Consider the following 68528-nt stretch of genomic DNA (forward strand, 5'->3'; position numbering starts at 1 on the left):
TTATAGAGGCACTGCAAACTAATGTCTAGTTCAAGGTGTTCTTCAGTTAACTTATTGAATAGATGAAATTTAAATTATGACTTATTTTATTTAAATTGATTGATATCTTAAACAAATGATTGATTTTCCTTGAGAAAGCATCCCAACATTCAAAGTTTAAATTGATGAATTAAAAAAGATTCAACTATGGCTAGAAGTTTCTATATTTAGTTGAAGTACAATGTTCATCCCATGTGCATGGATACCTATGAATATTAAACATTTACTATTGTGTCTAAAGTTGTTGCATGAAGAATCACTTGATCACATCTATAAAATACAAGCATGATCAGCAAGACTAAACAAAAAACAAATTACATGACATCCCAAATTTATTCCAAAAAATACCAGTATATTCTTATAGTATACAAAATTTGGTCTCAAGTAATACTGGTAATACTGAAAATACTTAAAAAATATACTTACCCTAATTTTGGAATGATTCCCAAACTGCTCGAATTGAATTTCTGCTCCAGGTAGGTTGTAGAGAATATCCCAAGATCATCATGCTAGCTTCTGATCGTCGAACTCGGAGAATCGGAGCCAAAAATCTAGGGAGAAGGGAGAGAGTGTGTTTTCTAGTGAGAGAAAATGAAGGGAAGAAATAAATTTCCATTGAAAACCCCTTTTTGCATATTTATAGGTAGCTAGCCACGCAGCACGTCACCTCGTCGACGAGTCAATAAAGGAAGTTCGTCGATGAATACGGTGCCCTCGTCGACGAATTTTAGACCTTGAAAAATAGCCTCTCGGTAAACTCTCGTCGACTGGACATGCGTCCACGTTGATGAGCCCAAGCAGATAATTCCACGTTCATCGACGAGAAGATTACTATTTGCATCATACAACACTCTCTGAAGAAGATTGACTACTTATTTTATTCATTACCCTCACTTATAGGGAAGGAATACCATGGTTACATTCAAGGTCTTGGGATATTACAAATATACTCAAAAAGAAAATTCTCCCAAAACCAAAACATTCCTATCCTATAATCTAAAATACAACCATATATATATATATATATATATATATATATATATCGCTCTATACTAAACAAATTTTATCTTTATCTAAACAACACCGACTACTACTATAATTCATTAAATAAATATGGGTACTTTTGTCTAATTTCTTCCTCAAGTTCCCACGAAACTTCTTCCATAGCATGGTTTCTCAGCAAAACTTTCACCAGCTGAATTTCTTTGGTGTGCAATTCTTGTGTCTTAGGATCTAAGATCTGTACTGGTGCTTCCTCAAAGGCTAGTGAATCTCTAAGCTCTATTTTTGCATAACTGATTATGTGGGACAGGTCTGGGATGTAATTCCTTAGCATGGCTACAAGAAATACGTCGTGTATTCTAGACAAAGTTGGTGTCAGAGTTAGCCTGTAGGCAACTGACCCCACTCTCTCTAGTATCTCAAAAGGGTCAATATACCTAGGGCTCAGCTTGCCCTTCTTTCCAAACCTCATAATCCCTCTCAGAGGAGCTACCTTAAAAAATACCAGATCTCGCAGGTTGAATTCTAAGTCTCGACGACAGATGTCTGCATAACTCTTCTGCCGACTCTGAGCGGTACTGATTCTTTCTTTAATTAGTCGAACTTTATCATATACTTGTCGTACCATCTTTGGACCCAAAACTCACCTCTCGCCTACTTCATCCTAGAAAAGAGAAGAACGACACCTCCTACCATACAATGTCTCGTTAGGTGCCATGCCGATGTTGGCTTGATAGCTGTTATTGTAAGCAAACTCAACCAATGGCATAAACTAGGTCCATCTACCACCAAAATATAACATGCATGCACAAAGCATATTCTCTAATATCTGGATCGTCCTCTCAGTTTGACCATCCGTTTGAGGGTGGAAAGCAGTGTTGAATGCTAAATGTGTTCCCACAGTCTTCTAAAATTTTTTTCCAAAATCATGAAGTAAACCGGGGGTCTTGGTCTGAGACTATGGATACCGATACACCATGGACGCGAACTATTTCCTTAACATATATTTCTGCCAATCGATCCATGGAATAGCTTACTTTAATAGGGATGAAATGAGCAGTCTTCATTAGGCGATCAACGATCACCCAAATTGCATTCAATCTCTGTCGCACTGATGGTAGCCCAGTAACAAAATCCATAAAGACATGATCCCATTTCCACTCTGGAATGAAGAGTGACTTTATCTACTGGCATGTTAAGCATTGCTTTACAAATTCAGCGATATCCTTCTTCATATCGCTCCACCAAAAGGATTCTTGTAGATCTCGATGCATTTTAGTACTACCTGGATGTACAGTGTATAGGGACTTGTGAGTCTCCTCTAGTATAGTTCTCCTGATCTCAGCATCTGTAGGAACACATAGTCTAGTGCGGAACCATAGGGCTCCATCATTCGATATGCTCAAATCCTCCTCCTGTTCGTTTTGCACTTTCTTTATCAATTCTGCTAACTCTGGATCAAAATTCTGGCTAGCTTTAATTCTTTCTTGCAATGTTGGCTGAATTACCAAGTTAGCAATGAATGACTGGTGATCATCCTCAATCAGCTCCACCCCTAATCTCTCCAAATCCATCAAAATAGGGTGCTGAATCTCTACTGCTGATACTACTGCTCCCATTGACTTTCGGCTCAATGCATCAGCTACCACGTTTGCTTTCCCTAGATGGTAGCCAATAGTGCAGTCATAATTTTTAATAAGTTATAGCCATCTTCTTTACCTCATATTTAGCTCTTTCTAAGTGAAGAAATATTTTAAACATTCGTGGTCCGTAAAAATTTCACATTTTCCTCCATACAGATAATGCCTCCAAATCTTAAGAGCGTGCACTACTATAGCCAGTTCCAAATCATGCATAGGATAGTTTTTCTCATATTCTTAAACTGACTAGAAGCATAAGCGATAACCCTACCATGCTACATCAATACGCACTCAAGTCCCTTTAGGGATGCATCACTGGATATCACGAACCTGTCCTCTCCTGATGGAATAGTAAACATTGGGGCATTGACCAACCTCTATTTCAATTCCTGAAAGCTCTGTTCACAATCATCGGTCCATTCAAACCTCACATTTTTCCTCGTGAGTCACATCAGCGGCCTGATAATCTGGAGAAACCGCCAACAAAGCGTCGGTAGTAGCCTGCCAAATCCAGAAAACTTCTAACCTCTTGGACATTCCGTGGTCTCACCCAATTCACCACTACCTCTATCTTACTCAGGTTAATTGACACCCTCGCCTCAAAGATCACATGGCCGATAAAAGAAACCTGGGTCTGCCAAAATTTACATTTCTTGAATTTTGCGTACAACTTTCTCTTTCTCAATGTCTGCAACACCAGCCTCAAATAATGCTCATGCTCCTCCAAACTCCTCGAGTTGACTAGTATATCATCAATGAATACTACAACAAACTGGTCCAAGTACTAATGAAACACCCGATTCATTAAATCCATAGATATTATTGGGGCATTAGTCAACCCAAATGGCATCACCGGAAACTTGTAATGTCCATATCTAGTTCAAAATGTCATCTTCAAAATGTTTTCTGCCCTAATTTTAACTTGATGGTGACCCGACCAAAGGTCAATTTTAGAATAGACCTAGGTCTCCTGCAGCTGATCAAACAAGTCTTCGATCCTGGGAAGGGGATATTTATTCTTAACTATCAGTTTATTTATCTCCCTGTAATCTATACACATCCTCATGGTCCCATCTTTCTTTTTCACGAAAAGGACTGGTGCTCCCCAGGGCGACATACTGGGCCTGATAAATCTTTTATCCAACAATTCTTGTAATTAATCTTTCAGTTCCTTTAACTCAGTTGGAGCCATTCAGTAAGGTACTATAAATACTGGTGCTAACCTCGGTAGAAGATCCACGGTAAATTCAACTTCACGGCTTGGTGGTAAACCAGGTAATTCTTCTAGAAAAATGTCTAAAAATTCTCTGACCATAGGAATATCTACTGGTTTCAGTTCTTCTTTTGGAAATTCTTTTATGTAGGCAACAAATCCCTGGTAACCATCTTGAATCAGTTTCCTCACCTGAATAGCTTACGCAAGCTGTGGTGAAGAGCGCACACGTGAACCAAGAAATCTGTATTCTTGCTCACCAGGAGGTTTGAAAACCATTTCTTTCAAATGACAATCAATAGTGGCATGATTAACTGCCAACCAATCCATACCCAGAATTATATCAAACCCCTACATGTCTAATATCACAAGATCAACTGGCAGTACTTTTTCCTGAATGGTCACTAGAAAGTCCCTGAGTATCCTCCTACATCTCTACACTAATCCAGTCGGCGTAGCTTTAGCCAACCCAACATCTAATAACTGTGCCTCGTACCCCGTTAATATAGCATACACCGATGAAATAAAAGAATGGGTGGCACCTGTATCAAATAAGACAACAACTTTATATGAAAAAGTAGTAAAGGTACCTATAACTACGTCTCTAGCTGGTTTGGCATCACACGACGTTAACGCATAGACCCTCGTCGGTGTAGTGTTCCTCTACTGGTCTCCATAGGGCATTTGATAACCACCCCGAAATGGTCTAGAAATTGGTCCCTGTTCCGGTAATCCTTAACATGACCAAGACCTATGCTTGGGTCTTCCATAATGATAACAGACGTCCTCTCCCATTCTACATTCACCTGGATGCCTCTGGCTTCATCTATGACAAGTAGGAATAGTCTGTCCACCCTGAGGACCACTGCGTCCCATCATCCATCCCTGACTACCTCCATATTGGTCTCCTGTCCATAGCCCCCAACTGGAACTCGCCTGAAAATCCTGAGGCGTGGGCCTCTTCCTCTGACTCTAAGCTGTGACACCTCTCTGCATGCCACTTTCGATAACAGCAGCTCTGTCCACCACCTTCGCGAACATCTGAGCCTGAAGGCCAATGACTTGCTCGAACAAATTCCACCTCAGGCCTTCCTCAAATTTTCTTGCTTTCTTGTTCTGGTTGGGTGCCAAGTGTGGGGCAAAATGAGACAACTTAATAAACTATGCTGCATACTATGATACTGTCATCTTCCCCTAACCAAAATGCAGGAATTCCACTGCCCTTACACTCCGAGCGATAGCAGGGAAATATCGCTCAAAGAATAGCTCCTTGAACCGCCTCCACCTCATTAGCAGCATGGGATCAGGCCTCTGTTCCTTAATCAATCGTGCTGATCTCCACCAGAATTTTGCTTCTCTTATCAGTTTAAATGATGCAAATGACACTTTCTGTTCGTCTGTACATGAAAGTACCGCCAAAATCTCCTCAATATCCTGAACCCAATTTTCAGCAACAATTGGGTTAGCTCCTCTAGCAAAAGATGAAGGCTTCATCAGCGTAAACTGCTCGATCATACAGCCATGCTCCCTCGTGCTCCTAGCCATCTAGGTCATCACCTGCTGAGTGACACTGCACAACACTGCCTTTATATCCCCACCTCCTATACTGGAGGGTCCTGCTCTATCATCCCCAGCGTTCGTACCACTGCTCCTTGGATCCATTCTGAAAATACAAAGAACACTCTTAAAGGATCTTATCTCCCCTACAAAATTAATTTATTTCATTCAACTTAGACCTCAAATGTACTATTAACTATTCTCCCTGTTCTTAACTCTAAATCTAATCCTACAACCTAGATACACGACTCGTCAATAGTTTATTATGGCTTTCCTGGGCTTTCCTGAAATCATCACCCTAGGAAAGACACAGAAACCACTACAAAAATCCTATACCTAGATCACAGAACAAAACCTCAAATTCTTTTTCTATATTTTGGTATTGTTTCCGCTACATTCTAGGGTCTACAAAACCTAGGAACCTAGGCTTTGATACCAAACTGTAACGACCTACTTTTAAAAGTCATTTTTTTCCCTAAATACATATACATAGACAATCTCTCTATATTACCTGCTGAAAACATCTTAGCCCCAAGGGAGCACTAAGGAAAACTCTATACATAGTACATTCCTAAGCAGCGGTAAACAAAAAACTATAAACAATATTTACAATACCAGAAATTTAAAAAGTCTCAAAATATACATCACAAAATACCCAGTGACATCCATCAAAACCCTGGGATCTACCCTAAACAACCAACACCCCAGAAACACTCACCCTTCCAGAAAGGGCAACGCAAGAACTTCCCTACCCGCAAGCCTGATTTGCTCGCCTAACTGGATCAACTGAAAAATGCTAAGTGACTGGGATGAGACAACGCTTAGTAAGAGGAAATATGTTATTACTAGTGTGTGGCAACTGAATTACACATTTAATGTACTAATATAGTACTGAAACTGTAAAGCCGCTAGTCTAGCATACTGTACAGATCACATTTATTATAGCTTAAAATACAACTGGATATCTGAGTTTTCTAATCACATATAATTACAATATTATAATAAAATTGTTGCTGCACTGCATATCTGTATATATGTATTTATATAGAAACATTTGTGATAATACCCTGGGAATTGAATGTCATGATTTAACCCCTCATGATAGGGTTGTGCGGCCCGTAGGAGGGACTTACTCTGGTTGGCCTACCAGGTAAATCAACCTGAATCTCTATCAATTTACAATCTGGCTCACTGTAGTCTCTTCGGGCATGCTACTACTCTACCTCGTCAAACCAGCCACCTTAACCCAATCTTCTAGGGAGACTACAATCTCTCCTAGCACGGTTAGACGGAATCTACACACTGTCTGAGATATATGGTTTCACTCTGATATAAAATAGCAACAGTACCGTGTTTGGCTATCTAAATATAACTGAATATTTCCACAGGGTCTGATACTATTTAGTACTGATATATATATATATATATATATATATATATAATTAACTTACTATTTTTACCATGATATTGAAATAACCATAACATTTCAAAATTGATTTGCATAATCAGTATATCTAGCTGAATAACTAAATAAACCGAATAACTGAATGTTATAGTTTTGAAGTCATGGCATTCTGAAAAATACTATAAATTATATTTTCTGGGAACTGCATACTGATACTTTCTTCTAGTATACTGTAGAATATGATATTTGTAAAACTGTATTAATAATTTACTAAACTGTTAAAAACTCATGCCACACATTTAAGTAGTTAGATTTCATGCTCAAAAATCCATAACGTCTCTTGTAATTGTAATAATAATAACATTATGGATAAACTAAATAAAATGCTAATATAAATATACATATACACGTAATCTTCTGATATAATTTTTAAAGTCCCTAGTATAGCATATTTCTCTTACCTATCTGACAGAGAGGCTGACCTCCACTCAATACTCCACTCTCGCACCCCCGGGGTACCAACCTCAAAACCTGCATTTATATACACATATTCTCCAGTAAATCAATACACCCATAATTCCTAAAATTGCCTATTCATAAATCTCTTAACCCATAATTTACTTGGGTTCCTAAACAGATTCTTGCTGGGGTCCTCAACCCATGACTATAGGGGCCCAAATCACCCTATTCCTGAAAATATGACACCCCAAATTTATTCCACAAAACACCAATATATTCACATAGTATACAAAATTTGACCTCAAATAATATTGGTAATACTGAAAATACCTAAAAATCTTCTTACCCTAATTTTGGGATGATTCCCAAACTACTCGAATTGAATTTCCGCTCCAGGTAGGTTGTAGAGAATCTCCCCAGGATAATCATGATAGCTTCTGACCGTTGAACCGGGTAGCATCGGAGCCAGAAATCTAGAGAGAAGGGAGAGAGTGTGTTTTCTAGAAAGAGAAAATGAAGGGAAGAAAGAAATTTTGCTGAAAATTTGTTTTTGCATATTTATAGGTGGTTGGCCATGTGGCCTCGTTGATGAGCCACATAACCTCATCGACGAGTCAATGAAAGAAGTTCGTCAACGAATATGGTGCCCTCGTCGACAAATTTTAGACCCTAAAAAATAGCCTCTCAGTAAATTCTCATCGATGAGACACACGTCCACATCGACGAGCCCAAGCAGATAATTCCACATTCGTTGATGAGGCCCTGCTATACCCATTTTAAAATTCTTTTCCTCTTCTCTTTTCTTTATTATTCAACTCCAATAATTATCCAGGTTATTACATATTATGTTATGCTCTAACTTAGGATAAGTATAATACAATCTTAGGGTGTGACTTTGCAAAAGAAATCTAGAACAGTCTAGAATTGTTATATAAACGAACCAACTAGGTTAAAAAATTGAAAGTGAACTTCCACATGTGTGACTATATGATGTTAGAATGAAAGAAGAAGAACCTATAAAATCTATGTACAATCATTTCAAAAATATCATCAATTCAATGAAGGGACTTCAAAAGAACTTTCCTAAAATTGAAATGGTTAAAAAGATCATGAGATCTTTGCCAAACAAATGGGAAGCAAAAATTGTTTCTATAATTAGAGCAAAGGACTTAAACTCATGGGCATGCTTTCAAGCCTTTGACTGCTACCATGCTTGCTAGAGTTCTTGCTTCCCTTGGTGTGATGTTTCCTATGTTTTAGGCTCTTTATCTACAAATAAACTAATTGGATGGTCATTACATATGAGATGACCATGAATATTACTAATGCTTAATTTGTGCGTGAAAATAGGATATTGTTCCCAAGATGGGAGGTGAATTGGGTTTTAAAAAAATTATGTTCTTTTTAAAACTTTTGTATTTCAACAATAAACACAACCCAAACACAATTACAAAGTATTTGTAAATCAATCCTAATCAACCACAATTAATACAAAATAACCAAGCACTTGATTCTTGTGACAATAGCCCTGTAGTAATATGTAATGCTTGTTGAATTTGGATAATCCCTGTGTTGAAACTAACAATCACACTCCTTCCGAAGGTTCAATTTTTAAATAAACCTTTAGTTTAATAAGTTTAGGAAGATCAACCAAAGTAGTCCCTTTCAGTTTCTACAATCAATGTTGATTAAACCAAGACAAATTATCCTCCAATCTATTTAATAACCAAACACTCAGAATTTAGAAATTTTAAAGCATCCACGCAGTTTGTAAAGTATGCTGAAAAATAAAGAGTAGGGAAGAGAGAGAGGAAAACAGAGTTTTATGAGGTTCAGCCTATGCCCAACCTACGTCCTCGCCTTTAGAAAACCACCAAAGGATTCACTAAGTTAGTTCCTTTGCCAGGCAAAACAACACCGTTTACAACACTCATTCGATTGGGCTAGAGCCTGCCTCTCCAAATGTTATCCCCTCGCTTGGCACAACAATCCAACAACCTTGAATCGTCTAAAGACAGGAAACAAGTAGAGAGAAATTTGTGTACAAAAGACACTCTCAAAACAGAGCTAGTTAGTACAATATTCAACACAAATATACTCAATGTAAATCAATATAAAGAGATTGAAGCTCAATTGAATTAGATCACCAAATTTATCTTTCGTGTATTGAAAGATTCAGACTTTGAAGACTCAAATTTGGAGTTGGAATCAGTAGCAATTTAGTAGTGAAAGCAAGATGAGCACAAGAGAGATTTAGAACTTTGAGAGTTCTTGATTACTAGAAAATTTCTTGGTGTTTAAAATCATTATAGTTGGGGCTATTTATAGATGTTTAAAAGATAATTCCTTACCTCCCAAGTTTTCTTGGAGTAAACATCAAGTTTTCAAAAAGAGTAGAGCCTAAAAAAACCATTTAAAAAATTTTCCCATTGAGTTTTTAAAATTCTTCTCAAGTGGCTGTCGTTTGCTATAGTGAAAACTAAACTACCAGAAGACTGGCAGTCGCCTGCCAAGACACAGGCAGTCGCCTGACAGGTCTCAGGCAGTCGTTTGGGACCCTACTGCCTCTTAGTTTTTAATTCTTTTAATTTTAGTAGTCTACTGCTTGTATTGGGCAGTCGCCTAGCACTTCAGAAAATGGCTTTTCACTTTGAAAACTTTCTTCCTTACTTAAGACCTTTATTATTTTGATTTAAAACTTATTTTAAGGTCTTTCAAAAATTTGTTTCTTAGTTTCTTTTTATTTGTAAGAGTTTCAATTCAATTTATATTGAGGTTTACATGAAGTACTTACATAGTGACATCTTTAAAACTCTAATCTTTTTATCTTCATGTAAATCCTTGTTTTGAAATCTTTCCTTGATCATATGTCATCTTTGAGCTTTCAATCATCTTTCATTCTTCAAGATTTTATAAAATATGTCCCTCATGAGCTTTATTAACCCTTGAGTTTGGCTTTGAAATACTTGAGCTTTACCTGCTTCTTGAAACAGTTTAACTTGAAAACCATATCAAATTTATCTTGATTTGTTATCATCAAAATAAGAATTGTAAGTCTTATTAGGCCAACAGTGCGAGAAAAGAAAAGCATAGCTCTTAAAGAAGAAAAACCATGTGATAGTTCTAAATGTGAAGATGATGAAGAATTAATTGTAAATATGGTGGATCAAAGGAAAATTTATTTACACGTCTTACAAAATGATAACAAGAAAATAAAGGAAAGTACGTGTTATAGGTACAAGAAGCAAGGACATTTCAAATTTTTTCCATTATACAAGAAAAGAAGAAGCAAGATAAAGAAGAGAAGAGAAGTGAAATGATAGCTACTTAAAGTGACTAAAAACCTCAAACTATGATGATGAAGGAATCACAAAAGAAACTACATATCTATGTTTCATTGCAAAAATATCAAAGAAAACAAAGAGCCAACTGTTGTGTAAAACCCCCAAATATCCACAACGGAATATATATTTGTGTAAAGAATCAAACACATAATGCAACACTCTAATGATGAAATTACAGAACAATCCACAACCACTACAAGTAAATGAAAGTAAGAACAATCACAAAACACAAGGAATTACGTGGTTCAGCAATACGTACATCCACGAGAGCAAACGGCAAGGATTCACTGTCTTCTTGTATAACAAGAACAATACAATCCTCTCTTCTCTTACAACCATCTTACTCTAAAATACATCCTACAAGACATATAAATAGAGTTTTTAGAGGTTTTTCCTCTAAACCCCAACCATACTAACATTCCCCACTCAAAATTTTGAAATCTGCGCTGGGTGTCTCGAGCCAAACTATCGATGGTTAAAGCTTTACCGTCAACGGTCTCCCCAACTGCTACTTCATTTCCTTCATGTTTTCCCTTTAGAATGTGAGCCACATTTCACAACAATCTCTACCATGGTGAACATATGCCCTTTAGGAGAAATTGAAAACATGAACCCGTTGCTCCACCTTAAAGTTAGGACATTAGGTTAGGACCGCCTCCCCTCTAGGAACTAGAGACAAACACCAAGTCCAAGTAATGCCGCTTGAACTAGCCGATGGCAGCTTTGACTTCTACCATCAACCCCAATTCAGTTGTAGATGCAACAACTTGAGACTGCACCCTAGGCTTCCAATAAGGCATTTCCATAACAATAAACACAAAAGCTACTACAAGCCTTCTATCACTAGAACCCCCTACATAGTCTTCAACAAATCTTACGACTGACGATCCACTCTATTGCTTGCCAAAACACCCCATTACCTCATAATGGGGTACCATTGACATATCTCGAACATCACAGTCCATCTTTGGGTACCGAGCGGTAGACATTTCATATCAATTCTCCACAGAACCCCTCAGAGATGGCAAACAAAGTCTCCCTACAGTTTCATCAACAAAGCCACCCTAAGATAATACCAATCTTTCTACAGCTATGTCCACAAAGCCAAACAAGGAAGAAAACATAGTTTAAATTCATTTGCACTGAGGAGCAACAGCAAACCCTCGACTGATTTGCCCAATCAGTCGATTGTTTGGCTCGAGGCAACGAGGCCAATTTCAAAATTTGAATGTGAACGTTAATATGGTTGGGTGTTTGGAGGGAAACCTTTGGAGTGTTTATAAATATATCATTTTGGGTATATTCAGAGTGTGGAGGATCACTGTATTGTATTGTATTGTGTTCTTTGACATTCTTATAGTGAAAACCTTTGTCGATTGCTCCCATGGATGTAGGCATTGCCAAACCATGTAAAACTTTGCATTGTTATTCTTGATTTCATATATACAACGTGTGTGTTCCATATTTGTTCTTCATTATTATTGCGTTTAAAGTTCGCTGTGCAATTCTGAGTTCATTCACTACAATTGGTATTAGAACGCTGTTGTTATGGCATCAGACACGTCATCTACAAATTTGATGTTTTCAAATTTGATGGAACTGAAAACTTTGTTTTGTAGCAGAGGAGAGTGAAAGATTTGCTTGTGCAATAAGGGATGGTGAAGGTCTTGTATGGTGTTCAACCGAAAGGTATGGATGAGGCTAATTAGAAAGAATTAAAGGCAAAGGCTATTGCTACAATATGATAATGAGCCAACGAAGTACTCTATCATGTCATGGAGGAAGATTCTCCTGGGGCTATTTGACAAAAGCTTGAAAGGCAGTAGATGTCCAAATTCCTTACTAACAAATTATTTCTTAAGCAGGGTCTTTATTGGCTTAAGATGGTTGATGGTTCAAACTTGAATCAACACATCAACAAATTTAATCAAATCACAAGTGATTTAATGTGCGGGTTGATGTGAAATTTGAAGAGGATGATAGGTGTTGATGCTATTGAATTCCTTGCCAACGACTCACACATATGAGAACCTAGTTACCACTCTTATATAGGGAAAAGAGACCCTAAACTTGGAAAGATGACAAGTGCCTTAATGGTGTTTCAACAAAGGATGAAAATTCACACAAAGAAGGATTTGTGATGAAAGGTAATTATGATCATGGGAGAGGAAAATTTAGAAATGGATCAAGTCAAAAATCCCAAACTCAACTCAAGAAGAAAAAGAGCAGTAAAAAGAGGCACATCAAATCAGAATGTTCGAATCGGAAGAAAGGAAATGCTAAAAAGCATGAAGGGACTTCAAAATCGACAAAATGTACTTCAAGAAGGAAATTCAGTTTGCAATGATGGTGATGTATTTTCAGTTTTGTCGGGGTTGGATCGCCTCACAGACTTATGGATCCTAGACTCAGCATATTCTTACCATATGACTCCAAATAAGGAGTGTTTTAGCTCTTACATGTTGAAAAATTTAGGTTTAGTTCTTATGGGAAATGATGTCTTTTGTAAAATCATTGGCATTGAAAGTGTTAGAATTAAAATGTTTGATGGTGCTGTAAGAACCTCAAGCAATGTAAGACACATATCGAACCTACGTAAGAGTCTCATTTCACTTGACATTTGGGATTGTAATGGATTCAACTAGAAGCCCAAAAGTGGGATTATGAAATTTTGTAAAGGAAAACTGACAGTGATGAAAGGGCAAAACTTAGATGGAAATATTTATACACTGCAGAGAACTACTGTTGTAGGTGGAGCTGTAGCTGTAGATTCTAAATTTGATGAAACTTTTTTATGGCATATATGGCTTCAGTATATGGGTGAACATGGTATGAAATAACTTCACAAGAGGAAACTCTTGAAAGGTATGAAAACATGTAAGCTGATTTTTTGCAAGTTTTGTGTTCTTGGGAAATAAAATAGGGCAAAATTCAAATCAGCTATTCACAAGACGGAAGGTATTCTTGATTATGTACATTCTGATGTTTGGGGGCCAATTAGATTAGCATCAAGAGGAGGACATATTTACTTTGTGAGTTTTTTTTTTTACAACTACTCACGGAAATTTTGGGTATACTTCATGTGGCACAAGTCTGATAAGTTGGCCAAGTTTAAGTTATGGAAAGCTATAGTGGAAAACCAGACGGGGAGGAGAATGGAATACCTCAGGTCAAACAGTGGGATCGAGTACACTAATTCTAGGTTCATGGAGTCTTGTGAGCAGCAAGGCATTAAAAGACATTTCACTGTTTGTCAGAAACCTCAGCAAAATGGTGCGGCTGAAAGAATGAACCGAACTGTAGCTGAAAGAGCTCAATGCCTTAGGCTTAATTCAGAGCTACCAAAGAATTTCTAGGTAGAGGCAGTTAGTATGACTTGTTTCTTGGTAAACCGATCACCAAGGGCATCACTAGAAGGGAAAGTGGTAGAAGAGGTATGGATAGGAAATGCAGTAGACTATTATGGATTAAAAGTATTCAGTTGTCCAACTTATGTTCACATGTCTAGTGAGGAGAGATCAAATCTTGACGCAAAGTCTATATGTTACATCTTTTTGAGATATCAAAAGGGTGTAAAGGTGTTCAAGTTATGGGATCAAGTCGACAATATTCCTATATAGAGATCCAAATGCATTATAGACCACTACCAAGGTATGAGTTTGAAGAGTTAGTATCTTATACTTTCATTACCAGTTGCAATGATCCAACTACTTTTCAAGAGGTAGTGCATGGTGAGGAGAAAAGTAGGTGGATGGGTGCTATGATTGAGGAAATGGAATCGCTGCATAAGAATCAAATTTGAGAGTTGGTGGAGCTTTCATATAGGAAGAGGGCGATAGGTTGCAAATGGGTGTATAGGAAGAAGGAAGCAACTTTAGAAAAGGAAGGAGAGAAATTCAAGGCACAATTAGTGGAAAAGGGGTACTCACAGAAAAAGGGAATAGATTATGATGAAATATTTTCACCTGTGGTCCGACACACTTCTATCAGGGTAGTGTTGAGGTCAGTAGCACATTATGATATGCATTTGGAACAAATGAATGTGAAGATGACATTTCTCTATGGTGACTTGGAGGAACAAATTTATATGGTACAGCGGAAGGGATTCAGTGAACCAGGGAAAGAACACTTAGTTTGCAAGTTGAAGAAGTCTCTTTACGAGCTGAAACGGTCTCTAAGGTAATGGTACAAAAGATTTGATTCCTATATGATCAAGATAGGCTTTAGAATATGTGAGTATGACTGCTGCGTATATGTAAATAAGCTTGATGATGGTTTTCTTAATTTCTTATTGTTGTATGTCGATGACATGTTAATAGTTGTGAAGGATTTAACTAAGGTAAATCAGTCAAAGTATTTGTTGCATAAAGAGTTTGACATGAAGGATGTTGGTCCAGCCAAGACGATACTTGGAATGGAGATTCGTTGGGACAGAACTACAGGGAGGTTGTGGTTATCTCAGGGTGATTATGTGGAGAAGGTGTCGGAAAGGTTCAACATGGCTAATGCTAAATCGGTATGTACACCTCTAGCGAGTCACTTTAAATTATCTACTACTGAATGCCCAAGTACAAATGATGATATTAGGGACATGTCAAAGGTCTCCTATGTTAGCGTTGTGGGGAGTTTAATGTATGTCATGGTGTGTACAAGACCAACTTGGCACATGCAGTGAGTGTGGTGAGTAAGTTTCTCTCTAATCCAGGTAGATAGCACTGGAAGGCATTCAAATGGTTTTTTAGATACTTACGGGGTACTTCTAATTATGGCATCATGTTCGGCAAGCAACAGGATAGTCCATCAGTTGTGGGGTTTATTGATGCGGATTATGCAGGAGATATGGATGAGAGAAGGTCTACAACGGGTTATGTTTTTACCTTTGTGGGAGAACCTATATGTTGGAGGTCCATGGTACAATCTTTGGTGGCATTGTCTACAACTAAATATGAATACATGGTGGTTGCCGAAGCTGCAAAGGAAGCCTTATGGCTTACCGGTTTGGCCAAATCATTCGACGGTTTGATCCAGAATTCAGACGATTACATTCTATTTGAAACAATTGACTAATTGCCTCAATTGGTCAACTATTTGGCTCGAGGCAGCAAGGCTAATTTTAAATTTTGAAAGTGAACTTTAATATGGTTGGGTGTTTGGAGGGAAACCTCCAAATTGTTTATAAATATACCATTCTGGGTATATTTAGAGTGTGGAAGATCATTGTATTGTATTGTATTGTGTTCTTTGACTTTTTTATAATAAAAACCTTTGCCAATTGCTCTTGTGGATGTAGGCATTGCTGAACCACGTAAATATTTGCATTGTTACTCTTGCTTTCATATATATATATATATATATATATATATATATATATATTGTGTGTGTGCGTTCCATTTTTGTTCTTTGTTATTGTCGTTCTTAGATTACGATGTGCAATTCCAAGCTCATTCATAATAGAGTTGCAGGGAGATTGGTGTTATCTCAGGGTGGCTTTATGGACAGGGCTACAAGGAGATTGGTGTCATCTCAAGGGTGACTTTATGGATGGAACTGCAGGGAGACTTCATTTGCCGTCTAAAGGGGGTTTTGTTGAGAATCATTGGGACATGTTTACCGCTCGGTACCCAAGGATGGGCTGTGACATTCGGGCTATCTCAAAGGTCCCTCATGGTGATGTAATGGGGTGTTTCAGCATGCAACAGAGTGGACCATTAGTTGTGAGATTTGTTGAAGACTATGTAGGGGGCTTTGGTGATAGAAGGCTTGCAGCAGCTTTTGTGTTTACTGTTGTGGGAAGGCCTTATCGGAAGCCAAGGGTGAAGTCTTCGAGTGTTGCATCTAAAACTATATTGAGGTTGATGGTAGAAGCTGAAGCTACCACCGGCAAGTTCAAGCAACATTGCTTGGACTTGGTGTTTGTCTCTAGTTGATAGACGGGAGATGGTCCCAACCTAACGTCCCAAGATCAAGGTGGAGCAGCGAGTTCATATTTTCGGTTTCTCCTAAGGGGCATATGCTCTCCAAGGTGGAGTTTTCCGTGAATTGTGGCTCACATTCTAAGGGAAAACATGAAAGAAATCAGAGTGCACCAGTGCAGTAGGGGCAGGATTTCTATTTTGTCTGAAACCGTTGACGGTTTGGCTCGGAACAGCCTACGCAGATTTTGAATTTTGAATATTTGGAAATTATTTTGGTTGGATCTTGGGAGGGAAACTTCCGATCGAGGAGGCTTATATATACATAGAATACGTTGTATATAGTGTGCTTTGAGTGCCTTTTGGGTGCCAAGGGTACCAAGTGTGGTTGAGAGTATTCTTAAGAGGATTCACGTATTGTTCATGTAATTTAGACAAAGAGATAGTGAATTCTTGCCATTTGTTCCCATGGATGTAGGCATTGCTGAACCACGTAATTCCTAGTGTCATTGTTCTTGTTATTGATTTATTTACTTGTTGTGGTTGTGGACTTGTTTTGTATTCACCAATTAGATTGCTGCATTATTTATTTGATTCTTTAAACAAATATATATATATATATTCCGCTGTGCATATTTGGGGGTTTTTACACAACAAGGTATATATATATATTCCGCTGTGCATATTTGGGGGTTTTTACACAACAAGGGGTCATGAAATTGATATTCCTTTTGAAATTACCCAAAGAATTACATTTGAGGAGAAGTTTAATGTGCAAAACAAGAACTACCTTCAAAAGATGATGGATGACAAGTTATTCATGACCTATAAGAAAGGATTATCCACATGTTAGTAGAGGATTTGAAGGCGAACTCTTTTCTAGGCTTGGCCAAGTTGTTCATTGGTGGATTTAGATAGAAACATTACATATGGAAAAGGGATGAGAAAACACTTATCCTATTTAGTATTTTGTTCCTTGACATGCTTTTTCATCCAAGCATATTAATTTTGTAACTTTTTAGGCAACAATTCTTTATCCTATATTTATATTTGTTTCTGTTATTGATGCTAAGTATATGCTTACCTTGTATTATATTATTATTATTTGTTACTGTTGGGAAGAAGCAAGAGTTACTGAAAAATCATGGAAGCACAACTTGAAGTTCTTCCTCTCCCAATTAATAAAATCATTTATTATGATATTATAGTAGCATAAAAATATATATTTCAACAGCACAAAATCAACCCAAAAATCACAAATATCAATCATACAAGACACACAATTTTACATGAAAAACTCCTTCCAATCACAGGGTAAAAACCATGGGACCTAAGAGTCCACTCAAAAACTTCACTATCATAAAAGTGTGAGTACAACATCTCAATTTTTAGCCATCACAATAAGTACATAACTTTATTTTTAGCTGACAACAAAAGATCTTAAAAATCAAAGAGGGAAAGTTAAGAATTTCACCAAAAACATGGTTACTGTTCAAAACTGATATCGAACGCTACAGTGCTTGGATGGCCATTTCGACCGTTCAAAATCTGCGTCTTGAGTCATCTATCTACTAACAAAAAATCAGGTCGATCGGACCACACATGACCCTCTAATCATCAGTTGATCAAAACTATGCACTATTGCAAAAACCCAGATTTTCTCAATGTAATTACTATTCAAAAGCCGATATCTGATGCTAAAATGCTTGGATGACCAATATGACCATTCAACAGAAACTTCTATGAGTTCTCTATCTACTAAAAAAAATCAACTCGATCAGACCATGGATGTCTCTTGAATCATCGATTGATCAAAACTACACACTATTGCAAAAACCTAAATTTTTTCAACTTGGTTCTTTCCTCTTTTTCCCGCACACTCTCTCACTTTTTTTTTTTTTTTTTAATAATAGAATTCTATGTTGCCAATCCTAATTTTCTTTACTTAAATGAGGTGTAAAAAGGCATATAAAAAGCCCTAATAAAAAGCCCAAAGAAAATGTGCTAAAGGGTTGAATGGGTTTCTCTACATAAGAGGGATATCCAAACCCAACACATCTCCCCCTCCCAACTGTGGAGGTGCTCACCATCCCAGTGATCAAACAACAAGTTTCAAACTTTCCTCTTGGTAAGGCTTTAGTCAACATATCAGCATTATTATCGCTAGTATGAATTTTCTCGAGTTTTAGCAATTTAACATCCAGAAGATCTCATATCCAATGATTTACATCAATATGTTTAGACCTAGCATGAAAGGTTGAATTCTTGCCAAGATGAATAACACTTTGGCTATCACAAAACAACATGTGCCTCTCCTATGTAAAGCCAAGTATGCTTCAGCCACTACAATAAACTTGTATTTAGTAGTGGACAATGCAACACATTTTTGCAATCTCGATTGCCAAGCCATAGCTCCCCCTGCAGAAGTGATCAAGTAACCCGGAATAGATTTTCTGGAGTCAATATCTCCTGTCATATTAGAATCTATATAACCAACTAGAACAAGTTTCTCATTACCAAAACAAAGTTTCAAGTTGGAAGTACCCCAAAGATATCTCATAATCCACTTCATTGCATTCCAATGCTCTCTACCTGGGTTAGAAAGTTACCAACTGACTGTGCTAACATAATAGGCCAAAAGGCGTGCTCACCATTTTAGCTTTGTCCATATTGAACCTTTGAAGTACTTTTTCGATGTACTTCTCCTGTGATAACCATAACTTCTTGGTCTTTCTATCACATGTTATCTTTATACCAGGGATTGCTTTGCTGGTCCCAAATCCTTCATCACAAAGGACTTACTTAATTATTACTTCAATATGTCAATTCTAGAAGCATTTTACAACCAACAATAAGCATATCATCAACATAAAGCAATAAAATAATAAAATCACCACCAGATAATTTCTGAACAAAAACAAAATGATCAGAAGTAGTCTTCTTATAGCCATGCTTCCCCATAACAGACTCAAACTTCTTATACCATTATCTCGAAGCTTGCTTCAAGTCATACAAGCTCTTCTTCAATTTGCACACATAGTCCTCTTTTCCTTATGCACTAAAACCCTCTGGATTCTCCATGTAAAGCTCTTCTTCCAAGTCACCATAAAGAATAGCAATCTTCACATCCATTTGTTCAACCTTTAAATCATAGTAGGATTCCAAACTCAATATAGTTCTAACAGAGGACATTTTTATAACTGGCAAGAATATTTCCTCAAAATTAATCCCATTTTTTTTTTTTTTTGTACTAAAACCCTTAACTACCAATATGGCTTTGTATCGTGGACTTGAAGAATTCTCATCTTGTTTCAACATATAAACTCACTGAGTTTTCAAAGCATTTTTACCCTTAAGCAATTTCACCAAATCATGTCGTGCAAAGATTTAATTTCATCTTTTATAGCATCAACCCACTGATCTTTGTAGCCACTTTCCATAGCCTCTTCATGACGCTCTAGCTCTCCTCCATCAATTAAAAGAACATACTGGTCAGGAGAATACCTCGTAGAAGACTATTGGTCTCTTGTAGACCTTCGAAGTGCAACTGCTAGTGGATTCATAGGTGCTTGGCGTTGATCATCCACAACATCATCCATGGGAGCATTAAGTTCACCTATACCATGTTGGTCATTGTCAACATCTTCTTGCATATCATTCTCAATTGGATTTGGTAAAAGGGGTTAAAGGAATTGGATCCATACCGGTCAAGTTATCATTGTTCAATGGAGCTATCTTCTCTGCCTAATCAATCTATTCAATGGTCTGATCCTTAGTGAAAACTACATCTCTGCTTCTGACAATCTTCTTTTCAACTAGATCATATAATCTGTACCCAAATTCATCTTGACCATAACCAAGAAAGACACACTGACGATTCTTGGGATCTAACTTTGACCTCTCCTCCTTTGAAACATGTACAAAAGCCTTGCAACTAAACACACTCAAGTGATCATAAGAGACATTCTTGCCAGACCAAACTTTATTTGGAACATCACCCTGCAAAGGAACACTAGGAGACAGATTAATCACATATGTCACTGTACATAAGGCTTTGGCCCAAAATGTTCTAGGCAACTTTGCATCTAAAAGCAAACATCTGAATCTCTCAATCAATACCCTGGTCATTCTTTCATCTAGGCCATTCAATTGTGATGCCTTAGGAGGTGTCTTCTGATATCTGATTCCCTATAGTTGACAGTACTCATTAAATGGTCCACTATATTCATCGCCATTATCAGAACGAATGCACTTCAATTTCTTCCCTATTTACCTCTCTACTAAGGCTTGAAACTGTTTAAACACATACTTGGTCTTTTGTTTTCAAGGCATAAAACCAAAGTTTTCTTGAATGGTCATCAATAAAGTCACAAAATAAAGTGCACCACTATGTGACCTTACCTTCAAAGGACCATAAACATCAGAATGTACCAACTATAAAATTTGATTTTATTGAAGGAGGGTGACTCTCAAATGAGACTCTTTTCTATTTTCCAGCCAAGCAATGAGCACAATTCTTCAATGTAGCACTCTTCAAACTAGAAAGTTGATTCTTCCTCACTAAACAGTTAAGCCCCTTTTCACTCATGTGACTAAGCCGTTTATGTCATAACTCAGTTGAGTTTTCATTTTCTGGCACATTAACAATGCCTCTGGAAATTGAAGCTTGCATCGAATATAGATTTGAGCACTTCTTTCCTCAAACTATAACTAAGGCGCCTTTAGTAAATTTCCACTAACCCTCATTTAAGGTTTTACAAAATCCCTCATCATCAAGATTTCCTACTGAAATCAAATTCAAACGAATATCTAGTGAATGCCTAACATTTCTCAGCTTCAGCTTTGTTCCATTGTCAGTCTCCAAACTAACATCTCCCATGCTAACAACCTGTGACAAGCCATCATTACCCATCTTTAGTACCCTGAAATTACCATACATATAAGATGTGAAGAATTCCTTTCGTGAAGTGACATGAAGTGAAGCACTAGTATCTATCACCCAACTTGTCTCATCGCATGCTAGGTTGATCATATTCTTATCATAAACAACCACCAAATCATCAGAGGTAGCAGTAGCAACACGATCAGTATTTTTAGGATCTTTCTTCTCTTTTTAAACACTACCACCTTTATTCTCTCTCCTCCATTTGTAACAATAATTCATTATGCCACAATGATGACACTCAAGATTTTTGTATCTCGATTTTGATTTACTTCGGTTTTTATCTCTACCCTTTTCACTTCTGTATTTACTTCTCCCCCTATTTTCAGTAACTAGAACCTCAAAAGATGATGAAGAACCCTGAGGCCTCCTTCTCACATCTTCATTCAACACATCCTTCTTGGAAAATTCCATAGTCACAACACCATTGGGAGCAGAATAGATAAATGAAACTTGAAATGTTTCCCAAGAATTTGGTAGGGTACTAAGCAACCAAAGCCCTATAATTTCATCATCAAAATTAATGCCCATACCAAGTAACTAATTCATAACTCCTTGAAATTCATTCAAATGAATAGCCACAAATGTCCCTTCTTTATATTTTAGTTGCATCATCCTTTTAAGCAAGAATAACTTATTATTGTCAGTATTTGAAGCATATAAGTTTTCAAGTTTGTTCCACAAAGTATGTGTGTGTCTCTCTTGATCAATATAATTGTAAAAATTTTCCTCAACGAACTGCCAAATAAAACTACACACTTTATGATGCTCAAACTCTCATTCCTCATCAGTCTTAGATTCAGGCTTTTGAGTATCAAAAGCAGGAAGATGCAAAGCCTTCACAAATAAAAGGTCTTTTATTTTATTCTACCACCATTGATAATTTGTTTTATTCAAAAGAATCATTTTACTTGTGCTAACATCCATAATTACAAAAGAACACCGAACCTTACTCTAATACCAGTGTGTTGGGAAGAAATGAGACTTACCAAAAAATCGTGGAAGTACAACTGGAAGTTCTTCCTCTCCTAACTAATAAAATCATTTCTTATGATATGAAAATAGCACAAAAATATATTTTTTTAATGACACAAAATCAGCTCAAAAATAATCACAAATATCAATCACGCAAGACACAATTTTACATGGAAAATCCCTTCAAATCAAAGGGTAAAAACTACAGGATTTAAGAGTCCACTCAAAAACTTTACTATGATAAAAGTGTGAGTACAAGTTCTCAATTTTAAGCTATCACAATGAGTACATAACTCTATTTTTAGCTAACAACAAGAGATCTTAAAAATCAAAGAGGGAAAGTTGAGATTTTCACCAAAAATATGGTTACTGTTCAAACATGATATCTGATGCTAGAATGCTTGGATGACCAATCCAACCATTCAAAATCAGTGTTGATGATTTCTCCATCTACTAACAGAAAATCAATTCAATCGGACCACGGATGACCCTCCAATCATCGATTGATCAAAACCGCGCACTAGTATAAACGTGGTTACTGTGCAAAAGCTAATATCTGACACTACAATGCTTGGATGACCAATCCTACTCTTCATTATTAGATTCTATGAGTCATCTATCTACTGACAAAAAATCAGATCGATTGGACCACAGATGGCCCTCCAATATTTGGTTGATCAAAACTACGCACTATTACAAAAACACATATTTTCTCGAGATGGTTCTCCCTCTTTTTGGCGCACACTCTCTCTCTCTCACTTTTCTGATGGAATTCTACATTGTCCACCCTAATTTTCTTTACTTAAATAAGGTATAAAAAAGCCTCTATAAAAATCCAATAAAGAGCCTAAAGAAAATGGACTAAAAGGTTGAATGAGTTCTCCACATAGGAGGGATACCCAAACCCAACAGTTACTTTATAGCTTATTATGTCAATATTTGAAGCAACAAATAACTTGTAAGTATTTGAAAATCCATTTAACAGTATCCCAATGTTGTCTGCCTAGATTTGAAAGAAACTTACTCACCATACTGATAGCATGTGCCAAGTCCTGTCTTGTACGTACCATGGCATACATTAAACACCCCACAACACTAGCATAGGGGGACCTTTGACATGTCTCAAATATAATCATCCATCGACAATCTAAAGTGATTCCTTAAAGGTGTACTTACCGATTTTGCATCAATCATGCTAAACCTCTCCAACACCTTCTCCACATAACCACCCAAAGATAACCATAATCTCCCCATAGTTCTGTCCCGACGAATCTCCATCCCAAGTATCTTCTTGGCTGTACCAAGATATTTCATGTCGAACTCTTTATTCAATAGAGTCTTCAACTGATTTACCTTAGTTATGTCCTTCACAACAATTAGCATGTCATCAACATACAACAATAAGAAAATGAGAGAACCATCATCAATATTCTTCACATATACATAGCAATCATACTCACACCTCTTGTAGCCTATCCGGATCATATAGGAATCAAAACGTTTTGTATCATTGCCTTGAAGACTATTTCATCCCGTAAATAAATTTCTTTAGTTTTAAAACTAAATGCTTTTGCTCGGGTTGACTGAATCCTTCTGGATGTACCATATAGATTTGCTCCTCCAAGTCACTATGGAGAAATGTTGTCTTCACGTCCATTTTTTCCAAATGCATATCATAATGTGCCACTAATCCCAACGTTACCCTAATGGAAGTGTGTCTGACCACAGGTGAGAAGATTTCATCATAATCTACTCTTTTCTTTTTTGAGTATCCCTTGCCACTAACCGTACCTTGAATTTCTCTCCTTCCTTCTCTAAAATTGTTTCTTTCTTCCTATATACACACTTGCAACCTATCGTTCTCTTCCCATCTGGAAGCTCCACCAAATCCCAAGTCTGGTTCTTATGCAACGAGTCCATATTCTCCATCATAGCACCCATCTATCTACTTTTTCTCTAGGTCATGCATTGCCTCTTGAAAAAAAATTTGGATCCTTGCAACTGGTAATAAAATCATAAGAGATAAAATCATCAAATCTATACATGGGCGGTGGTCTGATAGTGCGTCTAGATCTCTATGTAGGAACACTGTCAACTTGCTGGTTTCCCGAGCTAGAACTCCCTGCAATCTGGGGACCATGGTCATTGCCCTGAGTCTCTAACTCCACTGCACAACATGCTCATCTCTACTCCAGTTTTCTGGCTTCTGTTTCTATTCATCATCTTTTTTAGTACGTTTTACCATAGCTTTCTCATCAAAAACTACATCTTTACTAATCATCACCTTGTTTGCCATTGTATCCCACAGCTTGAACCCTTTCACACTTTTCTGCTACCCTAGAAAATACAGTGTCTAGACTTTGCATCAAGCTTCGTTCTCTCCTCACTAGATATGTGCACATAAGCTTTACAACCAAATACCCTCAAACTAGAGTAGTCGCATTACCTATCCATACCTCCTCTGCAACTTTCCCTTCTAGTGATGCCCTTGGCGATCGGTTTACCAAGAAACAAGTCATACTAACTATCTTGGCCCAAAAGTTCTTTGCTAGCCCTACATTCAACCTGAGACACCGAGCTTTCTCAACCAGAGTTTGGTTCATCCTTTCAAACACACCATTTTGTTGTGGTATCTAGTGAACTATGAAATGTCTCCTTATGCTCTGCTGCTCAAAAAACTCCATGAACCTCAAATCAGTGTACTCAGTCTCATTGTCTTACCTGAGACATTTAATTCTATTCTTGGTCTAATATTCCAATTCACCTTTCAACAATTTAAACCTGATAGACGTATCAAACTTGTGTCACATGGAGCACAACTAGACCTTCCGTGAGTAATCATCAATGAAACTCACAAAATACATATGTCCACCCCGTGTTGCTACTCTCACTGGCCCCCAAACATCCGAATGAATGTAGTCAAGAAGACCTTCCTTCTTGTGTATTACTGTTTTGACCTGCACCCTGGTTTTCTTCTCAAGAACACAAAACTTGCAAAAATTCAGCTTGCATGTTTTCATATCATTTAAGAGTTTCTTCTTATGAAGTTCTTTCATCCCATGCTCACCCATATACCCTAATTACATATGCCACAAAATGATGTCATCAAATTCAAAATCTATGGCTGCAACTCCACCTACAACTGTAGTACCCAACAGTGCATATATATTTCTTGCTAACTTCTCCCCTTTCATCACTTTTAGGACCCCTTTACAAACCTTCATAATTTCACTTTTGAACTGTTAACTGAATCCATTACAATCCAAAGTGCCAAATGAAATTAAACTCTTCTATAGATCCGGTATGTGTCTTACATCACATAAGGTTCTCACAGCATCATCAAACATCTTAATTCTTACGTTTCCTATTCCAGTTATGTTACATAAAACATCATTGTCCTTTAGAACAAAACTAGAATTAGCCAACCTGTAGGTGCTAAACCATCCTTTGTTTGGTGTCATGTGCTAAGAACACGCCAAGAACACGCTGAGTCAAGGATCCAAGAGTTCGTGAGGCGATTCGACCCTGATGAAACTGAAAGCATATCACTATAACTGCTTTCCAAATTTCTTTCTTCACCTTCATTCGCTGAAGTACCTTCTTACTTGTTAGCATTCCATTTCCTCCATTCCAAACACTCCGATTTTATATGCCCCTTTTTACTGCACTTAAAACACTAGATATCCTTCTTCTTCTTAGACTGAGATCAAGACTTATTTTGATTCGATCAATTCCTGAATTTTCCTCTCCCACATTCATGGTTATTCTTCACCATAAGCTCTTCACCATGTGAAATTTCATTGTTGACCTTCTTTCTTTGATTAAAGCCTAGCAATGCGATTGTTACCTCTTCCAAATTCAAGGTTTCTTTACCCCATGTTAAAGCCATAACCAAGTTTTCATACATGTGAGACGTTGGTAGGAAATTCAGTAGCATCAACACCTTGTCATCTTCCTCAAATTTCACATCAGCTCGAATTAAATCACTTATGATTTGATTGAATGCATTGATATGTTGGTTCAAATCCAAACCTTCCACCATCTTAAACCAATATAACTTTTACTTAAGAAATAGTTTATTCGTAAGAGACTTGGACACATACTAACTTTCAAGCTTTTGCCAAACAGTCGCAGGAGAATCCTCTTCCATGACGTGATACAGCATGTCATTGGCCAAACACAATCTGATAGTAGCCACAGCCTTTGCTTCCAATTCCTTTTATTTTTCCTCATCCATGCCTTCCAGTTGAACTTCGTATAAGGCCTTCACCACACCTTACTGCACTAATAGATCTTTCACCCTTCTCTGCCATAAATTGAAATTTTTGGTTCCATCAAATTTGACAACATCAAATTTTGCAAATGAAGTTCCAAAGGCCATTACAACAATGCTCTGATACTAATTTGTTGTATAAAATTGAATGTACAGTGGAATAACACAAGCATATATCGCAACACTCCACGGTGAAATTATAGAACAACACAACCACGCAGATTATATGAAAGCAATAACAAAACACAAAAGATTACGTGGTTTGGCAATGCCTACATCCACGAGAGCAATTGACAGTATTTCTTACTATTTTTTGTCAAAGACATGAACAACCATACAAATATATCATAAAAAACATAGAAATACAATTCATGGAGGCTTTCCCTCCAAACCCCAATCAACTTAGCGTCCCCATTCAAATTTTGAAATTTGTGCTAGGTTTCTCGAGCCAAACCGTCGATAGTTTCAAGTAGAGAGTAAAATCTCTCAGACACTGCCCCAAACCATCAACGGTTACAGGGCTACTGTTGACTGTTTCCCCTAATGCATCTTGATTTCCATCATGTTTTCTCTTTGTGCATGCCTTCCACTCAGTTTGTGAGCCACATATCACAATAGAAATTTCTTCTACCATTTTAACAAGAATGGAGGAAGGTTGGAATATGTTGAATGTCCCTTAAGCTAGGTCACAACAACAACCAAGAAGTAGTGGAAATTAATAATGTATACTCAAGGCACTTCTTGATTTCATATTCTTTTCTTCTCCTTTTTCTATCTTCAGTTCCATCGATTCCTTCTTTGCTAATGCATTACATTGTTTTATCAAGATTGGAGGATACTTTACTCTTTTTATTGCCACTTCATTTATGTGCTAATAGATGCATCTGCCATATAAAATTGAATGCAAGAATTATTAGTTAACACGTCAAATTGTTTGGAAATGTCCAAGTTACAAGAGATTTTGTCAAATTTTTTTCATGAATTCTAACTCTTCTATTTGAATTTTGTATGATGATGGCAATTCTTGATGGAGACATGGAAATGATTAAGCAATAATTACATTATTTGTTGGAGGTTTTTTTTTTAAGATCAATAAGTGGACTCAAATCAAGAAGTGCTAATGGACAAAGTGAAAGATTTCATTTAAGATTATGTTTGTTTGGCAACTTCAAAAGTGCAAGATGATGAAAGGCCTACTAAGAGCGTCTCAAAACAAAAGTATAGATTAAAACAAATAGTACAACGTACTGTTCATTATTATCTATGATCTCCACTTAGTTTTTTATAATTAAATTTATTAACTTGAGACAAATGTAATAAAATTGACTTTTATTAATGTCATATGATATCCTTCATCATCTTTGATTAAGCATTAAACTAAATATGTACAATTAATACCTAGATGGGCACGTACATTGCATATGCCTCACCTACTAGCGTGTATGTGTGCGCGCGCGAGCACGCGAGATATAATTTGACATGTTGGCTTCTAAATATTATTGAACTCTCATATACACTGCAATGTAGATGTACAATACACATAGAAAGGAGTAGTTAGGCATATAGTAAAGGGAACATTTACAATATTTTGTTATCATCAAAAAAGGGAAGATGAAGTTAAGTTTTAATGTATGTCAAGAATTAGTTGATGAACTTGATTGATTACATTTGATGTATATATATATATATATAAAGAAGTCAGTTTTGGATATAAAAATATTTTAGTAAATGGTTACCAAAATAACTTAAAAATCATAAAATCTAGTTTTCATTTTTTTTTTTTTTTGCAAAGAGTTGAAAACCATCCACAGAAAGAGAAAATTGATAACCTAAACAAACACATTTGATAACATGTTTCTTCATTGTACAAAAATGAAAACAGAAAATAAAAAAAACAAAAACGATACCAAACAAGCCCTAAGATTGTAGTTGTGATAAAAGTAAAGAACCTCAATGCTCTATCAAAGCTTTGATTGGTTCTCTCATTATATATGAGATATGAAAACTAAATAAGTAGCTTATTCAAGTATAGATAAATATTCCTCTCAAGGCTAATGAAGAAACTATATTAGATGATAACTCAACAAAAGAAGATGATGATGAAATGTTGACTACTATTACTAAATTTTTAAAGAAAAAGGGTTTAGCAATTTCCTATAAATCTTTCGTCTCAGTCATTGAGATATCTTGGGGAATACCTCAATACTTCAACACATGGTTGAAAAACAAATATGTTGTCTCCTTGGCTAAATAGTACTCTAGTGCAAGTACGAAAGTAGTATATTTTGAAAACCTGTCTATAATAACAAATATAGACCTTACATCCTAAACTCTAAGTAAATTGGTAATGAAGCCAAGTAAAAGATTCTCCCATAGTCTTATTGGTATTTGAAGAGGCTCTAATAGTCATACAATCTTCTTCCACTCATCCTTATCTTGCTATTTGATGAGACAAAGTACACTTAAACCACCTTTTCACACATATGGGGCCACTAAGCCCACTTAGTGTCATGCATTTTTGCAACAATGTCTTCCCTACATTACCAGCTCAAGGTACAAAGAGACAATTACCATATATCATTAGTAATCCATCCTCCATCCAGAGACATACTTTGCCCTATTCCGCCAACTTTATAAGATTTTAGGTAGCTACATCTTTAACAAGGTTAGCCTTAATGCCTACTACATTATTGTAGTATAGCCTTACTTTTAATATCAAGTCAATTTGTAACCATTTGTAAGGATACAAACTCAACCTTTTCGCTTAGTGCATCCATGACTTGATTCATTTACCCCACTTGCCTTGGAAAAAGAAATCAAACTCCATCAATAACAGATATCTAATTTTGTTTGAAATAAGATTTCTTGATTAATGGAAGAATAGGATATAATAATAAACGAAACAAAATTAATGGACACTCCTTTATCTTGTCTTAAGCCATTTTGTGTGCAATTTACATTTTGGATTCTTGACTTAAGGTTTTAGATTTTAATGACTCTAATTGAATTAGTTGTGAAGTTACCCTTAATTGAGTTAAAGTTTTCTTCCTTGAAATAGACGAACACTTGTTGACAAATATTATGTAGAACAAGGATGAGATTTCTTTGTTTTAAAAAGGCCTTTTTTCAAAAAGGAGATATCAAGGCAATCATTATTGTATTGTTTCTCCACACAAAGTGACTAAAAACTCTCTTTAATGAAGAATACTAAGGACAAACCTCTACATAGCACGCAGTTCACAACAAGTGAATGAAATAATAATAATAATAATAATAATAATAATAACAAATACTAATGTCTCCTAAAATTTAACAAAAAGATACAAACCTCCCATAGAATTTTAAAAATTTTATTAACCTCCCCTAACATTTAATTTTTAGGACGCTTATATCACAAAGACTTGTATTTTTATCAAATATATGAAAAAGAACATTTTCTAATCGACAAACTATAAATCTAAAATTTTTAAAGCCTTCGGTCAAAAGTTTTGAAACCTCGAAAAAACATTGTCTTTTCGCTAAAACTTAAAAGAAGTCGGTCCATGGCATCTGTTGAATCTTACGACCATACCAAATTCTACTTTACCATCTCAATTGACGTCTTTGGTTTGTCCTACCTCCCACCCCCAATCAAAACACTTCTCAACCTCTCTTAAAAAAAGATATAATCAAAAAATTAAAAAGAAAAAAAAAAAATATCTGCTGTAACAGTAGAACAATGCTTCGGTAGCTGCAAATCCCTGCTTTTAGATCAACATGCCAGTATTGGCGTCACCCTAAAGAAAATTATTCCACGAAGCATGCTCTGTTTACCCTCCAGATCAACTTACGAAAGGGAATTGCCAACAAAATTATTGAAACTTAACGCAGAAAAACATAATCAGCAGGTCACGTTACACCATGCAAATCAATGGATAACTACTAGTGGACTTGGGAATATATGTGCAAGAACATGACTAACTGTACCGTTGTGTTTAAGAGCACAAATTTCGAACTTGAATTTAAATTTGAGTGAATTTGCACAAATTTTAATAGTTTTATACTATATTTTAACCAAGTTCAGTATAAATTCAAATCCAAGTCTCTCCCAGGGTAAAGATATCAGTCCAACTTCGATAAGGTATATAAATAACTGGCTTAGTTACCATATAAATAAATGAGGACGAGTGGGGAGGGGGCTCCAGTTGACAGCACTTTGGCCATTTTGGACCACCCCCCCACTGTCAATCAAGCCATGTATTTGGCATTGCAAAGATGTAACATAGAAAAACAAAAGGTACATATAAACGAAATATAATGTCCCATGGAATATAATGCCTATATAATTAACTACAAAAAGCCTCAAATATAGCAATCATAAAGCAAAAAATAAACAAAGCATCGAATTGGGATGACTGCCCCTTCATGCCAACCAAAACATTTGAACTAATACACACTCGAATCCCTCTTAACATAGTTTAAGAACCTGGGAACACATTCCATCATGGATTCCAACTTTACAGGAAAGCATCCTTCTCAAGCAGCTTCAGTACCTCATGCTGGTTATTCAGCTTAGCAACATCAATTGGGGTCTTGCCATCCAAGTTCTGAAGAGTACTGCAGCAGGAAAAGAAGATATAAATACATTAAGGATCCAGTACAGCCAAACTTTTGCAAGGAAGACAAATGTAGACAAGGATTTCGTGGCTTACACAGCAGCACCATTTTCCAGCAGAAGCGCAACACACTCCTTCCGGCCATAACCAGCTGCATAATGAAGGGCGGTGTTTTTGTTCTTATCCAATGCATCCACAGTTGCTCCTGCCTCAAGGAGGACCTGAGCACACTTTACCTGAATGGAAATCAAGCAAATTGGCTCAGCAACATAAACAAACCAGGGAGGCTGCACAGAAGCCGATGACTGAAACTTGGTGAGGTACAATGAGGAACCAGGCAATTGAATGATCATTTTGACCTTGTTTAGATGCTGATTTTAAAGAATAGGATCAAATGATTGTTGAATCCAAAATCCAAATCCATTTAATTTAATTCATACTCAGCTTTTTATATGTGAGGTTTATTTGTAATTTGTTGTATTTTTGGGTGTTTATTTGTTATTCCGTAGTCTAGGCTTTTTTCTAAATAGGGGGGTGAAAGCCTCTTAGAAGTCTGTTTTCTTGCCAATTTGAATTGAAAGGCCAATGTGTTGTTTTCCGCTCCCCTTGTATCCTCTCCTTGCTTCTTCCTTTTTCCTCCTTCCCTTCAGTCTACTTCTCTCCCTATTTCTCTCTAGCATTACGCCCACACCTTTCCCACTTAGTGGGACTACAGGCCCTGGTTTTTTGTTGTTGTATTTTACCCACACCTTTACTCTGCATCATTTGGAAGGGAAACCAATGTTTCAGCTGACTTCACAAGACAAATTTGGATTCTTTAACAGAGTGGAACTAGCTTTATCCATCCAAAAAGTGATGTGGTAGGAGAATTTCTGGATAGATACTATAAAACCTTCACCATTAAGTGTTCTTAGTTTCTTATCTTCTTTTTTTTTTCGTTTATTTTTTCTGTCTTCATTTTTTTGTAACATCTAATTGGGTCATACAGTAATAGAGACCAGTGAAAATTGTGACTTTCATGAAATACTCAATATGAACCCTACAATGAAGATTCAATTAATGGTTCCCATTTCTCCAACAGCCATGGTTAAAATGGAATTTTACCCTACACTGGAACAACTCAATTTCACTTCAACAGTGGAATCCACCCTCAATTTAGAAGACTAAACCAAGCGGTGTATCAAGCATCCAAAGTGACTGATGCATTACATGTGACATGTCCTTGACATGAACATAATGAGAAGGCAAAAAATGGGGGCATATCTGGGGAAGGACCAAAAACCATGGTGTTACAATGAACAAACTATTCATCTTGCATGTGATTCTTCAAAAATCCTCATCCTTGCTCGCCATAAGTGAGCATGCCCTTTGTATTTAAAGATAATTAAGGTTAAAAGACAAAAACAGGAAGGTTATTGTCTACAGACTATCATACCTCACCATATCCACATGCAAAGTGCAATGCTGTCCTTCCTTCTGAGTCTTCGTCATTTTTGTCAGCACCAGAAGCTAGCGCATTCTTCAAGCCCTGATTAATATACAAAGCCAAGGGTTTTAACTCTCTCATATATCTTCTTAAAATCAACTCATAATACATAAAACACATTTACTTCCCTATAATCACATCCCCCCCCCCCCCCCCGCGCGCGCGCAACACACACACACATGAGAGAGAGAGAAGGCTCAATAAATTTCATCAAAAGGGGAATCTTCAAAAAGCTTAACCCTTTATATACAATGAATTTTACAGAACCATGAGCAAATTTATATAACAGGAAGGTAAATTTGTTATATCAGCGAGGTACACAAATATAAAGTTGATTTGTAATAGGACTGTCAAAATCAATGACAAAATTATATAATTTTTCGTCCAAATAAAATCCAAATTTGCTCAGAAGTAATAAATATTTTACGTATTCAAGTCATAGAGTTCACCTATTTCCAAAAATTATATTGATTTTTTATATTGGCCCAGAAACCAAGCTTGTTTCCTACACCTAATATTCCTTTCCATCTATGGATAGCAACTAGAGTTCATTCTACATCTATTGTAACCTGCTGCTTTTTAATCATGCAGCTTGGTTTCGGTAAAAAGAGAGAAGAAATGATTGCTGGTGTTTGCAAATTAATTGTTGATGCCCTCCAGTTCTTCATTAAGCTGGTAAAAAATATTTCTATTCACATAATTTTTTAAAACCAATGCACATTTCAGCTAGAGATACTAACACACTACAGAGTATCTTTAAGTGCTTGGTTTTGGTTTCAAAGCCACATCATATGGTTTATTTGTGAAAAATTACCACATCCAACTCATTTCATATCCTTCATCAAACTAAGGCACTGAAATATTGAATTACCTCCAACAAGAGTATCTATGTGCTTAAATAAAAATGCATGGGAGAAATACATAACCATAATTTAAGCTGTTTATGCCGTCAACACTAAAATACAATCCAATGAAAGTAATTAATTGTTCACTAATTTGGTGGCAAATGGACAGCCCTTTTTCCTTTGATAAGCAAAGAAATTTATTGAGAAAGAAGGGGCAGTCTAGAATATGCTTTTTAGCATGAGTTTTTTTACATCCTAGAGCAGATGAGTGACTGGTCCAATTATTGTGTTTTAACCTTGCAAAACAACATGAAAGCAACAGAGAGCACCACCAAATGGTCTTCACAATCAAAGAGATGTGATGAAGTGAATGAATCACACAAGACAGGAACATATATTTCATATATTAAAAATGTAGAAAATGTTTTTATCTTGTAAACCTTACAGGGTATTGAATGAACTTATTACCTGTATTCAAGATGAAGTACAATGGTGCACTATTAGTGAATGAATTAATGATACTAAGGCAAGGTTCTACACAAGAACTCTGTAAAGAAATCCCAGAATCTAATGTTTGAAGGCAAGTAGCGACTAAGCTAAAAATAAATGGAATATATAGTTAGCAAAGGTAAGTTAGAAAACAATGGGGTAGTTGAAATTATTTGGTCAAGAGGTATTGAAAATAATTATTTTCATTACCTAGTATCAATTATCTATTAGAAAGAGATATTGCAGAAGGTATTACACAGAATAAAGAACAAAGACAAGACTGTTAGAAGAAGGTGCTCACGGACCAATATGTAATCACTGAATATATATTAGGTTGGAAGGGAATTTTATTTTATAACACAGCAGTAACACAAGCTATCTTATGTACCTTACAATGCTTGTTAAGAAGGAAAACCATGCTCAAAGAATGAGTGAAGCTAAAATAATGACGTCTATTGCCTATTGGTGTTTTTTGGTTTATAGGAGGAAAGGAGATGCAAAGAGGAGGATAACGCATTCTCCTAACAGGGAAAAAATAAAAAATAAAAAAAAGAGAAATAAAACTAAAAGAATATATGTGCAAATATATAAATATATATTGCATCATTAGAATTGTACCATTCGTGATTTGAATCGTACAATAACAACAGCAGCAAGCCTTAAGTCCCACGAGGTGGGGTCGGCTACACGAATTCTTTTCCACCTATTCACCCGATCCAGAGCATTTTCCTCTATTATATTAAGGGCTATTAAATCCTTCCTCACTACCTCACTCCAAGTAATTTTAGGTCTACCCTTACCCTTTTTCATGCCAAAAACCATAACTAACTCACTCCTCACAGGTGCTCTATTAGGCCTGCGTTTTAAATGCCCAAACCATCTAAGTTGTCCCTCCCTTATCATGTTTTCAACTGGTGTTATGTCTAAATTTTTGTGTATATGTTCATTTCTTACTTTATCTTTTAATGTTAAACCACTCATCCACTTTAGCATATGCATCTAAGTAACTTTCATTCTTTGTATATGTTTTTTCTTAGTTACCAAACATTTTGAGTCAAAAAGCACAGCTGGCCTTACAGCCGTCTTATAAAACTTTCCTTTTAATTTTAAAGGTATTCTACTATCCCACAACACAGCTAATGCACTCCTCCATATTACCCAACCTGTCTTAAATCTATGTACTACATCTTCTTCAATTTCCCCTTCACCTTGCATAATAGATCCAAGATATCTAAATCTATCAGTGCCATTAATCTCTTAATTACCCAGTTTAATCTTCTCTCTGTTGCTACTCCTTACATTACTGAAATTACATTTCATATATTCATTCTTATTCCTACATATCCTAAACCCTTTAGACTCTAATGTGGCTCTCCAAAGTATTCTAGCCTAGATTCCACTCCGTTCCTACTATTGTCAATCAACATGATATCATCCGCAAACAACATACACTAAGGGATCTCATATTGGATATTCTTAGTAATTTCATCAATTACTAAAGTAAAAAGATAAGGACTCAAAGTAGAACCTTGATGAACACCTATTGAAATTGGGAACTCTCTAGATTCTCCTCCTATGGTCCTGACGCTAGCCACTACTCTATCATACATATCCTTAATGACCTCCATATATCTACTGCAAACTCCCTTCTTTTCTAATACCCACCAAAGCACTTCCCTAGGTACTCTATTATAAGCCTTCTCTAGATCAATAAAAACCATATGCAAGTCCTTCTTCTTTTCCCTAAACTTTTTTCATTAAACTTCCTAAAAGATAAATAGCTTTTATTGTTGATCTCTCAGGCATTAAACCAAATTGATTTTCTGAAATCTTCATTTCTAATCTCATTCTATGTTCAATTACCCTTTCCCATAATTTCATTGTATGGCTCATAATCTTAATTCTACGATAGTTATTATAGTTTTGAATGTCGCCTTTGCTTTTATACGAAGGTACTAATGTACTTTCCCTCCATTCTTCGGGCATTTTCTTGTTTTTTATAATAGTATTGGATAGATTAATTAACCAAATAATTCCTTTACCCCCTAAACATTTCCAAACTTCAATTGGTATTTTGTCTGGTCCTATAGATTTCCCACTTTTCATTTTTTTAATGTCATCTTAACTTCAAGGACTCTAATTTTACAAATAAATCTCCTATTTTTAATCTTCTCTTCATTTGTCACTTCCAAGTTCAACTTTCATTTTGATTTTCATTGAACAACTTATCAAAGTATCTCCGCCACCTTTATTTTATGACTTCTTCTCTAATTTAGACATTATCATTCTCGTCTTTTATACATTTTACAAAACTTAAATTTTGCATTTTCTTTCTCTAGCTCAAGCAAGTCTATAAATGTCTTTTACTCCTCCTTTTGTATCTAGCTTAGTATATAAAGTATCATGAGCTCTATGTTTAGCTTTATTAATAATCTTTTTCGCATTTTTTCTTGCTTCTTTATATTTTTCAAGATTTTCTATATTTCTACAATTTTGTCATATCTTATACCAATTTCTTTCGTCTTAATGGATTTTTGAACTTCTCGATCTCATCACCAACTTTCTTTACTACCCAAGTATCTTCCTTTGTACTCACCTAAAACCTCTTTTGCTATCCTTATGATAGAATTCGTCATTTTATTCCAAACAGTATTTGCATCAACCTTAACCCCTATTGTCTAATCACACGCTTTGCTCATTTTATCTTTGAATTTTACTATATTATCTCCCTTCAAGTTCCACCATCCCTTGTGTTGATTTATGCTACTCTTTCTCTTCCATTCTTTAATACGTATATCTAATACTACCATTCTATGTTGTGTAGCCAAACTTTCACCTGGGATAACTTTACAATCCTTACAAGATAGACGGTCTCTGTTCTTAGTTAAAAAAAAAATTTATTTGGGTTTTATTGTACCCACTCTTGAAAGTTATTTAAGTGTTCTTCTCTTTTTTCTAAAGAAAGTATTCAATATAACCAAATTGTAAGACATGGAAAAATATAAGATTGTATCACCGGACTCATTTTTCTCTCCATATCCATGGCCTCCATGTATCCTATCATACCCTACATTATTCTTCCCAATGTAACCATTCAAATCAGTTCCTATGAATGTCTTTTCAAACATCGAAATCCCTTGTAAAATACTATCCACATCTTCCCAAAATTCTCTCCTACTCATTGCGTCTCTTGAAAGCAGACTAAATTAATTTTGCTTCTAAACATTATTTCCACTATTTCCATACTTTTTTCCCATAAGAGTCCCTATATTCCAAGTTACTACTCTAATCTTAGTTTCTTGTACAAACTTATTAACCCTCTCCCTTTTATACTGACCTGGTCTATTCCCTTGATCTAGGTGATTTTGGTAAGAATTCGTGATAAAAATATCTGACAAAATTTTACGTTGGCTATCAGCTATTTAAACACAACCATGCTCCTTTATCCGGCTTATGTGTACAAATACTTTATGTTACACAAGCGAAGTAAACGTTTGCGATTTTTTTTTTTTTTTTTTTAAGCAAACTTATTTCACAAAAACAGTTTTCTAAATTGCACCCTACAACTATTAGAAACTACTCACACAATACAATGCATTAAAAAAAAAATTTTAAGCATACAATTTTGAATGCGCATCCAAGCTAGACAATTCTATCAATTCCACACCAAATCAAATCTTACAAGAGAATCAAAAAACAACCAAATAGTTTCCAAATCAATCAACTCACAATTCTGAACCTATCAAATCCAGTCGCACCCAATTGGTCTAAACCTCAAAAAATAAACTTTTTATCACTTTTTTACACAATTGCCTCCCATTTCTTCCATGCTTAGGTTCTACACTGAAAAAGACAGCACTGAACTTTAAGTCTTCAGTTGCTTCCAAAAAACCATTCTCAACTCTTGGAAGAGTACTGTGTTTACATTACATTTCTTGCTTTTTAATTAGAGAAAGCATATGAAATATGACTTTCTTTTTTTTATTGATAAACATCAGAACTTCAGCTTTTTATTATTTTTTCATGAATCCCTCCCTTAAAAGCCTTAAACATAAAGTTCAGATTTTACTTTTTATTAACTTTTCTTGACTCCTTCCCTTTATATTTATTTAGAGAAAGCATACACATGAAGTACAGTTTTTTTTTATTGGTAAAATCTAAATGCATTTTAATATTTTGTTTGTTGTATGTATATCAAGCATATGCATGTCGTTAAGAATCTATTCTGGAAATTTTTACTAAATCTTACGACTCAATTTGATTCAATTCGATTCAATTCTCAATTCAAAAAACCAGCCAAGTCAGCCAATTAAAATGCAAGCAAACCTATTATATCCTAAAGCAACTGCTGAGGAAGAGCTTTCATTCAACCTAGTCCATAAATATCCAAGCATTCCTCTCCAACCAAAGAAAATGTCACACCAAGTACACAAGGTTCCCACACCATTGGGTATGGAGGGGTACACAATCTTACCTATACGCTTAAAGAGACTATTGTGCCCTTCGGATGTAACACCCTTAACATTCATGGTTCGCCCTCATTTTACATCTGTCAAAAGGCTCGCAATTATCAACTTCATTTATGTCGAAGAAGAGTCACAACACTCCAGAGTTTCCAGTAAAAAAGTTTCTGTGATCCAAACATGGGTATGATTTTATGGAAGGAAAATACTGATTGGTTAAGACTTAATATCTCATCACATGAAGCAAAACCTTTGCAGTTAAGTGCCTTGACTACTTGACAGTATGATTTGCTGGCTTGTGTAGACCAACTACCAATGTGAATGTTGTTGCCACCTCAATTTGACAAACTTATAATTGCTCCAAAAGTTAGATACATTAAAATTCCTAGCTTATATTTTATATGACAACAAACTGTGCCAATAGATGCCCCTAAGGGATAAAATATAAGGCTGACGGAGTTCATTTTTCGACTCCACAACGCAATCACTATCTCAGGACCAGTGAAAATTAGAAGAGCATAGATTCTATTTTAAACACAATCCCCAACCTAAGTTAAAATTCATATCTATATGCCAGGTCTCTAAGCAAGTCATGGGGTAAGTTTCTGGCTATGCTGATACATATTCAGAATTTAACAATGATTATATGACCCTATATTGATCAAACAACTTCATACGCATAAATATGGCAAAGCAAATAGCATCTTCATATGAAATAGCACATAGTACGCATAGTCGCATACCTCCACATCACCAACACTGGCAGTATTATGAACAACTGACTCATCCTCATTTCCTATCTCATCCACTTCATCTGCCCCTGAATTTTCAGCAGAAGTGGCTACTTCTCCTGAGGATGCAAGACCCATGGCTTGACCCAGTTTTTGCAGAACCTCTCTATCATTCCAGTACCTACATTTACAGTGGGGTAAAACCAAAAATAAATAGATAACTAAATTGGTCTATACAACTTAGACCACACAATCATGAATGCTTGTGATATTAAATAGTGTCTTAATAGCTTCAACCTCATCATTGCAGCTGGTCCTCCAGTCTCAATCTCATCTAAGATAGGCTTCAAGGATGGATCATCTTTGATACGTGCCATTCGTTCCTCGAGCTGGTCTTTGTTTGATGGATTAGTGAAATTTTCAAACATGTTGGACATTGATGGGTCCTAAGGAAAGAATACATATGACTAAAATTTCTTCTGCCAATTGACATTCTCATATGATGCATAAATCAATGAACAGTAGTAGCTTAGGCTGCAACCAGCAGGTGACCATAAATACCTGCATTAAGGCCTGACCAAGGCGCTCAGCCATGGTCATAAATTGAGGATTTTGCATAACTTGTTGCATGGTAGAATAGTACTGTTGTGAATCAAACTGAGGTATACTTTCTTCAGCAGGTGCACCATGAAAAGTTTGTTGTAGCTGCTCGGCCATCTGGTTAAATGCAGGATCTCTTGCAATCTGTTCAGCCAAGTCCTTGATGCTTGGATCCTACATTAATAATATCATCAACAATTATAACCAATCACATGTAGAAAACAAATTGAAATTGAATTAAAGCATTAGTGCACTGCTCATAAAATTTTTGAAGGGGAGGATGGAATAAATGAATATCAATGGTTTATTTTGAATTCAATATATATATATATATATATATATATATTGAAAGCAAAATAGAAAAGGTATAACAAGTGCTAACATGACAAAGCCCTCCAAATCTCTTCACATATCAACAAACAGCAATCTAAACAAGCCAAAGGCAGACCACAGAGTGAACTTAAAAAAGTACCTGTACTCCAAAACAAATCAAGAAATGCTACTTGCTCTTCTCACAGCCAAAGCCCATGAATTTCTAAAGTAAAAAGCTTAAGATGCATACCCAATGCTCACCAAAAACATAAAAACACTTGTTCCCAGTGCACACCAACAGAATGAGGAGTGTATAGAAATATGAGCATTCATCTTACCATGAAAAAAATATTACACTTCTGAAGACAGTTTTATACAGGTTTCACATATGATGCAGATCATGATGTTAATCCAAGTAAGGACTCCATACACCATAAAAGCCCTAATTTTGAATTTGACTACACAAAAATACTTCTTTTTCATACGTTGGAATTTGACCATGGTCCCCATAGGGTCAGCCCCTGACAAATCTCCATTGCCGCACCACCAAATTTGCCCCAGGGGGGTACTTGAACCCTAATCTTCTCCTTTACAACACTGTGAAACAAGGACGGTCAGCCCCTGACAAATCTCCATTGCCGCACCACCAAATTTCCCCCAGGGGGGTACTTGAACCCTAATCTTCTCCTTTACAACACTGTGAAACAAGGACCAATTGGGCTATGAACCTATCTCAAAATTAGTCTATACAATAAATCACAATTCTCTTATGCAGAAGAACACCAGGCAGCTATGCTATTATTATTATCTACCTGTCAAATAACTTAATTTTCTCATATATTAAAATTTTCACATGCAACACACACGCACACAACTAGATGAGTAAGCATGTGTGTGTGAAATATGTGTGAACCAAGCACAAAGTTGCTCCACAGAGAGGAGCTAAAGGCGAGGATAAGAATGAACCCAAGAAAGCCTGTAAAATACATAACAAGCCAAACTGCACCCAGAACAATATTTCAGGTTATCATCAACCTACTCTCAGGATGTCCAACTTGGCCCAATTAATATAATTTAAAACTCTAAATTCTGCTATTCAAAAAAGGCGTTAACAAAATCCCTTCCGGATATTTAATGGCAAGGCCTAGTTCCACATTTTGTAGAGGATGACAAAAGAAAATATATTATTATAAAGTGAACCTGGGTTGGAGCCGGCAAGCCAAAACCCTACAGTTTCTATACAGCTCAACAGAAATATTATTTCAACTAACTCAAGCACGTAGAATAATTTCTTTTAAAGGTATTCAAGTGTTCTTTCCTCAGAACCAGATGGCAGACCTTGTATTGCCTCCAGTTTGAATCTAGCCCCCCAGCTTCTTACAAGTTGATTCATATAAACTTCTATCCTTTCTTAAACTGCCACTAATCCAATATTATAAATTCATTTATCAGCAATGGCTTTGCTATTAAATGCCCAGCACTCCATACCAGACAGAAAAGCGGGAAATTAGTTCACAATAAATTACATCAGATGAACCATTGCGTAAATTCTTCAAAAAAGGTAGTATAAATGAATTTTGAAGATGCTTATATCAAAATGAATTTTGCATGATGTGTTATGACTGAAAAATTAAATACTTGGTAATATAATTTATTCTGATGATGAAAATGAAAATTAAATATGCATTTTTTTTATTGCTTCTAAATAAAATTATCTGCTCAAGGGAATTTGTGTTTTTAGCTTGTAATTCGTTGCACATGCTAAAAGAAGCTTAGAGGCAACCTGTTTTAAAAGAGCTGATGGTTTTGATTTTGCCATCTTCTGTCAAAGTTTTCCTGATGGTGGTGTTTTGGGGTCTGGGAAGGAGTAGGAAAGGAGTGTTGTTATGGAAGTGTACAGTGTCTGCTCTTTGTAAAACTACATGGATCAATAGGAATGCTATGATCTTTCATGGCAAATCAACTTCTTCACATTTATTGTGGGGTAAAGTTGCTTTTCTTGCTTCCTTATGGCAACAATCTTCAATTCTTGGAGAGTTTTGTTGTCAGATCTGAGGATTTTTTGGGCATCATTGTAATTGTTTCATCGGTTGCTTTTAGGAGGATGTCTTATACTCCATCTTTGTAACTCTTTGCCTTTTCTTTTAATGATATTCTTTTTCTATCCCCCCAAAAAAAAAAAAAAAACCTTTGTTGTACAAGCGGCATTTGGGTCAAGAGTTCTCATTGATGACTTTCGACCAAGTTTTTTTTTATCTTAAAAAATAATAATCAGAGATCACTGACGCCAAATATGCACAACAAGTTTAACATAGCACATAATACTCAAGCATTCATGAAATTATGCCAACAAGACCAAAGTATGTAAAATTATTTTTATGGCATAATTTTACTGGAGTACACAATACTTAGCACCATGGTTAAATCATGTGGATACATGGCAAAAGATATCATCTAAAAGACCAAGTTGAATTCAGTAGCAATGACAAGGCATATTATTCATCCAAATTAAGAGAAACAATACATTCAGTAGGCCAGTCAAAGCTGAAAAGTCAAAAGGATTGGCAGGAATCTCAGCTCCCAAAGCAGGCCCCCCACTCTGTCCAGAGTGTGATTCCACAGATGCTTCTGACTTGGAATTTTTTTTCTCTGCTGGACCTGTTTTATCACCTAGAAGATAATATGATTACTTGATAACATGAGTATGATATACACCCAAAGACATAATCAAAGAAGTTAAAAATAATAGTGAAAAAGAATCCATAAACAACACAAAGCACCCGAAACAGGGGCAGCCCTTTGTTCTGAATGTGACTCCACAGATGATGCTTCAGCCTTGGAATTTTTCTTCTCTGTCTGACCTGTTCTATCATCTAAGGAACAAGCAATATACATGAGTTTAATATACACCCAAATCAAGACATAATCAAAGAGATTAAATGCAATAATAAGACATTAGTTGGAACAAATCCATAAACACAAAAATACTCTTTCATTGGGGAACAGTCATTATAAAATATTCTAGGCATTTTTTCTGCAATAAGTTTGCACATTGATGACAATTTTTGGTGAAGAATTCTATGCGCTCATATTTAAATGACACAAATTACACATATTAGAAAGCAAAACATCCCACCAAAATTTAAGCAGCTTGTGCAAGTTTAACATAAACACACAATGATGAAATTATTCAAATCATTAACAACATTATTTCTATGGTCTAGTTAAAACATCAATATAGGGCATATTCACTTATGGAGAACAGTTCCATTTGCCATTTCAAGTATTTCAAAAAATATAAAAATGCTACCTTGTTTTCCAGTTTTCCAAGAGAGAAGAGCTGGAAAACGACAACCTGACAGGTCCCGTGTGTGTGTGTTTGTTGATAAACAAAAAATATTAAGGGAGAAGACAAAGATCAAAAACTATCAAAAGCAGGGCAAAAAATTCTCCTGCATCAATCCAAGAAACTGCTAATTAAACAAAGTCCACCAATCCTTTGGCGGATCAATCAAGGTGCACCTTTAAAAGCATCATAAGAAGAACACCATGGGGAAGTGAAAAAGAGTGCCTTATTCCAAATGAAATCAGGACAGAACACTTACCCTTTAAAAATCCTAGCATAATGCTCTAACCAAGTACACCACGCAATTACAACTGTAGCACACGTCCAAAGCATATTTGCCTCTCCTTGCCACAACAAAAACTCTTCAACTTCTAAAATGGAAATACTCCAAAGAAGTCCTCAATGCTCCCCAAGAAGGCCTCGACTTTGGAAGGGATATTAGTTTTCCAAATAATAGACTACAAGAGAAACAATCATCACCTGGCCCCAACTTAAATGATCAAGGAAAGATGTACAGGACAAGAAAGTAATCCAAAGCACCCAAACTCCAAACCCTTCTATCATGTCTAGGAGGAAAAAAGAATAAAAAATATTCAACAAGACTACACAGCTATTTGTCTCTCTCAATTTAAATTGCTCCTTAAATAAAATTTCCAAGAAAGACAATTCTATCTAGAAAAAAAGAAATAGAAATGGAAGCATTATGACAAATGAATAAGAGATAAATATGAGGATAAACATAAAAAAAAAAAAAAGGAACCTCCCTCATCCACTAATCCTCCCAATAATTAATTTGTTACCTATTACCAATATGAACATTCACCCAAGGAAAGATAAAAAATGAGAAAAGTAAAACATAAATTTCCCAAGGCTCCAAAGAGATTTAATGTGGACTCACCAATAAATTCTAATAAATTTCATAATACAGATCACCTATTGTAAGAGACACAAGCCCAAAAAAAAAAAAACAGTGAAACAACATAACCATTTAGGCACTAAACCAAAATGTGCATAGGCACAAAGTCTGGTAGACAAAACTATCCTCCACTTGCACTTACATGTTAAAACCTTGTCCCAATTAACAATATGATGTCTCTTGGTATCACTCACCCTAAATCACAAAAAATCCCTCAACTTCTCCAAGTTATGAGCAATTTGCACAGGGATTACAAAACATTTTAAGTAATACCAGGCTAATAATAAAATCATTTTTTTTTAATATTTACAGGGCTAATCTTTCAGCATCAGTTTAAGACTTGAGGTGTTCCTGCTCCAAAACAGCCTCCTCCTGAATTGCAGCTGCCTGTAAGGGGAGATCCTAAAGGTTGACAACCTTCCAAAGTGGACTATCTTTTAGAAGCTTCAGAAGGACCGTCATGAAGCTCGAAGGCAGAAAAAGAGCCGGGTTGGGGCTTCGAGTTGTCAAATGAGAGAATTCAAAAGAAAACCCGTGGTTATGAGGGTATATAAAACTTCATGGAGGAAAATGTAATGGCAACTAGAAGAACAAATTTTGGAAGTTGATAAAAATTAAAAAAATTTCCTTAAGTAATTTATTTTGCACATGCACTACCACATAGTAAGTACCGCCTGATGCGATCTATAAAATATCTTTGGCCACTTCCAAGGGCACTTTCAAGTTAGAGCATCTGTTATTAATTTTATTTAGTTGTCTTAGGATTAGAATTCATCCAAGAGAATTAGTTTGGGGAAGTTGGGGATAGTATTTGTCGAGGAAACTGGATTTGTGGTTTTACTTCCAACACTTAGTTTGACCAGGGCAGTTATGATAGAAAAGAGAAGAAAGGAGACTGTCTTCCTCAAAAGCACTCATTTAGATTACACTTAATAAAATAAATGGAGAGAAATGGAAAGAAACATACAGATGGTAGAACCCATCACAACTTCCCTATCAAATTTCACCAAAAGTGGAGAGATTAGGAGAGAAAGAAACATGCTTTATACTACACAGTTTTTAAATACCAAAAAATACCCCATCAAAAATATATAATTATTACTGATGCCCTAGTGCTTTTATTTACTCAATCTCTCCAAGAGCAATTTTTTCCCTCTAAATGCAGTCACATACTCCCTCCAAAACAATATCTCCTTTTTGCCTCCCCCACAAAGCAGTTGGTCCTAGCATCTTCACAAGTATGTTGGTCCTCCTCCTGCACTGCTATTTATTTATTTATTTAAATCCATGTGCCAGCCTATCCTGTTTGTTCAGGTTTTTAGGATTTGTTAGTAACTATGATTTTTCAATAGGCAAAAATTATCTTCTTGATGTGGGGCATACGCTAAGGAGTTATCTCATCGCCCCTTATGATATCCGCTTCGATAGAAAACAAAATTGATTAACAGAAAGAGAAGAATTTACAAGGAGCAGAGCTGCAGAGGATAAGAGATCCTCCTCAAGCAAATTTTAAAAAATTACAATAATGTTCTCTTCTAGTAGTCCCTTTGAAGGCATGACAATCATGGTCTTAAATTTCATGAAATTGTCAATATTTCTGCTTTCCACAACCCTCAAAGTCAAAATGACAGTTGATTTCCGTCTTACAAAATTTCCATCTAAGTTTCAATGCATCATCTGAAATTCATCAAAATATCGAAATTTGACGAAATTTTAACTCCGAAATGAAATTTCCTTGGAATTCAAATGTGATATGCAGACGCAAAGTGAAATGTTTCACTTATACTATCTTATTTTTCATATTGAAGCAAAAGATTATTACGACAGCTTTGAGACCTTTTGTGGTCTGGTGTGGGGAGTCAACAGGGATCACTTAGTAAGCTGGAGAGAGGTTTTTAGGTCAGCAAAGGGGAGGGCAGGGTTAGGTAAGCTGGTGTCTAAAAACACAGCTCTTGTAGCTAAATGACTATGGCACTTCCCACTAGAAGAATAGTCCCTTCAGCATAGAGTAAGAAGCAAGTTTGGAACAAAGAATAATCATTTATTATAGATATGTATTAATAACAAGATTATTGTTCATTAAAAATAAGCATATATTATTCTACTATGTATTGACCATGGTATTAAATAAAATTACGTAATGGAAAATCAGGTCTCTAATACCGTTACAAGGCGCTAATGTGGTGAGCAGAAAATTCACATGTAATGGCCTTTAAACTAACGTTACGGCCTGTAACAGCCGTTACGCCACGTTACGGCTGCTGACAGCCCCCCACATCGTACCTTATCTCCTCGAATATGCTCCGGATTGTGTGTTTCTTCATTGTCCAGCTTAGATCTCCTCATTTGAAGCCTCCAAAAAACCAAAAAACAGCTTCGAAGCCTTCAATTTTTTGTTTGAACTTTGACGTTGTGCTCCACAAGTTTGCAGGCTGAGTTCCCTCTTTCTCTCTTCGTCTCCTTCATACAACTTAGATCTAATGGTCTGAAGCTTCAAAATCCCCAAAATCAGCTTCGATTTGTCGCTTGAAGGTGTGCTTCGTAGGTCGATTGACTGACAGAGTTTCCTTTTTCCCTCTTTGTCAATTCGTCTCCTTCATCCAGCTTAGAAAACCCCAAAATCAGCGAATCTTCGAATTGCCGGTTGAAGGAGCTGTGCTCTGCAAGTCGGCTCCATTCGCAGGCTCACGGCTTCAAAAATTAGTTTTGAATCCTTCGATTTGAGGATTTGGAGGCTTGCAGCTCTCCATTCGCATTTCGCAGCTTCGGTCGAGAGTGGGTAACAGGTACTGGGTAAGTGGTTGTGGGTATGTCTTCTTCTACTTCATTGGTTCATCCAATTTAATTACCAAATTACCAATTTATTATAAATGAATATTATAGTTTATTTTATTATCTCAATTTATACTTATTATTTAATTAGTATGTAAATTTGTAAATGATTATATACGTGAATTTATTAATTAAAATAAAAAATTAGTATAAAATTATTAAAAATATAAAATCTATAGAGTTACTTAAGAGAGTTAAAGTACAAATTTATATTTTATAATTAATATTTTAGTAAAAAATTATTAATTAATATTCTACATTTTTTTTTAAATACCTTGACAATTAATAATTTAATATTTGATCTACAATTTATAATAAATTCTAATTTCTACACAATTAGTCACACGACTCAAGTACACAACCTTTTAAATTATTAAATAGTAAGATTTACAATTCCATATTTATTTTGTTAAATTGTAAATTGTAATATAAATTATTGTATTATATATGTATAAAACAACTAAAATTTTAATAGTTAACAACTTAAAGTTTAAATTTAGTCCATCACTTATGTAATATTGTTATGCAATTAACTAATTAATTAATTATGTACTATTTTATTCTTAATTTATTGTATAAGGACGATAACTTTTTTTTTTTTAAACTTATGTAGAAGACTTCTACTAGAAGTCATCTAATCAAGCACCAAGATGCCACATGATAAAAAAAGGAACTGAAGAGCTACCTAGTGAAGACATTGGTTGGCATTTTGCTACTCCAATGGAAGGTAGTAAACATGTTGTCTTATGTAAATTATGCAGAAAGACAATTAAAGGAAGAATTATACGACTGAAACAACACTTGGCACATAAAAAAGGTCCGGTATCTTCGTGTCCAAATGTAACCATGCAGGTGAAAAAGAAATGATGAAACATCTACAACAATATGCAGAGAAGAAGAAAGACAAACAAAGAAGGCAAGAGGAAGCAGAAGTTCAAATCACAGGAGATTTTGAAAATTTGAGCGATGAAGAAGATTCATATGAGATAACGATGAGAATTGCTTGACAAGAAAGCATACGAGCACAACAAGAATGGGAAGAGAGGCAAAGATTTAGGGCAAGAACTGGTGGAAGTGGTAATTATTATGAACAAGGTGGTGGCTCTAGTAGTGACAGTGCTGGTGGTTTTGGTAGAGCGCAGTCACAAAGTGTTCGAGAAACTGGAGGTAGTGGATGACATGGATTAACCTTAATGCCCCTAAAGCTAGATTAAAAGTGATGGATCCTACTCTAGAAAGAGGCAGGAGTGTCAAGCAACCAAAAAATAAATACCAAAATTCTGAAGGGTTTAAGGAGTAAACTAGGAAAAGCAGTGGTCAAATTCCTAATTTAAAATCGAATTCCAATGAAGATAGCTGACTCTTCATTTATACAGCCGATGCTTGTTGTTGCTGCAGAGGTTAGAAAGGGGGTGAAGGGTCCATCACCCTATAAGGTCTCTAAAATATATTTAGAGCAAGAGTATCAGGAAATGAAAAATTATATATTTTCTTTTGCTGACATTTGGAATGAGAGAGGTGTAACCGTTATGTTTGATGCTTGGTCAGGGCCCACAAGAAAACATATCATAAACTTTTTAGTTTATTCCAATAGAGTCACTATTTTCCACAAGTCAGTTGATGTCTCTTATGTGCCGAGCCGAACAGCTGAATATTATTTTAGGTAATTTTCTACTTTTAATTGACTTGAGCCACTTGATGACTTGCATATTTTTAATTAGTAGTAATAGTTAAATCTATAATTTCATTTCAGATTAATGGACAAGGTGGTTAAATAAATTGGAGAGGAAAATGTTGTCCAAGTAGTAACTGATAATGAAGCTGCAATAAAGGCGAAAGGGAAATTATTAATGCAAAAGATACTCAATCTCTACTGGACAGTATGTGCAGCTCATTGCATAGACCTTATTCTTGAAGGCATTGGTAAGAAAAGTAATGTGAAGAAGGTCTTAGAAAATGCTAAAATAATAACCTCTTTTATTTACAACCACACGTAGACAGTAAATTTCATGAAAAACTTCCACAAATAATAGAAAATTGCTTCGTCCTGTCATAACTCAATTTGCAACCACCTTTATTGCCTTGGAGACCATTGTTAGGCATAAACAAGCATTGAGGGAAATGTTCACATCTGATGCTTGGAAAAACTCAAGGTTTGGGATGGCAAAATCTGGCCCAGTATATGATGCGAAGAAGATTATCTTAGGGAAAGAGTTTTAGCAGAACGTCTCTGATATAATTAAAGTACAAGAACCCATAGTGAAAGTTCTTAAATTGGTTGATGATGATGAAAAACCATGGGCTTCATATATGAGGCAATTGATAGGGCAAAGTTGGCAATTACAAAGACTATCAATCCTACAAGATTATTGGAAAATTATTGATAATTGGTGGAGTTTTCAATTGCATCAAGACTTACGTGCAGCTAGTAAGTGCAAATAAAATACAATTTCTTATTATTTCAACTTTTAAATCATGTGTAGTTGCATTAAAAGCTACAACACTAATTCACTATTATTGGTTAATATATTTGCAAATTTAATTTTAGGATATATTTTTTGAACCCCCAATTTTTTTATGGTGCCCCACCCTCTTCTGATGTTGCTAGAGAAGTTATGGATGTTGTTAAAAAAGTGATAACCAAGCTGGTATCCGATATAGACACTCAAATTCGGGCTATTAATCAAGTAAGTATTGGTTCTGATGAATAATGAATTATTTTAGTATTTTGTCATACTTTCTATCTAATTAATTAATTATACTTCAAAATCTTCATTTTTTTAGTTGTTGCTATATTGGGATAGGCGGGAGACATTTGGAACTCCGTTGGCTTAAAGGGCAGTTAAACAAACAAATCCTGGTAAATGTGGCTAAATAAAGGATGAATAGATCTATTTTGTCATTTTTATGTTCAAATTTGAATTTTCAAACATACACTATATTGACATGTGTTTTTATTTAATTATTTATGCAGCCGAATGGTGGATTCATTATGGCATGGGTGCTCCCAAGCTAAAAATAGCAATTAGAGTTCTTAGCCAGACCACGTCAGCTTCGAATTGTGAGCATAATTGAAGCACCTTTAGCCTCATCCGTACGAAAACAAGAAATAAACTAAAGTACATGAGACTACAAAAACTTGTTTTCGTGCATTACGACATGAGGTTAAAGTTGAGATAAAATAAGAAGCCAATAAGACATTGGAGATAGCTTTAACCCTATAAATTTGGACTATATTTTCGAATAAGATGATCCTTTGAGTCCATGGTTACAGGAGAGAGAGGCACCATTACTTGACGATCAGGACGACTCAAATTGGTTAGATGAAAAGGTAGGTGGAACTACACAAGAAGGTGATCAACCACCCATAAATGTGCATTATTCAAGTTCAAGTCCTAAACGTACACAAAGTGATGATAATCTTGGTTTGAGCCCACCAAGTGATCATGATGGTCGTAGTGGACCTAGTGGTGTTGGCACTGGGGCTGGGGATGATGGTCGTGGCGGCAGTGCAGAATATAGTTATGGGTATGTTACAGGGACATCATTTGTAGGGGATACATATCCTCATAGTCGTTATGGACTACATGATATACCCAAAAATTATGACTTGGGTATTCCTCCAGGGTACCAATCTTCACAACCCAGGAGGAGGAGTGCTACTAGTGGTGACCCTAGTGAGAGTCATAGTGCAATACTAGAAAAAGTCACCAACACCGAGATTGTGATTGTGCTGAATATTCATATGCTGTGGTTTATAGTTTTGGCGACTTTGGTTTAGATGATTCATCATCACAATCATATAGATCACATCCAGCATATCCACCATCTCAAGATTCTCAACACTATGATCCATATTATGCGTCTCATTCTTATCCAAGTGGAGGAATCGCAAGATCTAGTGAATCTTCTTCTACACGCTACCCAGTGCTAGCCCCACCCCCAACTTATGGACGTTATTCAGGATATGGTCAAGGAAGAGATTATGCACCTCCTATATCAATTGGATTTTCACCACTAGTAGATTTTGAGGAGCAACAATGAAATAACGTAAACTTGGGTTTATTCAGCTATGTATTTCCACATGGGTGGGGAGATAATACCCAATCCCAATCTCAAGATAGAGAAGCAAATTATGAAGACCCTCCACGTCATTCTTTTTGGTGAAGACATGTGCTATGTTATATATTTGTAATATTGTATTCATGTATTTAACTGTTTATTGATATTTGATTCCAATCATTTTTCAAATTCATGCATGTGTATATTGAGTATTGAGTCTATTGATTCATTTTTAGTAACTTTATGTCTTTAATTAATTGATTCTTCATTTTAATTACATTTCTACATCTTTTTACCCATTAAAGTAATGCAAACTATAAAAAAATGTCTTTTTTTTGTAAATAGCGCACTAAAATTAATATTAAAATCATAATGCCTATTAAAAAGCATTTGTAGGTTGAATGAAAGACGTCAAAATTCATTAAAAATCATGTATTAATGGATTTCATGCTTATTTTTCAATTGTTGTGCATGCATGAAAAAAATTCACAACCATTACGCCTGCTTCCCGTTACGTAACACTCGCATCTCCCACGTCCCACAACACCCGTAACCGTTACGAGACGTTACCCACGACCGCAATTTCGAACCATGATTATGACATATTAGTAATTTATGAGATATAATTCAATTCTGGAACAAAGAAGAACATATATTAATTTAAATTAACATTAAATAAATATTATTTTTATCATAAATTAATATGATAGTCATATGTTACAAATATAAATTAATGACAAGATTATTGTCAATTAAAAATAATAATCTTATATTATTTTATTTAATAAAAAAATTTAAATGTTAATTAAAAATAATTGAAATAATTATTAATGAACTTTTTAATTAGATAGTATTAATATTTTTAATTTAAAATATGTTTAAAAAAATAATCATGTAGCACCCTATAATAAAAGTAAGTATCCAAATAACACTTATTTTAAACAACCAAACACTTGCTTATAACTTTCAACACTTTTCCAGTTCAGCACTTGTCATCAACACTTATTAAATTCAGCAATTTTTCTAAAAACACTTTTGAATTAGTGGTTCCAAGCGATCGCTTAAAACTTCCAAGAATGGACTTCAATAAAAGTGTTGCTTATTTATATCTATGGCATTGACAGACTGCTGTCCTAACATGGAACATTTGTGAAAGCTTCAGCTATGAAGATGATGAGATTGAGATGGATTCTCCTCAAGCACCTCAAAACAAAGCATCTTCCAAAGGGGAAAAAAGAAAGGTTTCATATGGTACAGATCAAGAGGAGGTTGGTGTTTTGGAGCCTAAACTCTAATGTTGCATCAGCCATCTAAAAGAGGGAAACCTTATTATAGCACAATCTCAAGAACCTATTCCAGTGATGTTCATCGAGCAATGAAAGAACTAGGGATTGATTTAAAAAAAAATATTATGCCCAAAGGCATAACTTTCCCTTATTTAAGGAATTGCCGCAATTTGATGAATGATGTCTGACCCTCTAGAGGCTTTAAGATAAGTAGAAATAAAACAGAATATATGAAATGTAATTTTAGTAATGATAGGAGGAATATTGGAGACAAAGTTAAACTTGATGATGAAAAAATAAATAACACTCGTAGATTTCGATACCTTGGGTCTATTATGCAAGCTGAAGGAGAAATTGAAGATGATGTAATGCATAGAGTTAAAGCAGGTTGGGTAAAATGGAGAAGTGCTTCAAGTGTTCTATGTGATCGTAGAATACCCTTAAAATTGAAAGGGAAATTTTATAAAACAGCTATAAGACCAGCCATGCTATATGGATCAAAATGTTGGGCGACGAAGAAACATAATATCCAAAAAGTAAAAGTTGCCGAGATGAGGATGCTTAGATGGATGAATGGTATAACATTGAAAGATAAATTAAGGAACGAACATATTCGTGGTAAGTTAGGTGTAGCTCCTATAGAAGATAAGATAAGGGAGGGACGACTCAGATGGTATGGACACTTGCAACGTAGACCTTATAGTGCACCTGTGAGGAAGAGTGACTTAGTTACTGTGGGGGGCAGTAGAAGGGGTAGGGGTAGACCTAAACTTGGAAGGAGATAGTGAGTAAGGATTTAATATCTATGAATCTATCAAAAGAAATGGTCCATGATCGCATAAATTGGCGGAAAAGGATTCATATAGCCGACCCCACTTAATGGGACTAAGGCTTGGTTTTGTTGTTGTTGTTGTTATGTTTGACCCTGAATTGCAAGTTTAATTGTGCTTAATTCATTCTGGGATTAGATAATGACTTTTTGGACATGCTTAATAATTTCTAATTGCAGATATCCGGACTTTTTAATTTTTCTAAGTGTCTTTTTTTTCTTTTTATCAATGCTTTAAATGGTCATGAACTAGTTTATGGTAGCCTTCAATTTGAGAAACATGGGCAATCAGTCCAAGTGGAGGGAATTGGCTTTTTCAATCAAGCACACACTTGTGCAGGAAGGCCTCAAGTACATGTGTCAAAATAAAGGCCCCGTAGCTATACGGTTTGCACTAAATTACTCTATGCTTATAATCTATAAGCAAAGGGTACTACTTCCTGCTCTGTTTGTGAATCATTGAAGTAAGGTGCTTTACTGTTGTCAATCAGGTAATTGGGGAAAGCATGTAAAGGGGAAGCCTAAACATGTCTGTAAGTAGTTTTTTTTCTTTTCTTTTCTTTTTGATAATAAAATAAGGTATATTAAATTGAGAAAGAGAAGTCACAACCTAAGGGAACAAGAGGTCCACCTGAAAAAAAAAAAAAACAGAAACAAAACAAAAAATAATAATGATGAAAATTAAAAAATAACAAATAAAAATTCCAAAAATAAATAAAACCAAAAACTACTCCTATCCAAGAAAACCCCTTTTCAATCCCTTTCTGTCATAATTCACAGAGCACTTTAGATTTGCAATCTCCCTCTGACCCTTCTTCGCCTTGTACTTACCTCCATCAAAGTTCAATTCAATTCCACCAGCATCCCGCATTTTTAAATCCAATTTATCCATTATATTTTGGGCTTCTAAGTCCTTCCTAGAAATCACCTCCACAGGTGTTGGTAAAATTCCATCATTGCACTGCAGTTTATTATCCAATCCAATGTTCTCAAAAATAGGAACCCCCTCCAATCCTTCCATTGGGCAGAATGTACAATTGATAGATCCCCAAGAACATCACAGGGATCAGAAACCATATTGTTCCCAGATCTCATCCAACAGCAAACCACCAGCACAGTCAAATTCGCTGATATCATCACTATCGTTATCTGAAAAATCTCCCCATTTCTTAGCCTCCTTTCCTTCGCTTACTCCATCACTTGCTACATCCTTCATCTTAGCAAGTGTATCTTCCACAATGCTCAACTCTCCTTCAGAATCTGTCCTTACAATCTTTGGCTTTATCTCAGTGGAATGCTCTCCTTCTGCTTCGTATAATTTCTTCATTTCCTCACCCATCATTGCAGCCTTTCGATGAGAGCATACACCCATAGGACCCTTAGATTTTCCAGAATTAAATCCTGAAACACCAGATTTCCTACCCAATCCAGCTTCTTCTTTTTTATTAATCCTGTCGACACTAGCCCTCTAATCCCTCTGCAAAACCAGAATCAACAGCCAATCCGACACTTCTATTATTATCATCACTTTCTTCGCAAACTGATTTCAAAACCAAATTAAAATCATCCTGATTACACTCTGAATGTTGATCCAATCTAATGCTTATTTTGGAGAGCTGGAGAAAGATTTTTTATTTCATTCTTTCTGAATACCCACCTCTCCCATATGTAAATTTTGGCTAGGAAAATGGGCTTGTTCAGAAATAAGGTCGGGCAAGGGAAGGGCATGAACACCCATATCCTTGCCCTGGGCCTTCTTAGATACAAGGCCTATCTGTGAAAGCTCCTGTTTATAAACAACTTCTTTTGAATCCAGAGAAAGGCCCATAGCATTCTTGTCAAAACGTTGGGCCTGTTCTATTAAATGGCCCAACTTTGTTAAAAAAGAACCACCACCTTTCTTGCAAACTTGGCCCAAATCCAGGATCAGAAACCAGACGACCAGGCCCAGACTTTGTACTCTCATCATCCCTTTCACGGCCCTAGCCACCCCTGCAAAATTAGCTGCAACCACCAGAACCCTAGTTCCCTGCACCTTATGGATGTTCACCTCCAATCGAGCAGAGTCATAATCTGGAAAGAGCACCCCCGATTCATTAAATTGCATATCAGCCCCACAACTAAGACACAATTTTTTTCTGAGTGTGGACTACTTCAGCAACCTTTACCTATCTATACTTCCATCACCACCTTACTCCATGATCTGGGTACTGAAGTGCTCCCACACCTGCTCCTTAAAAATTGTGACGAATTTCCTTCACAAATTTGCAGAAATCATTCATGAAGCTTCACCATCCAATTCCTTTTACACCTCCATGAATGAACATAAAAAAATTCTTACCTTTCCCCCTCAGCCCTAATTCCAGAAACTTCCCACCCTAGTCAACCTTATCACCATCCAGCAATGGAGTTTCATTTGCAAGCGCTTCTGGAGCCCCTTTCCAACTGAACGATAGTATATAGACCATCAGCGAGCCAGGAAACTGCCTCCTTTGTGAATTTAACCCACCTATTTCGAGAAACATTATTCTCAAGCACACCCAGTAAAGGGGTATCCCCCTCCTTGTCCAACCTCAGATCAAAGGATTTTCCCTCGATCTGCACCAAACACTTTAACATCGCCTCCTGCTAACACAGCCATGTTCGTGTTTGTGCAAGGGTGGGAGGGTGGTTACACGAGAGAAGAAGAGACCCATCCTTCAAAGGCTTAAGAGGATTAAAGCCTTCCACAAAGCAACATCAGGCAATGGAGGCTGCACTGCTGCAATGTCCAACAATGGATAGGATTCAAAGGTTGCGATGTCCGACAATGGCTAGGGTTCAAAGGCCAACTACAACAGCGAGAGAGAGCGAGGGCAGCCTTTTCGTCTTATGCCTGAAAGTAGTCTTTTTCTACAGTGGCAGGAACTGGAGACTTACCTCCTGGTTCATCCTGCTTTTTCAGGCTTCTGCATTGGGCTTATTTGTATCTATATTTATTTCAGTTATTTTATTTTACTTCAGGTATATTTCTGACCTATAACAGCAAGCTATAATACAGATGTTTTCTTGTTACAAAAAGGGGAAAAAAGGCATTCAATTTGATGGGTGGAGATCCAATGCTCTCAGAAATTCAGGGAAAAAATGTTTAGTAACAAATTTCAATTTCACAAAATTGAAAGGTCAATTATAAAAATAACATTAATTTTTCCTTTCTCTTTATTTATCCAAAAAGAATGCAAGAGAAATCACTATCCTTTCTCTTTATTTCTCTCTAGTTATTAAAATAATATAGGAGAGAAATCACTCTCTTCTTTTTCTCTTTGTCAAAAGAAACAACTATAATTTTTTTTCTTTACTCTCTCAGACATCAAAACACACTGCAAATCTTTGAGCATTTTGACCTTACACATAGTTGTCTATCATAAAATCACAACATAAATTTCTCCACCTCAAATAACGAATCCATAAAATAAGTCCTCATGAATCAAATAAAAGTAAACAGACAAAATTTTAAGCAAAAGGTGTGATCCATCTACACAGAATTCTCATAGTCGTCTATCATAAAATCACAACATAAACTCCTCCTCAAATAATGAATCCATAAAATAATTCCTCATGAATCAAATAAAAGTGAACAGTCAAAATTTCAAGCAAAAAGTGTGATCCATCTGCACAGTATTCTCAAAAATCTCAAAACTCAGCTTACCTGCCAAAATATCCTTCTCTGCCGTCGAAGCCATGAGATCACCTATGTAAACCAAAGGGAATGGAAATGGAAAGATAAAACAAATATTAGAATCCTGAACCAGTGAACCTACATAATTGCAGAACTTCAAAGAACAAGTGCAAATGACAATCTCAGCCATTGCACATGAGGTTCATTCTTCACAAGGTCAACCTATGGCAGCCTAAATAAAACAATAATGCAACATTTTATATGTTAAACCCTCTTGTGACTGCTATAAGCTCCCAATGCACCAAATTGCATGGATATGCCGATAAAGATGAACAAAAAATGCCCTTTTTAATCTCTGCACATTTGAAACACTACTCTCCACTGAAATTGGATACCAAAGCCAGCTTTTAGAAGGTCATCCCCATACTCATATCAGTAATTGAGCGCTTTCATGCAGATACACAAACACAAGTGTGTTTTGCACCAAAATTAGGAAATAAAGAAATATAGAGAATAGAAAAAAGGAATGAGAGAATAGAAGTTAATATCTATAATATTGTTGTGCTTTTGAAGAAACTTCATGGGAAAAAAAATGTTGTCTAACCATACAAATGAATTAGTATGTAATGATTATTTTGCTATAATAACCATGCTAAAGCTTATGCAGGGAAAGGAAAAATACCACAGAAGTCAAGTTATGTGCAAATTAGGAGAGAAGGAAGTTCATATATAGGATTGCATGCCTTTAATAAACGATATATCAATCCACATGCTTTTGAGGTGAAGATGCAATAATTATGATTGGAATCTATAAAATCCAAATGATCCTTCAATAATATCTCCAAGAACAAGAGGCAAAATCAAATATTTGATATAACAAACTCCCACACAATTTAAAGCAGAACGTATTAAATTGTGTTTTCCAATATGTCTCACAGAACTGAAGAAGAAAGAAGTTAAATGCAGAAAACTATATACGCTGAAAAGCAAAAATAATGCGAAGATATTTTTATTAGAGAAAATATAGGCAAAGAAATTAGAGTGCATGTTACTCAGATACAAAAAATGATTGTTGCGTAGATATATTTATGAAGAGAGAAAGGCTGCAAAATGGGTGGGTTTGGCCAAGTAAAAGGTCAATCCACACTCAAACCAAAAGTATAGAATCAGATGTCCAAGACTGATGTTTTCAACCTGATCTCATTTCTTAAGTTCATCTTATATTTGGTGGGAGTGGGATCAGGTTGAGCATTAAATGAACACATTGATTTCACAGTTCCCACCAGACTCAAAATAGACACGTTTATTTGCCCTGCTTTGCTGGTTTTAGCGTTACTCATCATCAAAAAAAAGGGGGGGAAAAAAGGAAAATATAATTTTTTAATATTGTAGAAAATGAATCAACATATACACAGAGTTCAACGAATCAACCAAATTCATCGGCAACTCTATATGAAGTTTTAGCATTTGATCAACAACACAAGACGAGTATTTTAGAGAGTAGATCTACAAACTAGATAAGGTTAAAAATAACAGGTCATGTTGAAGGAAAAAGTGCAGGGTCCATCGTTTTACAGCAGGCATAACAAAGAAGGTAAACCCTGATCAAACTCTTCCCGTCTGACCAAGCCACAGCAGAAACAACCAAAAAAATCACAGCTGAGAAAGCCCCAAAAGATCTTCGACAATGGAAAATTTTCTTACAGAGAAGACTGAAAGCTTGTAAGGTAAAAACCACCACACAAGAAGCAGCAGCTAAGACGTATGCCCACACGAATCCTGAAAGCAAGATATACGTTAGAAACCATTAAAGGCTGGCTGACATGTTAAGCGCCTATTACTAGAAAATTTGCATCAGCTACCGAACTAAAATCTTGATGAAATAGCCGAAATCATACGCCGATTAAATCTTGTTTAAGCAATTCCAATTACAGTTTCTACCCGTTTGATTCTAACATTTAATAGATTTATGTACAGGAAAGCGCTAAAAAGAAAACATCACGTTCTTCGGCCGGACCTTGTTCGAAATGAAATCACGAGAGAGAGAGAGAGAGTACTGAGCAGGAAAAGATGCTCACCAGCAGCGAGTTTTTGAAGCGAGAAGCAGGGTTGGGAAGGAGAGAGGAGGATAACAGAGATAGATTGTAAAAGGAAAAAGCCCTACCTCAGATGGGCTGCTGAATGCCACAGAACGATGAATTGGACTTCAAGGGATCTGTTGGGTGCTCCTCGCTCTCGGGTCAACTAAAATACATGCCACAAATCATTTATCTGATTTCACGAATATGGATTATTTAACCAAAAATAATAATTAAAAAAAAAAAAAAAAAAAACTCTCTGTCTCTCTCTCTCTTTTGCAAATTAAATTAAGATTGTGTTTAATGACAGGAATTTAAAATTTAAATTTTAATTATGTGAATTTATTTTGTATTTTATTTTATTTAAAGTCATATAAATTTAAATTTAAGATTTCAATTTTATGTTTTTAAAAAAGTATAGATTTCAAACTTTAAATTTAAATTTAAATTGAGGTGGATTCAAACAATTTTCAATACGATTTCATATTATATCTTATATAAATTTAACACCTATCCGGTAAGAATTACTTGGTATTATTTTTTTTTAATATAATATGAAGTTTGTTTGTTTGTTTAGGGTTGTTTGGTGTCATTGCAAAAATTATGAAAACGGAAAATTGAACCATACGAAAAATCAAAAACCAACAATCTACTTAATCAATACATCTACAATTAAAACATATTAAATCTTTAATTAGCAAATGCTCGTTTTTATCCTTGAATCAAATAACAAAACAACTAAAAACCATATTTTCCAATGTTTCGAAGATACAATAACAACATCAAATGCATTTTTTGTTTGTGTCAATGTTCATTTTTGTACCAAATACTTTTTCACTATTGATTTATATACTTAGGACCCCTTTTAAGATGATTTTGCCTTTTAATTACAAAATTAATTGATCTGAGGACACTAATTGTGTTCATTGGGCTTTCATCCTTATTTTCATGGGTTATCCTTATTAGATTAATCTTATTTGCATTTCCAAGCACCCTAATGGTCCATTTGGATCAAGGATTTGGGAAATGAAAATAAGGAGGAAACTCATCTTCCACTGTATTTTCCTTTTATATGAAATACTATTAAAAATGAAAGTTTGTTTTAATATGATCAAAAATTGAAAAAAGTTAAATATTGATGATTTAAAAAATTAAAATTTTGTTCATGGATCTTATATATTTTTTATTTTTTTCTCACTTCTTTTATTATTAAACATAAAAATGAGGATTCCTTAATATACATTTTTTTTTCTTTTCTGATATACCCAAATACATCACCTACTATAAATCAAAAGGAGACCAAAGTATAACAATAATGAGGGCAGTAACCGTCCAACTCAATCGCCCGGCTAGAGCAATTGACACTCGCGCTATAATAACTGGAACGATCCCCGCCGATGTTGTAATGCCCAAAGTGATCCACGCTGGGCGCCATAATGACAAATATCCAACGGGTCCAACATTGCCACTATAAAAGGGATATTACTAAGAGGCAAAGGTATCTCATTCTAAACCAACTTTACTGTTGCATACAACCTCTCTAAAGCAGTCTCTTACTTAGGCATCGGAGTGATCCCCCAAAGTACGCCTCGGGTCCTCCAAGTCACTCTTCTTTTCATCCTTTTCAGGTGATCGGAGATTGGAAGGCTCGTCGGAGGTCATCGACATTTTTATTTCGCACTAGTTGGCATCGTCTGTGGGAACGATTATGAGAGGTGTTCATCTTATTTCCAATCTTCGATTCTCAAGTCATGTCAACAACCACCAATTTCAGGTCCGATCCTGCTGCAGGCGATCAGTCGCCCCAGTCCATTCACTCTACACCCAGAGACCACTCGAAAGTGACAAAAGAAGAATTCCTTATCTTCCATCAGAAGATAGAGGACATGGCAGCCTCCCAAAAGAAAATGGACATGTTCAACCTACTCTTACAAGGAAAAAAGTCAAGGAGATCTTGTCCCCCACCAACACTAGGTTGATCTCGATTTACCTAAGAAAGCAGAAAACCTGAGGAAGAGTGATGGAAAAACTAACTCGACAAAGAAGGTGGAGGACGCGAACAGTGTAGGAGTCAACGAGCAACGATCGAATGAGCTAGAGGAGAGGATAAAAAAGATAGATCAAACAGAAAAAAAAAATAATGATGAAAGAGGGTCAAACCAACCCCTCTTATGGAGAGACCTCATTAAAGTCTTTGGATCCGCCCTTCACCAAAGAAGTGATGGAGGTCCTACTTCCCAGTAAGTTCAAAATGCCGACTTTTGAAAAGTATGAAGGCTCAGCTGGCCTAATTGATCACCTGAATACATTTAAGGTATTAATGCAATTGCAGGGCACACCAGATGCCATCATGTGTCGTGCATTTGCTGCCACCCTTAAAAATAATGTCAGGGCTTGGTACCGAACCCTAAAGCCTGGATTGATCAGCTCCCTCTCTGAGATGGAGCGGTAGTTTATTAGCCATTTCATCAATAGTTGAAGAATCGCCAAAACCTCTGCCCATCTGATGAGTTTGGCTCAAGGAGAATGGGAGACACTGAAAAAGTTTATACACCACTTTGTCATGACAACCCTAGAGATCCGCAACCTGGTTCACTAGGTGGCACTGGCAGCCCTAACCACGACCCTCCAACCTGGAGACTTCCTATACTTGCTAGGGAAGAAGCCACCAACTGACATGAGGGAACTGATGGCTAGGGCACAAAAATACATCAACTTGGAGGAAGTAGTGGATACGAGAAGAGACCGAGTTCAGTTGAAAAGAAAAGGTGCTAGAGATGTCGACAAATCTTCCTAAGACGAGAAAAGATAGGAGAATAGCAACCACAAAGCAGCTCCATGGGGATTGGACATACCAGTAAGTTTCAATCTTATACTCCCCTAAATGCACCTCGAACCAACGTGCTAATGCACAAAAGAGAGAAAGGGTGCGTTTCATGGCCTGAACCTATGCGAACACCCTCGTATAAATGAAATATATCAAAGTTCTGTTAGTTCCATAAGAATCACGGGCATGATACCAATTAATGCATTCACCTAAAAAATGAAATTGAGACCTTGATAAAAAGAGGGCATCTGTGCAAGCATGTATTTTTGTTACAAAAATTAAATCTTTAGGAAAAATAAGAACGTGTTTTATCTTCTTAATTATATGTTTGGTTTTTTGTAGTTATGCAAATTGTTTAGGGCTTTAGTATTAAGGGATTTAGGTTTAGGGCTTGTGGCACGATATTCTTATTTGGTGGATTTTTGGATGCAATATCTATGGCTCTAGAATTTTAAAGAGAGAAGAACCAGTGCAAGATTAAGAGAGCGATGAAGAAATATGAAAAAAAAAATGAAAGAGGCTAAAGAGAGATGAAGAAATAAAAAGGATAAACTATAAAGAGAGAGGGAGAGACAAGGGAGAAGGAGGAAGAATAGAAAGCTAGGGGGAGAAGGAGCATTCTGGCAACCGAGGGCCGCTAATAGAGGTTTGAGGCTGCAACAGGGGGACCTTGGGGCGGATGATGGTGGTCTGCATGGCCAACACTGCATTGAAGTTGTCATAGGCAGCGTACTTACTTAAAAAGAAAACATGTGATAGGGGGAGTCCTTCAAAATTCTTCTGCGGTGAAAGTCACCAAAGGTGCCATCGTATAGTAGTGATGGAGGCTGTAGTGAGGGAAAATGCTATAACCCTATGATTCTTGTGAAGAAAATAAATAGGAGGGTCACGTTACCCCATACATGTTTTATAATATAAAGAGAACCGATAAATTGATTCAAAATATTAGTGACCAATCCAACCAATTTTAGTTTATTTCATTTCATTTTCTCATATTTAATTATTTTTTTAAAAATGAATTAAAAACAAAAAAAACTATTAAAAAATTACAAAAAATCCAAAAATAGAAATTAAGAAGTCAATAAATTTAAGTTTTTAAAATTTTTTTTTTTACTTTTTCACTTAGGAATATTAAGTTTTTAATTATAGTATAGTTTTTTAGATATATTATTAATATCATTATTATTGTTGTTGTTGTTGTTGTTGTTGTTATTATTATTATTATTATCATCATTATTAGAATTGTAGATACCTACTTTTGTCTGCATTGAAATTAATTGGAGTATAGTAGATAATAATTAACCAAGTAAAATTAATTGAGATCCCTTCATCTTGTCCTAAGCCATTTTGTGCATAATTTAAAATTGGGTTCTCAATTTCACTTTTTAAGGATTTAATGACTCTAATTGAATTAATTGTGAAGTTATCCTTTATTGGGTCAAATTTTCTTCCTCTAGATGGAAGGAAACTTCTTGTAAAATTGGGCTCTGATACCACGATGCCACCATCGAACTTTGAAGATTCTTCTCACAGTCTTTGAAAAACACAGAGTACTTTCTTCTGGGGAGACGAAGATATAGTCCCAATAGAAAATCCACGTAATTCCAAAATTTGAGCAAAAATGAAGGAGTTTGAAGAAAGGTTGAGATTGATATTGAGGTAGAATAAAATTCTTTTGAAATAAATCAAGATCACATTGAATTATTTCTGGAAAAATTTCTTTTTCAGGACCAAAAATTTTAAATCATTTAAGGAACCAAACTAGGAAGGTTTTACAGATTTTTGGATCAAAATGCATGAACCATGAGTGTGAATAATTCCGAAGAAAAATAACATTTGACCAGGCATCAATGTAGTCTTTGTAATTGTATGTTTGAGGAATGAAATTTCCTTTAAAACATTTTGAATTTCTTGGATGAGTTCCCCATTCGAAGGGAGAAATAACTTTGAAAATTTTGAACTTTGAAAAGTTAATTTTTGAAGAATCCTGCATATCGTAATTATTATCGATTACTATTAAATTGGATTCAACAAGAATTAATTCATAAAATTATCTGTTCTTTAATGGGCCTGGAGTGTCAAAATGGCACCTAGTAAAGAAATAATTTTTGATCACCTCGAAGGGAGTGGAGTCTTCCCATTCAGGTTCAACAGGAAAGAGATCCTCGAAGCGTTTTGAATAGTAACCTTTGAAATAATTCAATGTGATCTTGATTTATTTCAAAAGAATTTTATCCTTCCTCAGGATCAATCTCAACCTTTCTTCAAACTCCTTCATTTTTGCTCAAATTTTGGAATTACTTGGATTTTCTGTTGGGACTATATCTTCATCTCCCCAGAAGAAAGTACTCTGTGTTTCTCAAAGACTGTGAGAAGAATCTTCAAAGTTCGATGGTGGGAAAAGTTTACTTTACCAGAAGGACAAGTTCGTTCCTAGCTGGTTCAGCAAGTTTGTCAACCTTCAAATTCTCAAGGGTCAGTGTTAAAATCAAAAGAAAGATTGAAAGTCTTTGATGAAGACGACACTATTTCAATCTCTTCAAGAAAGTCAAAGTCTTCCAAATCAGGAAAGATGAAGGCTTACTTAATCAAACTTATCAAACAGCTCGAAGAATCAGACGAGTCAGATTTTGTCGATAGCAATGATTCAAATATGATCGTTGATCTTGATCTCGGGTCAGAATTTTATCAATTATTCAAGATGATCCAAAATCCAGCTCTGCAAAAGGAACGGTAAAGAAAAAGAAATCATTCTTTTGCCTTCAAGTCAAAAACTGCGGCTACCGCTTCAAATGCTTCGACCATCTCCCAAGATTTGACAGGCCACCCTGTCTTTATTCAAAGTTTACTCAAGAAGTTTGTCCACCTTTTCGTTAAAAATCCAAAAAAAAATAAAATTGCAAATTAGATAAAATACCAAATATTTTATTTGTTTATTGTTAATTTATTTTGGTTCTAGAATTTTTTCTATGCATAGATTTGACCTTAAAGTAGATATAAAAAGAAAAAAAAAAGGGTTTGAATATGAGAAAATGTTCGGGATTCTAGGATTTCTCTCTTAAGTGTTAATTAGGGTTTTTAATTCTTGTTAAAATGGTAAAATAAAAAAAGAAAGTCTTTGTAAGGCAAAAAAAAATAGTGAGAGAGTTTCTATGTACATAATGTGATAATCCGAAAAAAAAATTAAATTAATTTTTTATTAAATTAATTAATTAAAATAAATAATATAATAATATTAATAAATAAATAAATAAATTATTAATTTAATAGTTAAATAAATAAATAAATATAATAATAAAATAATTTAATGCTTGGTATTGTAGCTTATAGAGGATTATGAGTGCAATCACACTGTTGTGTAAGTGTTGATGAATGGCAGTGAATTTCTCTTGAGTGTACACTTAGTTCCAGATTAGGACTTAATCAGGAAAATTTCACTTACAAATGATGTTACAATTTGGTTTAGTTTGGTCGGCCAATCAGGTAAGTCTAATTTTTGGACCGCACAACCTAGTCATAGGGGTAAACATGACACTCACAGGCCAAAAATGAGTTTTTTTTATCAATATTTATATATTTATGTGATCAAGGTCATTTAATAGGCCAAAATGATGATTTGAAGGAAAAATTTGCATATATATACATAGTCATATTTAAAGGGCCTACATGATGATATACAATAAAGGGAAGTATACACATATATGTGAACAGAGCTCCAATTTAGTAGGACTAAATGATGATGTGAAGGAAAAATATAAAGAGAAGTATATATAGATATATGCAAACGACTATTTGGATAAAAATGATTTACAATTATTCAAATGCACTTTTTAACAGTTAAATTATCAAATGAATTATTTTTATACTGTAAAACTCATCTTAGTCACACATTGATAGTAATATGTTCTTTACTTACTGAACGTCGTCTCACCTTAACTATTATTTCACATTACAGATAGCTATACGAAACGTACTAAAAATCAGGCGTAGCGAGCATCTAGGCTGGATTAGAGAATGTAGTTTAGAATAAATGTTTGTATAATACTAGTTAAAATTGTTCTTATATTTCATATAATGTAAATATTATTATTTGAGATACCCATGTAAATATGGTTGTTTAGTACTTTGGTGTATAATATTTGAGGTTTTAAATTGAAGGGACTTGCGGAATAGCCCTAAGATCCGGTTGTAGTGCATATGGATAACCAAAAAAAAAAATCTAATCATGCAAACACTAATTCCGTGATTAGAATTATACCTACAAGATCTGTTTGGTTTGATTCCGAATATACAAGTATGAAAACAAGCTCTTGAAGACGATCAGGAATCTTCTACTGTATTCCTTGAGCACGCCTTGCTCTTGAGAAAGTGGGCTCATAAGCGGCTACTAGGTTTTCTTCTCTCAAGAAAAATGTTTGCCTCTGTGAGAGTTCGCTCGTCTCACCCTAGCTGTTGAATGGAGCGCGTGTATATAGGCTACAACAAGGACCTATGGGCGAATATGACTAGGGCTTCCCACGTAATTAAGAATTCCTAATCTAACCCAATTTAATTCTTAATTACATTAATTATAATTCATACCACTAAAGAATTATAATTGTACTCCTGTCATATTCAAATTTTGAGCTCGTATTATTAAATGCTTATTTATCTCCCCACGTAAAGATTATAGATACCTGTCTATTAAATTAAATTACTGAAATTTTAATTAATTGGCATATTAATACCTTGAGACATTTCACTTAACTTATTTGATGTGTCGGATTCAAAATCCACCTACAGGGTTTGACACAATCAAAACTTATAAGCTTCCTCAATGGGGTATCATCAATCCCTATACTAGGACGTGGATTACATCAATAATTAATGTTCACCATACACAAAATGTCATCACCCAACTCACTGAGTTTTTTGACACATAAAGAATCTCATTCTTCTATGAATCAAAGTAATAAACACTATATGCACTTGTCTAATAATCATATCAAGATTAAGAGCATAAACATTGTTAGCCCTAGTGGCTAAGGGTTCTCATTTTAGCTTGTTTTAATGAAAAAAACTCATTAGTAGTTATTAAAGTATGCTAACATTTTTCCTCAAGCTCAGTTCAGATATACAGGAAAACTCCAAGACAAGCATAAGGGTCAAACATGTAATGAACAAGTAAAGAGCAAATGACCATCAACAAAGTCCAACATATGGCACATCCGAAACTCAACCACTCAAGCAAAACACTTATGATTTCTACATTATATATATGTTGGGTTGTGCCTATAAGATTGATGTTGTAACTCCTGTGCATATGGTATGTTCAAGAGCATCTTGCAAGAGACGAGCAAATCATACATGCATATAGCTCATAATATGTTAGAACATGATTCCAAGTTCACACATGCATGTCGAGTCACTGAAACTGCGTAAGATGTTAAAATGACTTTCAAACGTATTTTATCAAACCAAGACATCTTAAAATTGATAAAAATTAATTCTGGACAAGATGGAACCTTTACTTGAACGAAACCAATTTTTAAACGTATTCACATTCATATAAGTAAAGGGTTCGTCGACGAATATAGGGGATTCATCGACCAATGAAAAAAGGGATTCTTTCAACGTACATAGGGGAATCGTCAACGAAAATTGTAATACCCCAAACCCCGAAGGATCTGGAATGTTTACTTTTTACCATTGATTTATAGCGAAAGTAAATAAACTTGATTATTATTAAACTAGAGCCCTAATTATCTGTATTACAATCATTTATTCCAAAAGAAGAAAAATTACACAAAGAGAATCATCTGACATCATACTAATATTTCTAATCAAACTTTCTTTTTCTATTCCCACCCACATGCTTGTTATGTCTGATTTCCAATATGCCCTTCAGAGTTATCTAAAATGTAAAATATGATTGGGGTGAGACGACGCTCAATAAGTAAATAAGATTATTATTAGTGTGTGAACAAAATGAGTTTTTATAATTTCATAAAATAATAGTTAATACTATAACTTCAAAACTATTTTTAAAATAAATGTAAATTTAAAAATTTCCGCATAAAACTTTTACCATCAACTACAACAATAAAATTTAATAACCATATACTGTAACTATTAAATTAAAATTTTATATTTAAAATTGTAACTAAAATATTTAATTATATATATATATATATATATTTCCTTATACTTTTCCTTTAGATTATCATTTTGACACAATAATGACCTTGTTCATATAAATATATACTTTTCCTTCAAATCATTAATAACTCTGTACACGTAATTAAATATGTATATACATATATTGTAAAAATCACCCTTACGTCTGTTAGCCGTAAGTCATGCTTTTGTTAGCTGTAAGTCATGTTTCTGTTAGCCATAAGTCATATTTCTGTTAGCTCTAAGTCATGTTTAC

General features: G+C 35.4%; 1 protein-coding gene across 3 annotated transcripts; it reads right to left on the reverse strand.

Annotated features, from left to right (window-relative positions):
- Positions 1–31023: 31023 nt before the first annotated feature.
- Positions 31024–59480, reverse strand: LOC131154451 (ankyrin repeat domain-containing protein 2A-like). 3 transcript variants are annotated; one of them, XM_058107241.1, is made up of 11 exons: positions 59376–59480; positions 58916–58990; positions 57242–57283; positions 43063–43155; positions 42807–42952; positions 39932–40144; positions 39668–39816; positions 39383–39551; positions 32792–32884; positions 31453–31592; positions 31024–31357 (listed from the first exon to the last, which is right to left on the reverse strand). In XM_058107241.1, exons 3-11 carry the CDS (start codon positions 57273–57275, stop codon positions 31258–31260), a joined length of 1137 nt encoding a protein of 378 aa, XP_057963224.1. In that variant the 5' UTR covers positions 57276–57283; positions 58916–58990; positions 59376–59480; the 3' UTR covers positions 31024–31257. The 3 variants fall into 3 exon arrangements, with proteins under 3 accessions (XP_057963224.1, XP_057963223.1, XP_057963222.1); XM_058107240.1 differs by having other exon boundaries at positions 59290–59453; XM_058107239.1 differs by having other exon boundaries at positions 59229–59449.
- Between the last annotated feature and the right edge of the window lie 9048 nt (positions 59481–68528).

Source organism: Malania oleifera, chromosome 4 (genome assembly GCF_029873635.1).
Source record: "Malania oleifera isolate guangnan ecotype guangnan chromosome 4, ASM2987363v1, whole genome shotgun sequence".
Classification (NCBI taxonomy): Eukaryota; Viridiplantae; Streptophyta; class Magnoliopsida; order Santalales; family Ximeniaceae; genus Malania; species Malania oleifera.

Bases quoted from the DNA above. Each gene is read 5' to 3' on its own strand.
- LOC131154451 (XM_058107241.1), bottom strand. From the start codon at position 57,275: ATGGCTTCGACGGCAGAGAAGGATATTTTGGCAG. The intron at 40,145-42,806 runs GTATTGTTTCTC...TTATTAATGTAG, and splicing joins CTTTGACTGGCCTACTGAAT to GATCCAAGCATCAAGGACTT. The intron at 39,817-39,931 runs GTATTTATGGTC...TTCTTTCCTTAG, and splicing joins TTGGTCAGGCCTTAATGCAG to GACCCATCAATGTCCAACAT.